Source organism: Nuphar pumila, chromosome 12 (assembly GCF_984573655.1).
Source record: "Nuphar pumila chromosome 12, dmNupPumi1.hap1.1, whole genome shotgun sequence".
NCBI lineage: Eukaryota > Viridiplantae > Streptophyta > Magnoliopsida > Nymphaeales > Nymphaeaceae > Nuphar > Nuphar pumila.
The window spans coordinates 93,304,627-93,376,715 of record NC_143260.1 but is presented as its reverse complement, the minus strand read 5'-3'; the positions used below and the strand labels follow the sequence as shown (position 1 = coordinate 93,376,715).

The following is a 72,089-nucleotide window of genomic DNA, read 5'->3' as shown; positions in this document are numbered from 1 at the left end:
GCCAAATGTATGCATGATCGGCAACCTTAACATAAGAGTCATAAATGAAGTTGCTAATTCATGGTTATGATCACTGATTAAAGTATGAACTATATATTTCATATTTAGAAGTCTTTTTAACACCATTCTCGTTGGACAGCCATATCTTGAATCTGGCTTGCTCCTTGTTGGATTTTTACTTAACTTCTTCCAACCTTCCTTAGAACAAACATATGTCTTTCTCACCATGACACCCTGTGCATTTTTCGACCAAGAATACCTTTTTACACTGAAGCCAAGTTTTAAGGCATAATCATTGTAAAATTTATATGCAGTTTCCTCATTATTAAACTACATTCCTTCTGCGGGAATAGAGTCAAGTGTACTATCATGTATATTCTCAGTGCTTGCACCTTTATCAAGTGTACTATCATGATCATCTACCTTATTATCGAATTGCATTTCTTCTGTTGGAACATTCAAGTCAAGAGTGAATCCAATGTTTGCACCCTTCTTATTATGTGCATCGTTAGTGCACATGTTCACTTCTTCAGATGCGTCATTAGTACAAATGTTCACTTCTTCATAACTTTCCAATGTTTGAGATAGATCATCTTCACTACAACCAGATGATAAGCTCACCACTGTTATAAGCAAGATATCAATTTGTGTTAGCCAACACATATGTTTACTATGATTTATTCAAGATGCATATAACAACGGATACCGATTAGTTAAGCAAGTCAAAGAAACGTTTGAATGAATCACAGTATAAAAGCAGCATCGATTTGTTATTTGCTTATACTATGCATCAAGTTATTTACCATGCCAATAAAAGAAACGATTTATCGTATATGTGTGTTGATGATAGTGATTCATGTGATCGATTTAATTATATCTACGACATTGTGAAGCGATTTCAATAGAATTAACTAAATGAGCAACGGTTTGAATATGCAAATCGCCACCGCAAGCACGCAATAATGTAAATTTCGCACGCACACGTTTTAAAATCATACTACAAATCGATACTAGAAAATACATAATATCTTACATATCGATATATATATCACATAATATATTACAAATCGATACAACAATTTAGCATAATAGCTTATAAATCGATATTAACAAACAAAATAATATCTCATAAATCGATAGTATGTTACTACAACCGCGATTTGCATATACTGAGTGAATGGACGATACCAGATGGGATAGAGGCTCTTCCTCGCATCTGTAACCAAGCATTCTTGTCAACCGGTCTCAATGTCTTACAAATATCTTCAATTTTCCAACCGTCGAAAAGCCAACATCCACCTGCAATAACAAAACAACTCCTTAATGGCACTCACGATAATATACGTTCTTCAACAGTAACATGATGACATGAAAAGATACTCACGATACCTTAATGACACTTGGAATGTTTGTGCATCATTGTTTTTTTTCATACTGCCTAACGAAAACGAAAAAGAAGAGAAGATTGTAAAAAGAGATGGCCGACAAATCTCCCTATGACGCCCACCAATGATCGACCCCCTCTCAAAATCAAGGCCTATCAGCAAAAACAAATGATATCAATAGTGAGTCTGACGCCTTACATCTCAAGAAGACACCTTCCATGGATTTGAGTTGAGCCCTTCCTCACGAGCTTGCAAGGATTTAAGTTGAGCCTTCCAAACCTCCAAGTTTTTGAATTTTGCCAGGCACTTGGATTTACTCCATTCAATGAGCTTGCTATAACGTAACCGAGTCTTTGAGCTGCCCCCCCCCCCCCCCACCAAGGGGGCCGAGTTCCACCACTCGGCTCTCTGAACCACCACAGTTCTATCATGTTCTTACTGTTTATACAACTTGGGTAACACGCACCCTGTACCGGTGGGAGGGAGTTAGCCAGCACCATGGAATCATCGATCACAAACCAGAGCAGCAGATCAGTCGGCCAAAAGACCGACGATCTCACAGGGAAGGCCGGCGGAGAAACCCTAGCAGAGCTTGGATCCAGTAATTTTGGATTCTTCTATCATATGACCAGACTTGGACCGAACCCCACGGGACCTGAACTCATTTCCATCTCTAACCCATACACTAAACAAAATTGAGCCAAATGACAATTGCAAATTAGTGAACCAAGATGTGTTTCAGAACGGCTTGCTCCTCTCTCTCTCTCTCTCTAACATTAGATATTGGGTGATAACGATCTACTGGTAGTGCAAGTAAGTTACCAACAAGATTTCTGTTAAGGGCCTAAATTAGCCACCTGAGGCGGCACTCACCATTGGCAAAAATAGCCGTTGGTTTTGGCGTTAGAATTTAAATAGATGGGCACTGTCTACGGCAGCTGCTCAGGCTCCCACCCTCCCGCCAACGTCCACCCTCCTCCTCTTCCACCGGCCAAGATAGCCACCATCGCCGACGACCCTCATTCTGATCACCACCGTTGTGAGCAAGGGATGGCATTGCCTTATTCTCGAGTCGATTCGTCACTGAGAGCGCTCGCCGGCCAGGCCGAGGGCTTCGGCCGCTTCGCCATCGGCGGACTCTATGGGTCCGTCTACCGTGTCACCTCCCTCGCAGGTTCTCTCTCTCTCTCTCTCTCTCTCTCTCTCTCTCTCTCTCTTTCGCTCGCTCGCTCGAGGGGTTTCTTCATGCTAGTTGAAATTTGGAAGTAATTTTGGCAGCTGGGCTTTTTCTTAGTCTCTGGCATCTTTTGGTGTGTTGAACAATGGGACTGCTAGGCCTTTCTCTTCTCTTTTGGTTCTTTTTTTTTAGTGTTTAGAGTTGTCATTGACAGAAATGAGGAATCTTTCCTCTGTTGTTTGGTGTGCTTGCGTTAGAAAGACTGAAAATACCTCTCCGAGACTTTAGACTCGCTTCCCTAATAAAAGGTAGGATGTGGGCTAAGTAATGTTTTTTGTTCATTTAATTGAAACATTTGCTTGATTACATTAATTTCATTAGAATCCGTTTTCGCTCACTCCTTAAGGAGCTTAATAGAGGCATTATGATTTAGAATTATCTCTTTAAAGCAATTCTAGGACCTCCATATGGGTCATTATGATGTAAATTCCGAACTGCCAAGCAATGCTATCTCCATGATATGACCAACATCGGAGTTTATATTGCACCCTAAACTCAATTGTCTACTAGTATTGGTCAGTTTTGTTCCTATGGAGAAAATGCTGTTTGAAATTTGCACATACTTGTTTTGTTTATGTAGATGATGGCGATGGTTCGCTTCGCGAGGCATGCAGGAGAAAGGAACCATTATGGATTGTGTTTGAAATTTCCGGTGTAATTCACTTGTCAACTTACTTGAGAGTGTCATCCTACAAAACTATTGATGGCCGTGGCCAAGGGATAAAAATTACAGGCAAGGGTTTGCAACTAAAGGAATGTGAGCACGTCATTATATGCAATCTGGAATTTGAAGGTGGAAGAGGACCGGATGCTGATGCTATACAGATAAAGCCTAAATCTAGGCACATATGGATAGATCGGTGCAGTTTACATCACTATTATGATGGATTAATTGATATCACACGAGAAAGTACAGATATTACCGTATCAAGGTGAGGAATTTGCAGCTTGTAGTAGGTAACTGCTTTTGCAACTAATCAGGACATCTTTACATTTTTGTTGTTTCCTTTTTATGACTGATAATATCTCAGTGCCTTATTATTTTATAGTTAAAATTGGATATCCTTGCTCCCACAATATCAGCATACAAAATGTAGTTCCTTAATGATATACTCATGGAAACCATTTGTTGCTGCTCAAGAGAATTTTGTGCTTTCGGCTATTTACTTGTTCATTATAACGAAATAATTTGAGAGTTCTACCAAACAAATAAATGTGATGTAATGTATCCAAAAACTTTTGGTTCATTTAGGATATGGTCTAGTCCATCATGGCGCCCGATTTTGGTTTTTATCATGTAAATGGATATTCCAATAAAAAGCATAGGAAAAATGGGAAAATATCATACAAGTATTAGGATGAATATGCTTGCTAACATGTTTCCCCCACCAGCAGGAAAGTGGAATCTTGTGTGCAGGTAGTGCTATAGTGGTCCTTGTCAGCAAGTGTGTATACCTAACTGAAGGCTGCCCTCACATGAGAGAAAGAGGTTCTATCGTGGACGTAGGTCTATCAAGACCGAACCACGTTAAACAGTTTGTCTTGTATCGTCTTTCTTTTCTGCGTGGTGTGCTTTTATACCATGTCTAAAGATTAGAGTTTCCATAGAGAGATTAGGGTTTCATATAGTTACTTGTAAAGGAGCATTTTAATGTGGTCATGATAACATTGGCATCTATGGTCTTCCTTTGAAAGTTATTTTCTAATACGAGTTCCTAAATGGCTTATCTGTTATCTGTTATGAGAGGTATTCTTTCCTAGATGCAGACAGTAAAATGGGGTAGGGGGCAGTGGTTACTAAAAGTTTTTGTTCCAGGTCTTATGTTTAAGGCTTCTTAGACAAATTAAAAAGTGAAATCCTGCAATCCTAGAGTTAGTTTCCAAGTAGATTTAACTTATCCATCCTGGGAGTTGCTTGAATGAGGTGTTGGTTGTCTGAAGAATGATGTAATAGCTGCAGCTATAAAGTATGTGTTCCAAGTCTGAAGTTTATGGTGTCCTGAAGATATTTGCAAGTGAATTGGAGGTGCAGAAAACACCTCTCTCTCTCTCTCTCTCTCTCTCTCTCTCTATATATATATATATATATATATATATATATATATATATATATATATATATATATATAAACACGCATACACCAATAATGCAGGTATTATTATGTCCATGAAACCCTGTAATCAGTGTTTGCCATGGTTTCTTGACTAAGAAACGTGTGCAAAAATTGATCGTTTAAGATATCTGGTGCATTATGGGCATGTGTATACTAGAAAACAAAGGGACTAGAAAGTATGGTTAGTGTGTGTGTGTGAGAGAGAGAGCAATTTCTTGGCAGACTTTAAAACAATCAATCTTTTTCAGGAGAATAAAACATCTGGTCAAAGAGAAGAAATTAGCATCATCGATGCTTGCTGTGAATCCTTCTGGTCTAATGCTTTGCAATGCCCTGTGATTCTGAATTTTTCACAGTTTTTTGTGATTCTAAATCACAAACATAGCAGAATCATAGGGCACTGCAAGCATAAGAAAGTTTGCCTATGATTATGATCCCCCTTGTGATTTTAAAAGCCCTGTAGCTTGTCAAAGTTTGTCGGAAATGCGATCCTTCGACGAGATTTCACAGGCTGTTGATTCTCAAGTGAGAATCTGAAAAAGCAATGATTTGAAATCCTTTTAGCCTTCATAAAAGCAATGATCTAATTTTTTTTCCTCTGGAGGGGCTGTGTTTTTTCACACAAAAGCAAACATGAGAAAATTTGTCCTTGAGAATGTGTATCACATAATCAACATTCTCAGGAATAAACCTTCACAGCTTTTGAAACCTGTGATCAAAGCAAACATGCTACTAGACTTCTTTTTATGGGACAATTGCCAACTTTTCTAACAATTATTTCTGCCAACAGGTGTCACTTTTCTCAACATGATAAAACAGTGCTTATTGGAGCAAATCCCACTCATATTGGTGATAGGTGTATCAGGGTGACAATTCATCATTGTTTTTTTTGATGGAACCCGGCAAAGGCATCCTCGTGTTAGATTTGGAAAAGTTCATCTCTATAATAACTACACTAGGAACTGGGGCATATATGCAGTTTGTGCTAGTGTTGAATCACAGGTGTGAAACATATAGCTATTATAATCCTAGGAGTTCAAAATTTATTGTTTTCAAGTACTCCTTTTTCTCTCACTCATTTTGATAAGAAATTTGGTCAAATTTCTTGCTTTTGTGATTCAGATTCTTTCCCAGTGTAATATCTATGAAGCCGGACAGAAGAAACTGGCTTTTAAGTATCTAATGGAGAAGGTAGGCTCACTAGCTGTCTTCTTTTGCTTTCTCATGTATGTTCTTGAAATCAATACAGAAACAAGTAAACAAATATTATGGATAGAGAATGTTTGTTCTAATTTGGTTTCTGTTCGATATCGTACCTTTTACAGATCTACAATTTCATTGCTGCACAACTGATTATCAGGGAAATCAATAAACAAATTTTCATGTAATGCACAAATGCATGCACAAACAGACACAGAAATTGAAGACGTTCAAGAAAGATTCATGTTGATTGGAAAATGATTGATATCTTAATCAGGAGATAGACATGCTTTTTTGTATATTAAACACAGTCGTTGATAAACTATGTTATCTGATTCAAAACACACTATAAGGTGAGTCCAAACTCAACAGGTTTATTTAGTTTGACTCAACATAGGTATGTGGTTCAAACATCACCTAAATGTGATTTGGGTTCACACATTTATGTGGTTCTAAACTGCATATACCTATGCCTTGCAAACACAGCACCTAAGCATGTCTCATATCAGCACATAAAAGCGTGTAGAAACAGCACATTTATGTGGTATCACACTGCATACCACAGTATAGTACCCTGAAAGTGTTTCAAAATAGCACATAGACGTGCGTAGGAATAACGCATCTATGTGGCTTCAATTCATTATATATCTATGTGCAGAAAAAAAGCATGGTTAAGAATTTAAATGATGCATGTACTCATTCATTGTTTAGACATTTTCTTTTCCAGGAATCTATCATGTATTCAAACAGGTGCAAGGATATATATATATATATATGTTTCAGAGATAAGCACAGAGTACTTAGACATGTTCTCTTCCAAGAATCTAACATGTATTTAAACGGGTGCAGGTATATATATACATGTTATGCGACTTTTTCATAGATAAGCATACAATACTTAGACATGTTCTTTTTCAGGAATCTAACATGTATTCAAACAGGTGCAGGGATATATATATATATATATATATATATATATATATATATATATATATATATATATATATATATATATATATATATATATATATATATATATACATGTTCTGCCACTTTTTCAGAGATAAGCATACAGTACTTAGACATGTTCTCTTCCAGGAATCTAACATGTAATCAAACTAGTGCAAGGATATATATATATATATGTTCTGCGACTTTTTCCGAGATAAGCATGCAGTACTTAGACATGTTCTTTTTCAGAAATATATACATAAAGGGTTTCAACATTGTATTTCAGAGAAACATGTAAAAGCATGAATCATCTATGCATCTATATGCATATAGTTTCCCTACGTGTATTCAAGTATATGCAACAGAAAACTATATATATATATATATATATATATATATATATATATATATATATATATATATATATATATATGGCTTCAGCATTCAATCTCAGCCATGATTAATACCCAATGGCTGAGCTTAAGTACAACCTACATACACCTTTTATCAGGTTGTATGCAGGTGCATATCAGCACCTTGCACACACCATAGCTACGGGTCCTACCTTGATTCAGCTTGGATGCAGCCGCAGGTTCGTTGATAGGTTGATCTTCTCCGGGTCCGGCTGAAATCTGTCAATAGTTCACCTTCACAGCCCACGTCTTTCGACGAAGTCCCTCCCAAACATGTAAGAGGATCTGGATCAAGAAGGAGAAAAGAAAGAGAAGGGGACCCTGTTGGGAGGGATGGACTCGTGAGAGAGACAGAGATAGAGATAGGGTCGAGTGAGAGATAGGAGGAGATAAAAAAAGTATTAGGGGGGTCGGTTATGAGGATCAGCAAGAGAGGGAAGCAGATCAGGTCATGCTGCAAATGAGCGTTTTTGCTCATGCTGACATCGTGGCCATCCGATTTGCATTTTAAAAAGCTCAAAAGTCAACAAAACCACGTGGCATTCATCCAAAATGCAAACAGAGGGCCACGATGTCCGCATGAGCAAAAACACTCATTTTCAGCATGACCTGATCTGCTTCCGCAAGAGAGGGGGTGGGGCCATAAAAGTAAGATTCCAGGTTTCTTTCTTTTCCTATACTTCAGCCCATTCACCTCTTAATTAGTAGGCTACTTTTTGCCATTATATTTAAAAATGTGTCTTTCAAAAATCATGTGGAGATACCCTAACTACTTGAAAATCCTTTTTTAATAACAACCCCTTTTTAACCCACTTATCTTTTTACTTTTTTCGTTTTGAGAGTTAACTACCTACTTACCATTTTCTCTTTTATTCTATCCTTTTTAGTAACTTATCTTTTAACCTCTTTTTAATTTAAGAATTACTTTAACTCTTTATTATTTACTTAGTATCCTATTTAATACTTATATATATTAAGTAGGTGGTCACCCTTGGGTTATTCATCTATCATGGTTAATTGGGTCTACATAATAAGGATCCAAGATCCATTTAAATTTTTGGATTTATATTGCATCGATCCAAATCCATACAAAGATCCAGATTTCTCGAGATCCAAAATCGGGGATCCAAAGTTCCAAACCCTAAGATCCAAATTTTAAGATCCAAAATTTGAGATCCTACTTAAGATCCAAATTCTAATAATCTAAAGTAATATCTGAGATCCAATATCAGAGATCCAATCTCTGATATCTAAATTCTAAGATCCAAATAAAATATCATGGATCCAATCTCTAAGATCCTATATCAAAGATCCAATCTCTAAGATCTAATATCAGAGATCAAATCTTTGAGATCCAAATGTAATATCAGGGATCGAATATCAGGTCGGCCAAAATTTGGAGACACCAATTGGGTCAAACATTATATAAGATCAGATCCAGATCCAAATCACATCCAAATGGAAAATTACACATAACAAAAATCCAAACCATATTAAATATCTTGATTCATATTTATTCGTGGTGAATCATATAGTAAAAATTCACAGTTGTTACATCTAAACACCAGTCATTTCCATGTGTGGCACTTGTCACTAACATCAAGGCTGAGACTCCATCAGTTTTGGACAACTCCAGTTCTTAGTTCGTTGAGTGTCACAGCACCTTTAGATACTAGTACAAGTGGCAACATTTACAAACATTCACCTGGTCACTTTGTAATTTTGCTTTGGTGTTTGTTTTTTCTGCCTTTAAGCTTACTGTTTGTCATTGGTCGTTAATGTGGTCTAAAATTACAAGCATCTTGATGACTTATTTTTAAAATTCTACATTCATATTCTTATATGGATCATCAAACAAAGTTATGGAATCACATAAGGTGGCTGATGTCAGGTAGGTTTTTACTTCTTTGATTTGGGCTCTACATCGCAGAGACACACCATTTTGGCCACATGTCCTTGGTGACAAGTGCATACACGTGGATTTGGGTACTGACACGTACGACCGTTATTTTTATATTTTTAATGTTTTTTAATATACATTAATGTTATTTCAATAAAAATGCATTTTTAATATTAAAATATCAAAAAATAGTTTTTGGAATTTGGGTGTGAAGGAGGACTGTGTTTCCCTATTTGTTCTCACCACATGATTGCATCGGAAATCAACAAAGCATTGACCAGTAAGGCTGTACTATTAAATGGGAATGTCTGATTTGCATGTTCATGCATTGATCTTGAGCTTATGGCTTTTATTGCCTTTTAGTACAGTCTGGAGATCTGAAATAGCATAAAGTTTAAGGGATATTGCCCCATTTGCTTTCTTGGGGTTTTGGTAGGAAACACTGTTTTGCCTCTTTGAATAAGGTCTACTAACTGTAACATATACTAGAAAGTAGAATAAAAATTAGAAACATGATGCAAGAAAGTAAAAGCATGGTCAGAGCCTGATTAGTTTCAAACATATGGCTGCTGATTACATGTTTATTCTTCAGATGTATTGATGGTATAATCTCCAATTGTGAAGAAAATTGGAAGGAAGCAAAGAAAGAGCTTGTAGGTGCAACATGCTAGAATGAGTCTTAGGGTTATGTTGTTACCTATTAATGTCTGCTCATTTTCATTGAAACCATTGCATTGCAACTTGTATTTATGTCATATATGGTTTTGGAATGAAATGCTTTCCAAGGTGCCATTGGGAGTCAACAGGAGGAAATTGTGGACGTCACTCGAAGTCCTGGGAATACATATAAATGGAAGCTTTCTTATCATAAAGATCGATCAATTATGTAACAGTTACTACTTAAATGGTGGTAACCGTGGTATTCATGCTAGCATACTTTGAAGCATGCAGATTTTAATTATCGATTGACAGCAGCAGTTGTTTTATTTCAGGTTTAACCTTTCTCACTCTCATCGTAAAAGATTTTATGTGGTCCCATATCATTTTGGAAATATAATCAGCAGGGTTGTATAGCTTTTGGTTGCTTGGAGAAATATTTTGTATGCGATAGGAGTCAGATTTAGTAGTTGCTTAGAGGAATATTTTATATGCGATAGAAGATGGTGCATGGCTTCACCCTAACTCAGGATAACACCAATCTAAATTCTTGTCACAGAATAAAACTGGAAATATGGTATATGCCCAATTGATGAAGCTTTTCTTTAAACCAATTATGAACAGTGTTAATGGAGACAAGGAATGAGAGTGAAAATGGAGCATCTGTTTGGCGTAACAATATAGCCTAAGGTTGCTACATGAAGAATAGACTCTCTGGCGGTTTGATTTATGTGCTGTTTAGTGTGCATTTGGTTTCCTCTGCAACCAAGAAAGGGATTCTAACAATACATGCAACTTACAGAGTTCATTCTATCTAGTTTGAGATATTCTTCAGAAAAAAACTGTCCTGTTGAACTAAGCATTGGGAGATATGAAAGAGTTCACTAGAATGGAGAAGTAATTCTGCCATGAGTGAAAAGGAGACAATTATCGAGCAAATAGAAAGAGTTTATATAGGAAGAACCATTCTGAGGAGACATAATCTCTTGGCAGATGCACCAGGTAGGAAATAAATAGCAAAGAAATGGAGAGATAGGTGAAACCCTGCACCTCCTGCTCTTGATAAGATCTACAAAGTTATGTCATGAATTTTTCATCTATGAAAACATGCATCATATTCCATCCTTAGTACATTATGTCCATTCATGATTTTAATATTAAGTTTTAAAACTGTAATGGAATAACAATGTTAGTAATACAAATGAGTTTAAAACTTTAAATTCAGAATCCATTAACAAAGAAACTGATAATTCACATGCCTCACTAACCGCTTAAAAAAAGGCAATGTTCCTTAAGAGCCAAAATAGTTAATCAAGTGATACCACTGTACAGATCTGGAAAGGGCTGTCCTTGTGTTAAAAATTTGGTGAGTAAGGGCCTTAGCTCCTGAATTGAGTGGTGAGATTGATCTTTTCAATAACTTAGTATTAAAAAAGGGTCACCCAACATCCCAGGAAAGAAAGAGGTTGAGAGCCAGAGTTGACATCTTGCTCAACAGAATTGTGAAGAAAAAGTGAGGCAGGTGGGGTGTGTGTGTGTATGTGGAGCTGTGTATGTTTCGGAGACATGGATTAATGAGGGTGACCAAAAGACATGGTGCTTCTATTAAATGACCTCTTTGAGAAGAAACACTTAAGGAGCCTCCATCTCCAATCAGGGTGTTCTTCCCTCTGCTATTGAATTGCTTCAAATTGAGATAATAATAATCTTGATGCATAGGTTTAGCTTAGGGGATTTATTGAGTTTTCCCTTATTAAAGCATGGATAGTGAGGACCAACTCCAATTGACATAGAAGAAAGTCTCTAAGGGCTTATGGGTTCTAGCTGAGAACAAGAATCATTATCTATAAGTTTACCTACATTGCTTTTTGCTTGGTCATTCAAGTAAGATCTAGCGTGGACCTCGAATGAATTCAATAATAGTCAGTTGTGAAGGTTTTAAAGCCATGTTGGCATTAATACCAAAATAGGAAGATGCAAGGATGCCCATCTCCTTCATGCTAATGTCTGTGCACTTGGCAATTTCATGACTGACTTCCATGTCAACAAAGTCCTCGTGAAGGAGGTTAGTGATACTCTGATAGTTTGGTTACTGAAGTGGGTGGTGCTAGCCTGCTAGGTGTATTGATCACTTAGCTTTCCAGCAAATTAGCCTAGGGAAGTATCTCTATTAGGCTAATTCTGAAAATCCCAGGGAAAGCACCCTAAAGATTAAATTGTAATACCCCATGGTATTAGTCAAAATGATAGTGCTTTAAAAGATAAATAATAGGAGATACCTTCACTATCCATGTTCTTAACTTCAGGGAACACTCTGATGCATTAACATATAAAGATGAGTGCAAAGAATAATTTAAATGATTTTTTTGGGCGCTTATGCTTATCCTTGAAAAAGGGATTTTGGATTATCTTGGATACAGTGCTTTGGGCCATCTGATCTTTCAGGCTATGTTGGGACATTGATTGATTCTTCAAAAGTCTTCAAACGTCTTAGCAAGGGGAAAGATTCACTTTCTTCTCTTTTGTTTCTCTTTTGGTGATAAGGCACTAATGCTTTCCGGCAAGTTAGCCTACTAGATGATATAAAGTGGCAAAACATTTTCTTTGTATGCTATATCCATGCTTGCTTCATTAATTCTGGATGAAGTTGTTTGCACTAGAGAAAATTTGCGCAGTGATTGATATATTATTCTACTAATGTATGCCATGTTGATAAGAGGTCCTGCACACATGGTAAGAACATTAGTAGACCACAGAAACAGGGATTATACTGCATGAGAATGCAGGAAAAATATGAAAAGTTCATGTGATGGCAGGCACGCACTTCTTTATGCACTGCTTGTTCTCAAACAACTGTCCTTGATACTAATTCATGCCTGCTGTAAGTGACAAATGCTGGTCTCGACTATATCTTGGTGAGGCAATTTCTCGCAATAATATAGGTTTAGTTGATAAATCTTGGGAAAGTCTCGGGCAGTTAAAAAAAAAGTAGCAGAAATAAGTAAAGAAATAACATCTTTAGACAATAAAATGCACATATAATAAAGAAATATTTAAAAAAATATAAAAGAAACAAGAAAAACATATTTAAGATATTGAAAAGCAAAAATGTAAAACTGATAATATCGTAAAAATATCACTATATTTATAAATTTCTGACATTTCCAAAATTCCGTATGATTTTACTTTAATATCATTTGATGAATTTACATCGATATTATCATGATATTTTCAAAATATCGCCAGTATCTGTGACTATAGATGTGAACTTGGTTCTCTATTACTTTCAGTACCTGTTGTTGAAGAATAAATTAGAGATTCTTTCACTAATGTGGTATTTGACTTATGTTATTTCTACTTTTTGTGATTGTAAAAGAACTATGGATGCATTACAAAGTGCTAATCTAACATAAATACGATTTGATAACTAGCTGCTTTAGTCATGTGTATACAATCTTCTAATATTGTTGCTTTCCTCTTTTTCATCTGTTTCTGAAAAATGATTGCCTTATGAACACTATATACTTTCTCTCATTAGATTTAAACCTCACAAGGAGATGCGGATACTGTGTGGGAATTGTTTTAAATTTTAACCTGCATTTGCTTGGAACAGATTTCTGTATGTAAATAGTTGATGGTATATCTCCACCAACTATAGCCACATGATTTTGCAATGGATCCTGAATTCCTTCTGTCTCTTGTTTTATCTGAGATGATTTAGCATTCTCTTCTTTTCATTTTCTGCATCTTTTTCATGAATCGTGTGGGTCATGCTAATTATATTTTTCAAGTCTTCCCAATTTCCAATCTTCTGATGATAATGACATTTATTGGTAATCTATTTCTAATTCTGTATGGAGAACAATGAAATAGTTTTAAAACTTCCATATTTCCTGTATTGAGATTTGTCATTTTATCTGGTTTACTATGCAGTATGCATTATGTATTTCAGTTAAAACAATAAGCTTTATCTTTTATTCAACAACATTAAATCTTTTCAATAATGGTGCTCTTCCCTTGAGAGCATTCCTTGGTCTTCACTTGCAGTGGAACCGCTACAAAGTATTAGAGTTCATCACCTTATCCTTCTTCCCCACCCCCCAACCCCCTCCTTTTTTTGCTAGTTCCTCATTGTGACTGCAATTTTGCACACGCTTCAATTTTCTAATTGTCAACTGTTTCACCAGCTCCCCTCCTTCCCAAGCTAGTCCCTGTCTTTCTTCTTTTATGTTGAACTAATTCTTTCACTAATTCATTCATAGTTCTGTTTGAGAGAGATGATGGCATCAACAATTTTGAGTGAACCGTGTGTGGTCCAAACAACTTGGCCTGAATTTGTGCTGGATTGTGTAAGAGGATAGACTTTTGTTTAGGCACAACTGAATTAAAAATAATAGTGAAAAAAAATGGACCAGCTTAGGTCAAACCTATATCTCACACCTGTTTGGTTCATACTGACGCCATCTATTTAATAGTCGAGAGTCAGTATGCAGACTACATTATAAAGAATCGTAACAACAGTCTAGTTTTCGATTTTGAGATTCATTTTGGCACTGAAATATGTCATTACTGGTTGAGCAGGCAGCTGACAAGGAAGGGGCAGCATCTGGTTGCATAAGATCCGAAATGGATCTGTTTCTAAATGGTGCTCAAGCTAGTTTACAAGCAAACGTAGATGAGACTACTTTCTTCAAGGCTAGTGACATGTACCCAACATGGACCATGGAAGCACCGACAGAAGCACTAAAAGATGCCATCAAATTGTGTGCAGGATGGCAAGCTGTACCACGCCCTCAAGACACTGCTGCATAAAGCTTGGAAGGCCTTGAAAAAATGTAGTATATTTTCTTTTCAATGTATGATAACCTGTGGTAGCCATGCTCCCAGCAACTGGTATTATATTGTAAATTGTGAACAGGTTCTGCATTGTCCAACCTAAGGTCTGAATTAATTTCTCATAGACCAACCCAAGATATATCATCCGTGTAACAAGCTATCATATTCCAAACTAAGATCACCTGCTATTTAATAAAGTCATACTTTTTTATATGGTTGACACAATTTTTCTGGTTATGCTGTTGTCAAAAGAATCTGCTCATGCAACACATTGACCTCATGGTGCCATCCGTGCTGCACCAGATTCATAAAATTCCTGCACTATATTGCAAGTGTTCCTAGTGAATGCTGATCAGTGTGACAAATATCGCGAGATTTATGAAAATCTCGTGATAATATCGTGAGAAATTGCCTGAAAGTTTAAAATGGCAATTTCTTGTGAGATTTTCAAAATATCGTGAGATTTATGAAAAAACATAAATACCACGATTTAAACGCGATATTTACGTTTTAAATGGCTATTTATCGCAAAAAAATCCCATATTTTTATTTTTAAATAATTTTTATTAATATTTTCTTATAAAAAATAATTTTTATATTTTTTAATTAATTTTTTATTGCCGAGATTTTGCCAAAAAATGAGAGATTTATGGAATTTTTTCAATTTCTCGCGAGCTTTTGAAAAACGAGAAATTGCCAATAAAAACTTGTCACTATGATGCTGATAAAGACAGCTTGTTTCATAGGGTTTATCACAATTGATAAAATAAAGAGGAAGAAAGACAAAGTCAGAAACACTGTATTATAAGTAAATGCTGATAAGAATAGCTGGTTTCAGAGTGTTTATCTAAAGAATTATTCTAGGATGGCATTGTTGTTTAAGAAAACAAGTGGCTGGATGAGTCAGCATCGTACTTCTCTACCCTTCTTATCTAGAATGATTTGAATGTACTTAAAGTATTGATTTCTAAGTTCTAAGAGTCCCATGTGGTGGATGGGATTGGTGTTGTAGTTTCTTAATTTGTCATTGACAACTCATGATGTCCTGAGCATCCTATAGTGAGGTGAGATTGTGAATGCGTCATTGCTTTGTGTCTATCTTCAAGGTTATTTTCATGGAAAACAACCAAAAACTGAAAAAAGGCATTTATACCTACAAACTACTGTCAGAGGCGCCTTTGATGCCCTTCATCTTGAAGATCAAACAGAGAATAAGGCTCATTGCGAGCCATTTATTTTAAATAATTCGGATGCCTTCCATCCGAAACATGAATGACAACGGGAAAAAGGTGGGGCCCATCCAAGTGATGGGCATCTCATCCATACAGGTTTGGATGACATTCATCTTGAGATCAACGGCATCCAAAGGTGCTGGGACGGTATTACTGTTAGCGCACTCTGCCCTGATCCCATCTCATTAGGTAATATGCATGTACATCAAAGGACAATCATGGGTTTTTGGTAGGTAAGGACAACATAGGAACTTTTTAACTTTTATATGTTTTTCCCACTGTTTGTTTTGACCAAGATTAACCCAAGTCTCTATTTGACTATTGTCAAAAAAAAAAAAGCTGGGTCCATTTCAAGAATTTCAGAAAAGGTTGTACTGACACTAAATATCAGGCAAAAGGTCAACTCTATATCAGGAAATTAACTTTTCTGTTTTTTATGTGAATGAATGAGTACTTTTCAATTTTCAAGGAATAATACAAGAAACAAAAAAGAAATCATGTTTTCCAAGAGATGTCCTAATTTTAATGTTTCAAAGAAAAGTTTGGCCTATATCTAGAATTTCAGAAAAATGTGGCCCATTTTTAGAATTATTGGCAAAAGGTTGGCCCTTAAATGAAATGTTTACTATTAAAAGCCAAAACTAGATTTAAGTAAAATCTGAACTCATAATCATGCCAGAATATGGATTAAAATGTTAAAAAAAGAAACTTTTCTTTTAAATGGATGCTGAAATTTTGGTATAGAATAAATGGGTCAAATATGGGTCACTAGTTGGACTGGTATATTATTAAGTTCTAAGAGTCCTATGTGGTGGATGAGATTGGTGTCATAGTTTCTATCATGGTGTCTCCAGGATCCTAGATTGAGGTGAGATTGTGAATTTGGCATTGCTTTGTGCCTATCTTCAACCACGAAGACTATACATGAATTAAACTTGAAGCTTGCTAAAACTGTAGTGGGCTGATCAATGTAGGGCTCAAAATTCAGATCCGCTTCATCTCAGAAAGGAAAATGGCTTGAAGGTCTGATTAACCACAATGTATAAATGGTGGCCAGCTGCTGTGTAGCAAATGTGGTTTGAGGCATTTTTGCAGTTGATCAGTTCACATGACCTTTTTGTATAAATCTTCCCCGTCAATTCAAATTTAGCTTAGTGCCCTTGGGTGTCAATGCCATGTTGGGCTTGGTGCTTAAAGTTGACAATTGGGTGTCAAAAGATTGGCTTGGTGCTTAAAGTCGATAAATGAGGCTGTCGGAATGTCAGCTGCCTTATGAAGACACTATACTCTATACTTTCTCTCGTTAGATTTAAATCTCACAAGGCAGAGATATATATTGTCACACAATGTGGGAACTGCTCTAAGTAAGGATGACTTCTGCTTTGGGGTCACTGAATTAGAAATAATAAGGAAAAATTTTGCAGCATAGGTCAAACCTGTAGCTCAGACCCGTTTGGTTCCTACTGAGGTCTATTTAGTAGTCCTGAGTTAGTATCCAACCTGTTATAAAGAATCACAAGCACAGTCTAGTTTCTGATTTCTAGATTCTATCTGGCACTCAAATACGTCATTGTTGGTTGAGCAGGCAGCAGACAAGGAAGGCACAGCATCTGGTTGCATAAGATCTGAAGGTGATCTGCTTTGAGTGATGCTCAAGCTGCTTTGCAAGCAACTATTGACGAGACTACTTTTTTCAAGTCTAGTGACATGTACCCACGTGTACCATGGAGGCTCGAAAGCACCAAAAAGATTCCTTCAAATTTTGTGTAGGAAGGCAAGTTGTACCACGCCCTCAAGACATCAGGCTTGGAAGGTTCAGAGAAGATGTTAACTATTATCTTTTCAATATATGATAACCTGTGGTAGCCATGCTTACAGAAACTGGTATTATATTGTAAATTCTGGTTTCTAAACAAGTTTGTTATAGTTCAATTCAACCTAAGACCTCATATTATCTGTGTAACAAGCTATCATATTCCAAGCCAAGATCACCTTCTATTTTATAAAATCTCAGGATATTTTTTAATATGGTTGACTTTTGATTTTGCTTTGCTAGATATGCTACTGTCACAAGCAATTGCACATGTAATGCATCGAGCTTGCTGTACCATCCGTGCTGCAGCAGTTGCATAAGATTCCTGCACTATATTATAAGTATTCTTAGTGGTTGCTGATAAGCTCAGCTTGTTTTAGAGGGTTTATCACAATTGATAAAATAAGAACGAAGAAGAGAAATTCAAAACAAACTTGGTTTCAGAGTTTTTATAGCAATTGACTAAATAAAATGGAATAAGAAAACGTCAGAAGCTGAAAGTCCTCTCATGAATTTGATAACTAATCTGAGATGGAGTCGTGGTTTAAGAAAAAAGGTGGCTGGACGAGTCAGCACCGTACTGCTATGTACCCTTCTTATCTGACATGATTTAAATGCACTATAAAAGTATTAATTGATTGCTAACTTCTAAGAATCCCATGTGGTCGATGAGATTGGTGTCATAAGAATCCCATGTGGTGGATAAGATTGGTGTCATAAATTCTGTCATTGCCAACTCATGGTGTCATCAGAGTCCTATATTGAGGTGAGATTGTGACTATCCATTGCTTTTGCGTCTATCTTCAATTAAACGTACGCGTGATGCTTGCTACCACTGCAAGCGTTGTCACCTTAAAAGAGGTTCATATGACCAACTTTTTCTGCCTCATGATGTAGAGAAAATATAAAGCTTCACAAATAAGTGTTTGAAAATCAACTGCCTTGTGAAGAGACTGCATTCGATACTTTCGCTCGTTAGATTTAAATCTCACAAGGCAGAGATGTAGATTGACACACAATGTGGAAATTGCTTTAAATGTTAACCTTTGTTTCCTTGGACCAGCTAGACGTCTGTGTGTGAATAGATGATGATATATCTCTACATAAAATTTGACAAAATAGGAAATGCGTTTCTTTTTAGCCACTTGATTCTGAAATAAACCCTCATTTCTTTTTCTTTTGATTTATCTGAGATATTTAAGCATTTTCTTCTTATCATTTTCTGCATTTTTTTCATGAATCAATGAATATATATCATTGCAACACCTTGTCTTTGTATGAAGATAATGATCAAGTGGGTCATGGTGATTTCAATTCTACCCATTCTTCCAAACTTCTGTTGATGAAGACATTGGTATTCTGTTTCTGATCGTGTGGAGAACAATGAAGTAGTTTTTAAACTTCCATATTTCTTGTATTCAGATTATTTGTCATTTTATCTGGTTTACTATGCATTATGTATTTCAGTAAAATCAATTAGCTTTTTCTTTTATTCAACAAATTTAAAACCTTTCAATGTTGGTATACGTTTCTTGAGGGCACTTCTTGGTCTTCACTTCCAGTCCAAACAGCTGCAAAGTATTGAGTTCCTTACCTATTCTCTCCCCCCACCCCCTTTTCCTTTTTTTTTTCACTTCCCAGTTTTCCTCCATCCCAACCTTGTCCTTGTGTTTCTTCTTATTTAATCAATCTTTACCCATATTATTTCTTGTCTCTGTTTGAAAGATGTAATGACATCAACAATTTTGAGTGAACCATATCGTCAATGTTTTAGATAAGGAAATTGGCCTGAATTTTGGTACTGAATTGTGGCAAAATATGAGGAACACTTTTGCTTATGGGCAACTGAATTAGAAATAATAAGGAAAAAATCCGCACCAGCACAGGGCAATCCCGATTCTCAGACCTGTTTGGTTCGTACTGCAGATCAATTTAATAGTTCTATGTCAGTATCCAGACTCTGTTGTGAAGAATCATAGTCAGTCTGGTTTCCAATTTTGATATTCTTTTTGGCACTGAAATATGTCGGCATTGTTGGTTGAGCAGGCAGCAGACAAGGGAGGGGCAGCATCTGGTTGCATAAGAAGCATCTGTTTCTCATTGGTGCTCAAACTGGTTCGTGAACAACTGCTGATCAGACTAGTTAATTTCTTCAAGGCTAGAACATGGACCTTGGAAGCCCCGAACGAACACAGTAAAAGATTCCAACAAATTGTGTGCACGATGGCAAGCTATAGCAGGCCCAGAAGACACTCCTGCATAAGTGTAGCATCTATTTTTCTTTTCAATATATGTTAACCTATGGCAGCCATGCTTACAAGCACTGTATTATACTGTAAATTCTGCCTAAGATCTCATATCATCTGTGTAACAAGCTATCATATTCCAAGTTAAGATCATCTATTATTTAATAAAGCCTCACAACATTTTTTAATATGGTTGACTTATGGCTTTTCTTGCTTCTCTCACAAGTAACAGCACATGCAACGCGTTTGACCTTCCCGTACCATCCGCGCTGCAGTAGTTGCATAAGATTCCTGCGATATATTATAAGTGTTATTGGTGATTGCTGATAAGAACAACTTCTTTCAGTGGGTTTATCACAATGGATAAAATAGAAAAGGAAGCCGGGGGGGGGGGGAGTCAGAAACACTGTATTTTAAGTGAATGCTGATAAGAGTGGCTGGTTTCAGAGCCTCTATAGCAATTGAATAAATAAAAATAGGAATAAGAAGAAGGCCAGAAGTTGAAGCCTCTCTATGTAGAGTTTGACAAGTAATCTAAGATGAGGTAGTGGTTCAAGAAAACAAATGGCTGGATGAGTCACCACTGTACTGCTCTGTACCCTTCTTATCTAACATGATTTAAATGTACTGCAAAAATATTATTATAAATTGATTGATAAGTAGTGTTAAAAGTTGATCGTGTGTGCAGGTGCCTTAACTGGTGGTCTCTCTAAGGGGTTTGGATGTTGGTGACCCTGCCCTGAGTTTCTCTTTTTTATCCTATCTTCAACCATGACGTTTTGTATACATGAATTAAACGTGATGCTCACTAAAGCATCAGGTGTTGTCACCTTCAAAGAGGGACATGACCAATCCTTTTGTTTTTTCTTTATGCCTTGTGATGTAGATTCAGAAAATACAGAACTTTTTTTTTTTTTGAAAGGCAAGCTGGGGTTAGGCAGACCACACCAGTTATTCAACTGTAGCATTGGGTTTTGAACCTGCAACGTCTCAGCACAAGGAGACGTGCACTGACAGCTCCTACCAACCACGCATAGCCCCCCTTGGTACGTAGAAAATATAAAACTTGAGTGGGTCTGGAGATGAGCTGGGCCTGAGCCGCTTGGGCTTGAAGGTCTGATGCACCCTCGATGTATGAATGGTGGCGTCACGTTAAGGAGAGTTCTCTTGTGCAAAATATTGGTTTAAGGCATTTTTGTGCAGTAGAAAGGTTTAATTGAGCTTTTGTCATAAAATCTTGCCCATCAATAGTCTCGCATGATGTTGAAGTTTTTATGCGAGCCTGCTGAATGCTGATTCGGGAATTCGGACGATTCTTTAATTTATAAATAAAAAGTTGAAGCACCAGACCAACAAGCGTTTGTAGTCCAACGGTTAGGATAATTGCCTTCCAAGCAATAGACCCGGGTTCGACTCCCGGCAAACGCATTTGTATTTTTTTCCATTTTTTATTTAAGCAAAAGAATCGTTGCAAATTAACTGCCAGGGGCAAAGCTGCATCAGCTATATTTGTTTTTGCCTCCGTGCATAGACTTCACATTGCATGCAGCGTCACTCTATGGTGGGCATGCAGCGACTTACCAGGTGCATTGTTCATCTCGAGAAAAATGTTGAGATTGATGGTCAGCAGTCCTGGAGCATAAAAAAATGGCCACATAAAATTAGGGGTGTCAACGGATTTGGTTTACCTGGACCCAGGGCCGTACCTGTGTTTTATGGGGCCAGAGGCGGAGGGAAAAAATGGGCCCCTATTAATAGCAGGAGTTCTGGGGCAGGGCCTCGAAATTTTTTGAGCCCCTATTAAAAATGGGATTAAAAATGGGCCCCTAAATTTTTTTTTTGGCCCGGGGGCCCTGAGGCCCAAGTCTCATTGGCCTCTTGACAGGTCCGGCTCTGCCTGGACCCGACCGAGACCAAACCCTATAGGGTCTGAGTCCAGACCTGAAGGTCCGATTAATACATGAACTCAGGTATAGTTTGTGAGATTTTATACCCGACCCCAGTTCCGATTAAGACCCACAAAATTTTTAATGTGAAAATGATAAAAAAATATTATTTTACCTGATTTGGTTCATGTAGTATCGAATTCAGGTATGACGATGATGATTTTTAAGTTTATTTTTATTTTTTGAAACTAAGATAAGAGTGACGCATCTCTGAAAAAGCATATCACTAGATGGCCCGATGGTCAACTTTGATTTTACACGTGGATGAATAACACCCAGTTGCTTGAGGTGCGATTCTGCCACCACTTACTAGCACACACTGGCTTATGCAAAGCTAAAACTGCAATAAACAAAGTCAGGTGCTGACGTCATTATTTTATCATCACCTTTGGTTCGAACTCAGGTAAAATCAGATCCAGACATGTTTTGAGATACTGGTATCGGATCGGGTCTCAGTCCAATTGAACCCACCATAAAAAAAATCCATACCCCAATTCTATAAGGATTACGAGAACCATACCTGATAAAATAATATTTTTATCCTTTTTATATTGAAAATTTTGAGGATCTTAGTCAGAAGTGGGGCCAGGCATAGGTCTGGTATGAAATTTCACAAACCATAGTTGGCTCCATATATCCGGATTGTAATCTGACGTTTTTATTTATCACCAACCTGTAGGGTTTGGTACTAATCAGGACTGGATCAAACCCATATCTTTGACACCCTAAATCACACCAAGCCAACTAGCCAGTACATATAGATCAGGTGCAATATGATTACACAAATATTTGTGCATTAAGCAAGCACCTGATGGAGGGCAATTAGATCAACCATGATCCACCTTCATCAGCCCAATTGTCGCTGCTTACTTGAGCGCCCATTAACATCGTGGCAACTGACACGACAATCTAGGGCTGGTAAACGGGCTTATGAATTGAAGCCCAACTTGAGCTTGGGTCGAACGGAACAGCTGGAGCTCATCCAGGCTAGATGAGCTCATTTTAAAATAATGTAGTCTTTTCTTAACGGTAAGAATGGATCACCAGCCACCATTTCCCAACCAATGTTTTTACTTTTTACATCATTGTCTTTTTCTTCTTTTATAGTCAAAGGGTAAAACCCTGCGCTACAAAAAAAACTCTAATTAGTGATGAAAGTTTATGATGAATTTTTTTCATCATCAATTTACGATCGATTAGTTAGAGAAAATTATCAACCGCTAACATTCGAATTATTTGCTGATAGGCCTCTCCTACCAACCAGGTAGTACATACGACTTTGACCTTGAGGCAAGGGATGCCACCGGTGGGTTTCAAATTTGTGATATCCCATAGGATGCAGATCAAGTCATGCTGAACATGAGCGTTTTTGCTCATGCCGACATCGTGGCCGTCTGTTTGCATTTTGGATGAATGCCACGTGGTTTTGTTGACTTTTGAGTTTTTTAAAATGCAAATGGGATGGCCACGATGTCGGCATGAGCAAAAACTCTCAGGTTCAGCATGACCTGATCTGCTTCCTATCCCATCAACTTGGTGACAATTACAAGTGGATTGGATTTTGATCCAGTTCTTAATAGGCTCGTGTTTGAAGAGAAGCACATAGCTCGGCAGACTGAATCCAATGCGGCCCATTCTGACCTCACCTGGCTCAATCTTAAAATGCATAAAATGCTTGACAAATTATGAGTTAATGTGAGAACAACAAGTTATCATGCAACTAATTTTTAATTAGTACAATTAATTAAGTAAATAATAATAATTAACAAATAGCAAGTTCTCATACAACTAATTAGATAAATAATAATAGTTACCAAAGTTACTAATAGATAATTTTTAACATTTTTATATTAGTCTGTATGCCGGCCTGAGTTTGGCCCATGTATATAATCGGGTTGGGTTTCAGCCTAGTATCTAACAGGCCTGAGCCTAAAATCATAGTCCAAACCCGGCTCGGGTCAGCTTGGTCCATCGGATTGCCGAGCCGGTTGCCCACCCGTACCCTAACATCGTCCCAACCCGATTAAAAGTCATAATACCCGCTAAGGTATAAAAAAAAAACTCAATATTTAATTCCACATAGTTCAACAAATTTTTGTGCAAAAAAATATGAAAATATTCTGACTTTTATTTATTACAAGAACAAAGACTTTCATGTTACATTTTTCGATAAAACAAATAAACTTTATTTTGATGCCTCCACAACTTCTTTGTCTTTTTCTGTACACAAAAACCGTATCTCAACAAAAGGCCGGAGGAAGCTCACCGGGAAGAATCTTGCGAGTGTACGGAGGAAGGGGCGCTGGCGCTCCGGTAGAAGAGGTCTGAGATGTAGTTCTCCAGATCCTCCGGCGCAAACCTGATTACTCCCTCGGCTTCGTCTTTCAAAAAGACCCTGAACCGGCCGTAGAAGGAGCGGTAGGCCGGGACGACCTTCTGCGCGATCGACAGCTTCAAATCCTCCCTGAGACGGCTGTCCGTCACGACCGACGAGGTCTGTGTCCGGTACGCCTCCTCGAAGGCCGAGTTGAACCGCCTGAACGCCTGACACACGATCTCTCCGTCGATCGCCACCGGGACCTCCTCCAGTGCCGCCGTGACCTTGCTCCACGCCGTCCGCACGTACCTCGCGGTGTACTGCCGGAGCTTCTCGGAGTGCATTCGCACCCAGGAGTCGCCGAGGACGTACTGGAGGTTGGATCCCTGCACCTTCCTGACGACGTACTGGAGGTTGTTCATCAGGAAGACGTAGGAGAGTGTGGAGTCTCGGTAGTGGCAGGCTTTGCCGTCGAGCTTGCACAGGAGGATGAGTATGAGCCACGCAAACCGGACAGCGATCGGATCGTCTTCGAGGCACAATACGATCTCCTCTGGAAGGGAGCCCTTGATCGGCCACTCGGCGGTGATATCGGCGAGGATTTCGCGGTAATCGGCGAGGAGGGAGAGGAAGTTCATGACGTGGAGCGTCAGAGGGTGGAGACCGCCCCCGGGGAGGAGCGTCTTGGACGAGCGCTTCTGGATCGCCGCCTCGAAATCGGTCAGCATCGTCCTCACGGCCTCGCCGAGCTTGATGAGGGAGGAGATGGCCTGGGCTCGGACGGAGCTGGACGACTCGTACGAGAAGATGGACTCGATGTCCGGCCAGAGCTCGGCGATCGCGTCGTATAGATCGAGCATCCTGAATATCTTCTCCGGCGACTTCTTCCCCTTGGTGACGGCCTCCGGGAAGCTGAAGAGCAAGCGCGCTCCTTCCAGCGTGATATCGGAGAAGCACGATTCCTGGACGGACTGGGACGCCGAGAAGACGTGATCGCAGAGGATGCGCTCGCCGGAGAAGAGAGTCCTGACGGCGATCTTCACGGCGTCAGTCCAACCCTTGATCTTCATCTCTATGAGATCCCAATCCATCTTCTTTATCTTGGAGGAGCTCAGCCGCTCGATCCCAAGGCGATAGAGCCCCTCGTCGACGATCGACTTCCGGATGGTCCTGTAGATCTTCACGCACTCCTTCCCGTACCCGGAGCCAATCATGCACTCGGCAATAGAGCGGAGGTCCGCCATGGCGAGCGACGACGCCCGCTCCACATCGATGATAGACTTCCCGGCCTCCCTGATCTCGTCGTCGGAGTAGTTATCGTCATCGAACTCCACCGTACTCGTGGACGACCGGCCGGAGACGGACTCCGGGTCGAGGAAATCACGATTCGCGGCGAGGATCTGGAAGAACTCCTTCTCGAGCCGCTTCATGGCGGTCTGCATGACGATCTGCGCCCGGACGAGGTCTGGCGAGGAGAGGTCGCTGGCGGCCAGGAAGTGCATAGCGCTCTGGAGGTTGCTCACGGAGCGGAGGTACTCCTTCGCCTCCTGGCGACTCTCGTACCAGAGGGAGGTGATCTTCGCGTAGGCGGAGGCGTTCGGATCCCACTTGGAGACGATCGCCTGCGCGCTCGCGAGAATCTGCTGCACCTTTAAGGTGTTGAGGCGGAGAGGGGTCTCCGGAGCCATGAGGGAATGGAAAGGCGAGGCTGAGCCGGTGGAGGTGGTGGTGGCAGTGGAAGGATCGCTCTCTCCTCTTTGTCTGGAGGAGAAGAGGCTGAGTAGCGTTACTTTCCTCATCATATCTCTCTCTCTCTTCGCGCGGAAGGTATCGAGATGGTGAAGTAATCTTCGAAAGACGCTCGAGGGGTTTATATAGACGACAATTAGGGGGTCATAAGTTACGGCTGCGGTCATTGACCGTCGTTCACTTAGCACCTGAACCGAACCTCCCTTGAATTAACGTTTTGTATAATAACTAAACTAACCCTATCCATTGGCAAATTTGCCTTTTACTCATTCTTGAACTCACCCCCATTCGGAGAAACGGCACTTGACTCACGGACGAGTTCTGTTGTTGACCGGCCCTATGTCCGTAGGAGCTCATAATGAAGGTAGAAAGTGGGCGAACCTAACCCAGCTTGGTAGACCTAATGGTAATAGAATAATGGTGAGACACAAACTTAGTCAACTTAATCCCGGCTTGGTTCTTAATGGCACGGTCTCCAAAACATAACCCAAAATAGTTATCAAATCAGTTTAATAAGTTGTTCAACATTAATTAATAAAGATTAACTAATACAAATATTTATATTATTTTTAGATTTAACTAGCAATAACATGAGAAATTAACTAACAATAATTAATAGTAATTAACTAACGAAAATTAACTCCTAACAGAAATTAGAAATCAGAAATTAATAGTATCATCATTCAAATAACGATAAGATTTATATTTTTACTAAACAAATATGATATTCTAAATATTTATATTTTATCAATTAAAAATAAGCCCCTAAATTTTTTTTGGGCCCAGCGGCCCAGAGGCCCAAGCCTCATTAGCCTCTTTACCGGTCCGGCTCTGGAAAGCGTAAGTCCATCCGCACGGGGATAAATTTTAACCTTGATCCCCTCATCCATCCTCATTTCATGCCCTTCATTCCTTGGTCCAAACGGGGTGAAGCAAGGCAGGGCCTTGTTGTCCTCCGGTCCACGGCCATCCCTAATGGCATGTGAGATTCACGAGACCAACGTCATAAAATCAATTTAGCCCAAATTATTAATTGTTTTTTTTACATTTTTGTCATCTATGTCAATTTTCTAAAATAGCAAAAAATATCGTGAGATATTTCTTTCTAAGGAATCACAAGATTGATATTTTGTGACTATGCTTATGATACAGATTGTGACCAAGAAACAAGATTACTTGGTTGAACAGAGCGCCTTGATAATATAAATTGGCCATCTATGTCAGAAATATATTCGATAATTGTTAAGTTTAAAATGATAAAATCTTTACAAAATAACAATAATTAATAAATACTATATTTTTTAACAAATACCATATTTTAAATAAAACCCTAGGTTCCCTAGCTTAAATGACGCATGATCAAGAACATCGAACTCGTGACATCCCATCAACTTGGTGACGTTATTGCTTGCCACATGAGCGGGCTTTGGTGAAAAAAAAATCCCATAGATTCTGAAAACTAATGTGCTCAAAACTTTCAAAGCCAATTTATCAATGAAACTACTTTTTAAATAATCACTTGCTCAAAATAAAAAAGTTTTTTCTTTTTAATTAAAGAAAATGAGGGTGCAAAGTGATATTGTTTTAAGCAATTGGGTGACGTAATTGAAAGAAAAAAAAAAACCATGACAAGGATCATGATAAGAAAGCCACATATGGCCTTAGCAACTAGGCACTTTAGTCGTGAGAAAATGCCATGCTGACACAAGAAAACTTCAGCATTTTTTTTCACCACCAATGACCTTTTATATATAAATCTTTTCATACCTCTTTTCTTCTCAAAGCATTCACTTGAGTTGAAAAGAAAAACTTCAGTTTATTATTTAAAAGTCGGTCCTTATTCTTGGGAGAAAGTCTTTTACTTACATGAAAATGAAACAAATGAGGCTTTAGAGTTTTGGCCAATATTGTCATTATTGGCCTATATTACGCCTCAGTACCTGAAGCGTACGCCTCAGAGGCGAGGCGTGCTGTGATGCGCAAACTGGCCCTCATCAACCTCCAGAACCCCCTCCTTCATCCCCAAGTCTTCCTCCTCCGCCCGATTAGTCGGCTGTGCTAACCCCAAGTGCCGGTGGATCCACCGCCACTTGCCGGCCAACTGCTCCTCCGCCGCTCCCTGCCTCCCCTCCCACCGCTTCACTTCCATACCAGTTGTGAGAGGCGTATGCCTCATTACCTGAGGCGTACGCCTCAGAGGCGAAGCGCAGGCTCAACGCCTCGCTTCGCCTCATCGCATTTAACAACCTTGCTATACATATCATATAAAAAGTAAATCGAGGTAGTATCCCATGTGTTAGGCGGGTCCTGTGTCAAGCTGAAGGCCCAAGATCGAATCCCTCTGCCACATGGGGCGAGGATGGAGGCGGGGACGAAGGTTAAAATCCATCCCCGTTCGGGGATGGACGTACACTTTTCTCCACCCCGCCACGATCCCCGACCCATCCCCGTAACTTTTCCCCGCAATATCCCCGTTTGAACCGGGGATGAAGGCGGGGGTGGAAGGTTAAAATCCATCCCCGCCGGGGATGGAGGTTCTAATCTTGAGGCCGGGTGGGGGTGGAGACCTTGTCCCCTGCCCCGCCCCACTGCCATCCCTAATTGCAAATTCGAATCCCACTGGTAAGTTACCAGGCGGTTGAGTAACTGTTGAAAAAGAGAGACCTTTAAGTTCTTCCACCGTGTCCGGCCTTAAGTTCTTCAGGCGTGTGGCTAGCTTTCAGACGTAGGCCCGCGTAAGGCAGGGTTGTGGTGGGGCTCCACTCGGGGTTTTTGTTGCTTCCACGAGGGTTCCTTATCATAAAAAAAAAAAATCTTTATCTTTGTTATGAAAAAAAAAAAAAAATCCACCACCGTGTCATCGACAAGCAATGACGTAAGGAAACTGGCATCTGAAAATACCATCAGAATTTCATCTCTCTTACATCATTTTCCTTGAAAGATTTTCGTGAATATTATTTCCCATTTCTAATTTAGGGTTACATGATGGTGAGTTCTGGGACAGAGCCTTGGCACCAACTTAGCACAATAGAACCAGCAGTACATATCATAGTTTAAAAACGCGCCGAGTTAACCCGGACCTGAGTCAAAAAAATATTTATATTTATAGGGGAGTCGACCCGTTTATTAAACAGGTTGGCTTAAGCCCAACCCGAACCCGCCTAAGAGGCGGGTTGGCGGGTCCTGTCAGGTTTTGCCACCCCTAGACCTGACCGAGTCACCGAGTAGACCCGACTGGGTCACGAGTCACTCAAGAACGAGTCACTGGGTTTTAAATATACGCCATACATGTCCCATATGATACATGTTTGACTTTAGCTTACGAGGCTTCGAGAAATCTACCTGTAGGAACATCAACGATTTTCATTAAATAAAAAATTAAAAAGAAAATTATGTGAAGCCATACTAACCGCGTGGTGTTACGTGTATTTTCCAAAATTCCGGCAGTTGACGCTGTGATTTGGGAGACCAATGTGCCAAATGTTTACTCACTAGGATGGTCCCTTCTGTGATGTTTAGTTTCGGCCCTTTTCTATGTATAATATCGCCAAAATTAAAATTTTCATAATCGCAATACAATACAATGGATCATAATGAAGCTTTAGAGCCCACTGGGCCTCAGAATTGCAAGTCTACGTTAACTAGGGGTGTCAACGGGTCGGGTTTTTGATAAATATTAAATGAACCAGACTCGAAAAAAGATATTTTTTTTTTATCATTTTTACATTAAAATATTATGAATCTTAACTGGAACTCGGGTCAGGAGGCCTGGGTTTGGTATGAAATTTTACAAATCATACCCGGCTCGGTCAAATTGACTGGGTTCATGTGCCTAGTTAGTAAACCCGGCAGGAAAGTCCTAGATTCGTTCCTTTCTGAAGTCTTGGCAAGGGGATCATGTGCTGCACCTTTACTTGTTTGCAGAGGTCTCTTGTTTGGGGCCCTTTTTTTTTTTCAAAAAAAGATTTCGGTTTTCGGTGGGGCGCACTTACTCTATCAAACGCACGATCAGTTTCCCCTTGTTTTTTTCCCGCGGTTTCGAGAAGTCATTGTAGGCCTAGGAAGACATGGATGGAGGTGATAAGAAAGGATATGAATGCTTTGAACTTCACCGAGGACATGGCATTGGATAGAAATGAATGGAGGAGAAGGATTCATGTGGAAGACTCATAATGATTTTCTTTTTTGGTTCATATCGCCGACCCCAATTGTTTTGGGATGAAGGCGTAGTTGTTGTTGTTGTTGTTGGTTTCGAGAAGTCATTCTCCCTAGGAAAAACAGAGAGAAAAAAGCGGTTAAAAGGGACCCAGTGACTTTTTTGCTCCACACGTCGAAGAAACTTGGGGAGCGTTCACAGCGCAGAACAAAAGCCGCGCGTGTCAACATGGCCCCGACAGGCGTGTTTGTTCGGCATTTGCAGGGCGGGTTTGTCCCAAATTTTGGGGATGCCAGAATTAGAGCCCCCAGAAGCCCGACTCTGGCATCCCGGACGCGAGCGTCCGGGGTTGCAAACACCTCCTTAAAGGGACCAGATGCAGCGCTTCCACAGATCTAGCGTTTTTACCACTCATGAAAACCCCTGATATTTTGAAAATATAATAGTTTTCATGTGATGGATTCACAGAATGATATGATAAAACCAGTGAAAAAATTGTAATATTTTCAAAATGATCACCCATTTTCAAAATATCTTAGCTTACAACCGTAATATATTGTGATTTTTTATCAAGTTTTTTTTTTTAAATTTCTGTTACTTTATGCCTCCACAATTTTAAAAATTTATCAATCTTACTAATATGGATATTTTGCTAATATTTTTAACAATTTTGAAAATTTTATCTAGAGATTGAAAGCATGTATCAATTTCAATGATTAATGGTATTATAAATCTGAATTTTTTATACGCATTTGGATTCTGATATTCATTGGATTTGGTGGTGAAATTTCCAACCCAACTCGCTCGGATATTGGATTAGTAATAGGGTGAGCTCGAGTCTGATTCGGTCCGGTATCTGACTTGTAATCGGGTGGACTTTATTTAGATACAGTTGTATATCGGATTATTAATGGGGTGGACTTGAGTCAGATATTGTTGGATATGGGATACAAATTCTAACTTTTGGCATATCTTGTGACATTTATAATGCTGATCCAAGATTATCATAGTTGTAATGCTGACATTTATAGCTTTCAGAGGTGGGCCACGCAAGGCAAGGTGGTCATGGGTCCCACTTGGGGTTTTCTTCGCTTAGGCAAGGGTTTTTCATCATAAAAAAAGAATTATCTTAATTATAGTTATATTAATGATTTTTTTTTAAATACCCACCAAGGTCCAATTTGGTAAACTGACGTTAAGTTCTCCCGGCAGGATCGATCCCATCATTTGAAATAGGATGGGTTCAATCCTAGCCGTTGATTGGATGTAATATATTGTGATTGTTTGGTAGGAGCAGTTTGTGCACGCCACCTTGTGTCAGGACGTTGTAAGTTCAAAACCCAATGGTATGAGTTATATAAAAAAAAAAATCACATACACTTTAGCAAGCCGGTGCACCTGAATTGCCCTCCATCTTTCGTTGAGCCCCACAGCTCACACTCTGTATTAGGGGTGGCAATCGGGTCGGGTTGGCGGGTCAGCATACCTCAACCCGAACCGACCCGCTTATTAAACGGGTCGGCTGTGGCAAACACTAACTCGACCCATTTAATAAACGGGTAACCCGACATGACCCACCAACCTGTTTAATAAATGGGTTGGGTCGGGAAAACGGGTTGGCGGGTCGTGTCAGGTTTTGCCACCCCTACTCTGTATCCCATGGATGGAGGGCAGTCAGGTACGGCCGCATACTCAAAATGTACAACGTGATTGCACCTGATCCATCGTCGACGATATGGCCGACGATAGATATTGAACAATGTTTTCCCTTCTCTTTCGGTGGGTACTTTCCTACTCCCCACAAATTCTCATCAGTGTCTTGGGGACTGGGGACAAGAGAGAAAAATAAACAAAATTCAATTTCTCATGAGAAAAGCATAGAAATTTTTTTAACTCAAAGAAACCTTTTGTTAATATGCATGTAATTGTTGAACTATGTTTGGCCCCATGATGGCAGGCAGCTAGCTATAGTAAGAAGCTTAGGTTCTTTATGGGAGATGATAGTTAGGGATGGAAACGTGGAACTGGTGATGTACATAACATAATCATATTCCCACTCATGTTTGGAAGCACTTTTACCACTCTTTTGTTTTATTCTTAGGCAAAGGAAAGGCTTTAAATGAGAATGAACATGAATTTCTAAAAAATCCTGTTAGCTCCTGTCAGTTCAGCCTTTTCATGTGAAAGAGAGTTATAAAATGATTTACACACACAAAAAAAAAAGTGATAGGTGGTGCGAAAAACTATATGATACTTTTTCACCATGATTTGATGTTTTTTTCATTCAAAGTGTAAAAGGATTACATTAATATTGCCAGCTCAATACTTTCTCAGGAAAGTTGCATGAAACAAACAAGCAAAGAGTTCCAGACAGATATTTTCCACTTTTACATATGGAGTTTTCAACTCGAGAAATTTATGAAGTTAAGAAGCTCATCCGAGAATAGGAAGCTCCGTCTGATGGGTACCTAGGGCAACTTCCACGTCTCGTTACCAACGAGGGCTCTGCTTGTATGGTAGAAGCATGTCACTATGTGTTTGGAATGCTGCAAATTCTATTATATCACAATGATAATGATTTCTTCATTACTTTTTCCTAGGGTGAGACCCTCTACTTATAGAGTACGAGGACTTCAGTCTCCCATTAAAAAAAAGAGTCAATTGATGTCAATCTCCGGCCATACTTTCTTAACTAACAAAACTATCTTTCATTAGATTATATTTTTAATTAAAATACGATTCTAAAAGTTGTAAAGATTTCAAGGATACAAAAAATAAAATTAAACAAACACAATAATTATAAACATATCTTCAAAACAAGATTTACAAAAAACTTATTTGGCAAATCATAATTTTAACTCAATATATGCATATTTAATAGTATACCAACTTATACCACATTTAAAGACATACTAGAGGTCTGAGCTTAATATAATACGCTCACGCTGGTTATCATTACGAGCATAAGAAATGCTTTGCTCATCCAATACATAAACATATGGTACCAATATAGGACACATTGATTGTTTAAGATCAAAGTTCATGTACCCAATCACATCTCGAAAGCTTCTAACGAGTGTGGTTATTAACCATTGTCTTTCAATAGGACTACCTACCCTCGTGCATATCAAATTTCCTAACTGGCAGAGAGGCAAAGTCGGGTTAACTGCAAGCATGTGTGCCGCATGGTCCACGGTCTCTATCAGGTCCTTAGGTGATTTCCCCTTACTGGCATCGTGAACAGGTCTATCTCTTAAAGTCTTCATCTTCAATCGCCAACACTTCATCATTGAGTTTTTTAGATTCATCGATGGTGCATTTTTCTAGTAAGAACATCTTTAACAGCTAAAACAATTATTTTTTTAAACAATGGCTTGAATCAGTTATTTTTTTGAAAACATGAACACAAATTAGTTATTTTGTAGAAGAATTACATGATTTTCAAGTTATCATTCAATAGCCTATTTCATTTTTTCTTTGAAATAATGTGTTTGAGTGTTTTTTTATCTAACTAGTTATCCTAAATCATTTATTTTCTTGACAATCCGTATGTCTCTATATTCCAGTTTGGTTGTTTGTGTTGTGTATCATGTATTGTAAACATGATTAGAAAACACTTTTTTTTTGTTTCTTTAACAATTTGAGTTTTTCCATTGTGAATAAGCCATTTTATTGGTTTTTTGCAATGCTTTTTCACTAGCTTGTCTTTTATCTATTGCCCACGTGTTTACCGGAAACACGCCATTTTGCAAGGACAGTATGGCCATTTTTTGATCTTCTAATATCGATTTAGATAGGCTTAATAAAATTAGAGTTTGTGAATGAATCTTGCCAACTGTATCAGTGACTTCTCAGCACAATATGGCTTTTAAATTAAAAAAATTCAGCCATCAAAGAATAATTACCTCATTTTGGTGGAATCAACCAGAACGTCAGAAGATGTAAATTTAGCAATTAATGTCACGTCATATGATTCATATCATGTGATCAAGTCTCTAAAATTATTGGATTAAATTTCAGCACTATCACCACACTCTGTAATATTGAAAGTTTAAATGCAAGCACCAGCAGTCTCCTGAGAAATAGAAGACACTGCAATGCAGGATGTTGAAATGAACCGATTCAATTATCACAATTTCTCATGTAATTTTACACTACATGGTGCATTTGCATATGCACTTCAACAAGGGACACTGGATAAGTGACTGTGCTTCCGTCTCCAATCTTTTACATGCAGCAATATTCATTTCATAACTGATATTCCGTACTCTTACCTATTAGTAGCTCTTGATATGTGCGTGGAGGATCAGTACATAATCAAATGCATTGACTCGCCTGCAGCAAAACTTCTCAGGAATCCATCCACATAACATCACAATTGAAGAACCCTCCATCGTCACTTTTACACCAGAGGAACCCAATTCAAGAAGCATCAACCTAGGAAATGTTTGCTTCAACTCACTGACCTTGATAGAGTAGCAGTGTGATGAACGTAAGCATTAATTTTGGGTCCAGGAAGTCTTCACTTTCACTTCCATAAATAATTTGTTGAATAGAGGTGCAGTAGCAGGCCAGATGCAGTACAGAATCAGACACACAATGTGGAGATGATGGGAATCTGAATCAGGGTTTGGCCGTGAAAACTTGGTAGCCAGAGCATCAGCACTGTGCTTCAACACCCGTAATGAATCAGAGCTGTATTGCTGCCCCAGTTGTTCACAGTTGCTCCTATGGAATCCCAGAAGTCTTGGAAATTTTTTGACAGGAAAACCATCTGGACAGGACCTTTGTTTTTGGTGAGGCAAAGCAATTTAAAAAAACCATTCTATCAATTGAAGACTTGACATTTCTGTGCATGAGAACTGAAGACGACAGATCAATATTATAAAGCTTCTTGAATTTCGCCAACCACAGTTGCCTTCAAATTTAAAGCCAACCCATCCACAACCTCATAAATCTTAATGTATTCAGGGTGGGACCTATCTTCTACAACAAATGAGCAAACTTTGCCGTTTACTTGAACTAAACTGCAACCTGGTGTTTTTTTCACTCTTTTTGACTTCATCATCTTTCTTAGTTTTGCGACACCTTCCCAGTTCCCTTCTGCAGCGTATACATTGGCCATGGAAACATGGGACACAGAACTTGGCTCGAGCTCAAGAAGTCTCTCTGCAACAAACTCTCCTATCTCAATTTCATGATGGATTCTACAAGCTCCCAGCAGAGAACCCCAAATACCAGCATCAGGTTCAAAGGGCATGCTCCAAACTAAATCCAGTGCTTGTTGAATTTTCCCTCCGCGACCTAGAAGGTCAGCAATACAAGCATAGTGCTCCAACGTGGGAAGTATGTGATATTTAGCAGTCATAGAATAAAAAATCTCTAAACCTTTCTCCAGTAATCCAGCATGGACACATGCTGAAAGAATGGCGAGAAACGTTATCTGGTTGGGTCTCATGCCCAACTTCACCATCTCAGAAAAAGCACTGAGTGCCTTCTTGCAGTCTCCATTCATTGCATAACCTAATATCATAGTTGTCCAAGAGATAATGGTCTTCTCTTGCATTGTTTTAAAAAGTTCACAAGCATCATTCATGCTGCCACATTTAGTGTACATGTCAAGCAAAGCATTGCAGACAATTACATTAGTAATGAACCCTCTTGTAACCGCATATTCGTTTATCCATGTCCCATATTCAAGATCCCCTGAGATGCTACAAGCAGATAGCACAGCAACCACAGTGACGGAATCAGGTTTTCCACCAGAAATCTCCATGGCATTGAACAACTCTCTAGCTTCATTTGAGCATCCATTTCGAGCAAAACCAGAGACCATGGCAGTCCAAGAGACACGGTTTTTCACTGGCATCTCAGCAAAAACTTGATACGCGGCCTGTATATCCCCACATTTTGAGTACATTGAAATAATCACATTCTCAGCAGAGATGTTTGAATCAAAACCAGCCTTGAAAACAAAAGAATGAATGCTTCTTCCCACCGGCAGCACATCCACTTCAGCAAAAGATGAAACCAAGCTCAAAATAGTCCCCAGATCGGGTTTTTCATCCAAGTGCAACATCTGATTGAAAAACCTTACTGCTCCCATATAATTCTCTTGACAACAATAACCTGAAATCAAGGCATTCCAAGAGACCGTGGTTCGATCAGACACATCAATTTCATCAAATAAGAACTCAGCAAATCCGTTCTCTTCGCACCTCCCATACATCGAAATCAGAGTGTTCTTCACCGAAGCAACCTTCTCCATCCCATTCTTAATTACCAAACAGTGGATGCACTCCCCAACCTGCAGACTGTCTTTCCCCACACAACCCTGCATCAAACCAATCACAGTGACGCAATCCGGCGAACAATCCAACAGCCGCATCTCCCGGAAAACCGTGAAAACAGATTCTAGGCAGCCCTTCTGCGAATACCCACCAATCAAAACGTTCCACGACGCGGTATCTCTCTCGCTCATTCCATCAAACACTTGGTGCGCAGACTCCAAACAACCGCATTTCGCGTAGAAGCTCATGAGCGACGTTTGCACGAAGATATCCGACGAAAGCCCCGATTTCACAACATGAGTATGGACGCAAACGGCGTCCGAAAGTGTCCCACCATTGCTTAAACCCTTGAGCAAGAAGGGAAACGTGAGATGATCAGGTTGGTTACCTCCGCGCCGCATCTCCCGATACAAAGGGAGGAAAAGAGAGGCGTCCCAGAAGGAGTTGGCGTAGAGTCTGATCATGGAGTTGCACGAAGAGACGGTGGGGCTGGAAATTCGATCGAAGAGCAGACGGCAGTAAAGAGTGTCGTAGTAAGAGTTATGCTTGGCGTGGAAGATGGCGTCCGCCAAGAGGGTGTCGTCTTCTTGGAGGCCATTCACTACAAGTTGGCCATGGGCTCGCTGTATCTGCTTCAGATGGGAAACCGTTTGGGGATGGATGGATTGATGGAACAACCGTGGAGTGAATCGAAGGAGGGTTTTGGGGTGGCGTAAGTGACGAGGAGCAAGGAGCTTCGCCATGGTCGCGTGCAGAGTAGAAGCACGTTGTTGTCATTCTTTGGGGACGACGAACTACGAAGAGAAGATGGTCTAAAAGAGCGGATGAAGAAGATGGAGTTTTCACCTGCAGAGAAAATGGTCCCTCGGGAAACCAAGAGAATCGGGAAAGGAAAGGAAAGGAAAAGGAATTCCGTTGCCGGGATTCGAATCCCGGGTCTCTCGGGTGAGAGCCGAATATCCTAACCAGCTATTCTTAGTCTTTTTGAATTCTCATCCTTAAACCGTCCATCAACCGCGGCGTACTATGCAACAGATATAGACAATGTTTGAAAACATTGCGAGATGCGATATTCTCAAAAGCTGACACACTCTCCAAATAGGAAATTTTAAAAAATATTTTCTTTTTTAACATGTTTGGAGATCGTAGACTCTATATCCAACTTGACCACAGAGATATCCCAAAAAAGACGCATTGTCTAGCATGATTGTCAAACTTATGCGTGTGATGGATATTGAAAGCATAGCAAAGACACCCGAAAACTCTGAGGTGATGGTATTTGGGTGCTTTGTTATGGAGAACCCTCATATGGAGTCTTGCCCATCAAGGGTTTTGATGGGAGGCGATTTATGAACTCAATACTTTGTAGCTGTTTGGATTGGAAGTGAAGACCAAGAAGTGTCATCAAGGAAAGTATACCGACATTGAAAGGTTTTAAAATGGTTGAATAAAAGAAAAAGCTTATTGATTTTACTGAAATGAATAATGCACAGTAAACTAGATAACATGGCAAATAATCTGAATACAAAGAATATGGAAGTTTAAAACTATTTCATTGTTCTCCACACGATCAGAAACAGAATACCAATGTCTTCATCATCCGAAGTTTGTGAATTGAAATTACCATGACCCACTTGATCACTATCTCCATAAAAAGAAGACAAGGTGTTGAAATTATATATTGTCATTGATTCGTGAAAAAAATGCAGAAAATGAGAAGAAGAAAATGATTAAATATCTCAGACAAAACAAAAGAATTGAGGGTTTATGTCATAATCACGTGGCTAAAAAGAAGCACCTTTCCTATTTGTCAAATTTTATGTAGAGATATATCATCTATTATTCACACAAAGACATCTAGCTGGTCCAAGCAAACAAAGGTTAATATTTAAAGCAATTCCCACATCGTGCGTCAATCTACATCTCTGCCTTGTGAGATTTAAATCTAACGAGAGAAGTATAGAGTGCAGCGTCTTCATAAGGCAGTTTATTTTGAGAAACTTATTTGTGAAGCTTTATATTATCTCTACATCATGAGGCAGAAAAAGTTGATCATATTTCCCTCTTCGAAGGTGACAACACTTGCAAGCATCACGTTTAATTCATGTATACAAAACGTCATCTTTAAAGATAGAAACAAAAACAATGAACAGTCACAATCTCACTTCAATATATAGGACTTTGATGACACCATGAGTTGGCAATGACAAAGAAATTATGACTCCAATCTCATCCACCACATGGGATTCTTAGCAGTTAGCAATCAATTAATACTTTTATAGTACATTTAAATCATGTTAGATAAGAAGGGTACAGAGCTGTACGGTGCTGACTCATCCAGCCACCTTTTTTCTTAAACCACGACTCCATCTCAGATTATTTAATTACCAAACTCATGAGAGTACTTTCAGCTTCTGATGTTTTCTTATTCCATTTTATTTAGTCAATTGCTATAAAAGCTATGAAACCAAGCTTGTTCTGAATTTCTCTTCTTCGTTCTTATTTTATCAATTGTGATAAACTCTCTAAAACAAGCTGAGCTTATCAGCAACCACTAAGAATACTTATAATATAGTGCAAGAATCTTATGCAACTGCTGCAGCACGGATGGTACAGCAAGGTCAATGCATTGCATATGCAGTTGCTTGTTACAGTCGCATATCTAGCAAAGGAAAATCGTGTCAACCATATTAAAAAAATCCAGAGAGTTTTATATAATAGAAGGTGATCTTGGCTTGGAATATGATAGCTTGTTACACAGATAATATGAGGTCAAACTTGTTTAGAAATCAGAATTTACAATATAATACCAGTTTATGTAAGCATGGCTACCACAGGTTATCATATATTGAAAAGATAATCGTTAACATTTTCTCTGAGCCTTCCATCTGGAGGGTGTGATGCAACTTGCCTTCCTACACAAAATTCGATGGAATCTTTTAAATAAACAAGTTTTTTGAATAAACAAAAACTATTCACATACTAACATGATTTGTAACATGAATTTACATATCTAAACAACCTACATATGCTTCTTTTTCATGGATCAAAACTACATATTCATCCACACAAACCGATTTTACTAAAATCCCTTTTCAAAAACCGGTTTTGCACAAAATCTACTTCGGTGATGTATTTTCACCAAAAATATTTTTCTAAAACTTACGTAAAACCAAATTTTTAATCACTCTAAGGTCTGATCCACCTTGGATCATATCTGAAAATTGCTCCTACGTATATTCCATGTGATGGGATCAATTTACGCCTATGCCATAGGTGAACCTACTTCTTTCAATGTTTTGAATCGGTAAAACCTTCGTATTCTGCCTTGGATTAACCAACATAGGTCGTCAAGCTTGGCTGCAACCTCCAATGGTTGTTGGACACCTCCACAAAGAAGAAGAAGGAGAAGAAGAGCTGGCCAGTTTCTCCTTGTTCTCTCCCTCTCTCTCTCTCTCACAATACCTATTTTTCTCTCAAAATCTCTCACTATTTCTCAACAAAGGAGCTGAGCAAGGGTTTCTAAAACCCTTGCTTAGGTCTAGAAAATAAGGAGGAAAGGAGGGTGGGTTGGAACCCCGCTTCTTTCCTTATACTTTCCAAAATACAAGGCAAGCTAAACTTGCCTATTTTCCTTGTTTCTTTTTTTGCTTTTATTTTTTTTTCTTCCTAGCTTGGGCCAGGGGTAGGGATGCCCCATGTGGTCCCTTCCTTGCCCTAGCTTGGATGGCTAGAGTCCTTTGACTCTTGGCTCAAGCCAAGTCAAGGCCTACTATTTTTTTTGGTAAGTTTTGACTAAGCCAATTTTTTTTTCAAATTTTCTTTTAGAATTTTTTTTCTTAAATTTGGCTTGGACTTGCTTTATAGAAACCATGTCTAGCAAGAGTGTGGCCCACCTAGGGGATGTCCCACCCCTTCCTTCCCAATTAATTAATCAATTAATTATTAATTTATTCCTAAAAACCCTAAATCATCCCTATGGGGTTTTAAAATTCCAAATTAAGCCCAAATACAAATCAAACTAAAATTTAAAATTCAAATTTGTTTAGAATTTCAATTCACATCAAATTCACCTATATTTTATTCAAATTCCATTTAAGTCTTAATTTAACTTCAAATCTAACTCAAACTTTAACCCTACTTCACTTGTGATTCAATTTAACATGTAAATATAAATTCAATTTCAAATTGACATTAAATAAAATCTCAATTTCACTCAAATTAAATTCAAACCTAGTTTGGATCCAAATTCACATACCAAATCCAAATTTGATTGAATTTAAATCCAAACCCAATTTATAATAAATTCCTTTTAAATTCAAATTTACCTAAAATTATCCCTGAGTTTAATTTCAATTTCATTTTAACCTTAATTAAAATTTCAACTCTCTTAAGATTACATTTCAAATTAATGTACTACATAAATACTAATTCACATGCATATTTAAATAAATAAAAACCATATTTAAAATAATAAATCATCTTTATTTAAATAATTATAAAAAAAAATTGGGTATTACATCCTCCCCCCCTTAAAAGGAAATTTCATTCATGACATTCGATACAACCGCTACTCGAACAAGTGGAGATATTTTTTGTCGCATTGTAGGTTAACAACCTCATTAAGCTAACACACTGTACTAAGGCAAGTTAAATATGGGACTGGTTCACCTCTAGATCCATTCCATATAAATGTGACTCACTTTTTGGTACCCAAACAAGCAATTGTTTCAAAATTTGGATCTGCATGGATTGATTTAGCAAAATTTATTTTACAAAATTGTGAATCAAGAAAAAAAATACAAGAAAACAACACATTCAATACGAACTTTATCAAAAATTGAACACTTATCAAGATCCAACATCCAAACATACTAATAATTACTTTGAATCATCAAGTCAACATTAGATCATGCATAATAACATCATAACATGCTTTTGACATAGATTCAAACATCATTTCATAAAATCAAACATAAAATACATCACAATTCATAAGGAACATGGATCTTTTAAAAATTGACTTTTCGAAAACTATATTCAGGTTTTTGTAACCATGGACATATTTTGAAAAGCATTCAATCTCATATCTAACATAGATTTGAACCATTTAACAATTGTAGGATGTGTAGGGTGGATTTCGGCAGATTGTGCACACATCCAAAGTTAGAAAAAAACCTGCCTCAAAACAATTCTGAAATTTGTATTATTAGGTTGAAACATACTTATAATGATGTTGGATAGCCGGACGTGTCAAGAATCATCAAGTTCTTTCTTTGGCTTTGATTCCAAAGATGTAATGCCCCAAAATTATATCAAAATTTTTAGAAAATTTTATTTTTTTCAAAAACACTATTAACATAATAGAATAAAATCTTTTGAAATTCGATGCAACTTTGGGTGGGTTACAATAACTCAACTCCCCATACACTAAAACTAAGCATTAACTTTCAAATTTAATATCATTCCATGCTTAAATAATTCAGAATTTACATTTCAATAAACAAAAGACAAAGCAATCCAAAATTTATGTTGAATTTCTTGGAAAAGAAGAACGTGATCATCTGTCTGACGCCGCCGAGCAATCCTCCATCACCCCCAGCCTAAGTGCTACCTGTAAAATGTTAAAGTAGAAATGTCAAACCACAACCTCAGTAGGTTGTACCAACCACATAAAACACAAATATCTCTCAAAGTAAGAAATAGGCATTGACACAATTACATATATCAACTAAAGCATGTAGCACAGTATACTAGGACAAGCATAACTACATTATCACAATCAATCATGCTTGCAATTAATTTCAGAACATGTAAACTACAATGCACAAATCCAAAGTAAACCAATAAATGCATACTCAAACTGTCTAAAAACCAGTGATTCTACAGTTAATGATTTATTCATCTTTTCTAGCCTTGAAGGTACACTCTCAGATTCCTAACTTTGATTCAACCAATCCGATGTGGTGTCTGTTATGCTATGTATTTTATTAGCCTCATCGATTAGAAGAATCCGCGAACTCCCTTTAGAGTTTCTACTGGAGTGGTCTGTGACCAATAGAATCTCTCAATGGTCCATATGGAATCGATTTCTACTCAGTAGAGATTCGGGATATACCACCTAGGCCACACGGTAATTCGACCCCCTACAACCAGAGACTGGGGACCAACAATGACACCTATCTCTTCAAAGCGACAACGGTCAACTGGTCATGTGTACCACCACTCTCTCCAAAGTGGTCTCGGGTTTTGAATGTGTCATGGGTGCTATTCAACTATTAGGATCATGAATTAATTTCAAGCGCTCTCAACACATGGGATCGCTAGCCCCATCTTCACTCGATGAGATTATACAACACAAGGATGTTTTAACCTATTCAAACAACTTGATGTTCAAACCCCATCACTGGGTGACTTTGAGCATGGCCTCCTTGAGGCAATTATGTGATTATGTGCATGCATGGTTGTCTAGTCTTTTACTTCTTTGGTGCTTCGCAGGAACCCATGGGTTCCATCGAACCTAGGCTCACTCATGAGCCATGTTCATGCTCATACCACATATTATTTTTATTATCAAGCATACATCATATATATCAGATGCACATATGCCTACACAAAGGCTGCATTCACAATTCAATCTTGATCATGCCCCACTCAACAAACATCGTGTGCATCCATTTATTTTTCTATAGTTCATGCCTTATGATGCATAGTGCTCACTAACACATTTAATATATGCATGGTTATCAATCATGATTGAACATGCAATGCATTCAGTTAACATGCTTATCAGCCTATAATCAATTTTAAGCATCTATAATCATACTACAACACTATAGAAAATGACTTGGTATTAACACATGGTAATTAGGTAATTCGGGTCACTGTTAACTTGATTTTGTAAAATCCACCGAGACTAATAGGGATTTGATTTAACTCTAAAAATTTAATTGGAGTTACCCCAACATGTCAGAGACAAACCCAAAAAGTAGAATATTAAAATCAGTTACAATAAAATCACAAAAATTTTGGGACTAATAAAATCAGTTACAATAAAATCATGAAAATTCTGAGACTGAACCTTGTTCAGGAAATTTTATAAATCAGTTTTTGTAATCTACAAAAAAATCTACAACTTTGAAGATTTCTTGGGACCTATTGTTATCGCTTTTTGCAAAACCCTTTTTATCGAGTCTTCCTCTGTATGTGTACTCTCACCCAGATTTGTCACAGAATTAAATAAGTAGTTTTGATTTGGTTTTCTTGACTGTCAAAATAATTGATTAGAATAGATCTGTAACCAGAGCTAGAACATAGTGCTCAGTTATAGAGGGCATAACTCCCTCAAAATAGATTCAATCAAGACAAATTATGAGGCTAATGTCAAGCCCCATATGTGTAGAACATCCCACTATTTTTAATTGCTTTTTTGGATTTTTATTCTAAGGGATATAGATTTATTTATAAAACTTGTCAGGTTAAAAATGAGATAATTTCATAGTCAGTCTTGTTGTCAGGGCATAAAACTTATACCCTATTGCAAAGGTCGTTTAGGCATCAAAACTTACTTAAATAAAATAAAAAAGGGCTCTAAATTCAATCTCTAGATGTATAGAATAAGATAGTTCCTTATTTGTATTTATTGGACTCGTATTCACTGAGTTATCAATTTTTTTCCAAAACATGTCAGATCCAAAACGTGAACAGCATAACAAAAATTTAAATATACAAATCCTTCGTTAATCAATGTTAAGCATAGCACAAAAATTAATCTAATATGTCTACTACTTAAACTAACATGCTTACAATACAATACAACTATTAATCATAAATTTTCTATTCTAAACTACATGATTTTGAGCATTACTCATTCATGAAAATAGCAAAAAAACTTGATTTAGGCATGCTTCTTAACAAAATCCTAATCAAGCAAATCATACAATCAAACAACCACTAGTCATATACTAACATGAATTTACATATCTAAACAACCTACATATGTTTCTTTTTTATGGATCAAAACTACATATTCAACCACATAAACCGATTTCACTAAAATCTCTTTTCAAAAACCGATTTTGCATAAAATATACTTTGGTGATGTATTTTCACCAAAAAACATTTTTTAAAACTTACATAAAACCATTTTTTTAATCACTCTAAGGTCTGATCCACCTTGGATCAGATCTGAAAATTGGTCCAACGCATATTCCATGCGATGGGATCAATTTATGCCTATGCGATAGGTGAACCTACCTCTTTCAGTGTTTCAAATCGGTAAAACCTTCGTCTCCTACCTTGGATTCACCAACACAGGTTGTCAAGCTTGGCTGCAACCTCCAATGGTTGCTAGACATCTCTACCAAGAAGAAGAAGAGTTGGTCTGTTTCTCCTTGTTCTCTCCCTCTCTCTCTCACAATACCTCTTTTTCTCTCAAAATCTCTCTCTATTTCTCAAAACTCTCTATTTCTCAACAAAGGGGCTGAGACCCTTGCTTAGGTCTGGAAAATAAGGAGGAAGGAGGGTGGGTCGTGACCCTCCCTTCTTTCCTTATACTTTTTAAAATACAAGGCAAGCAAAACCTGCCTTTTTCCCCTGTTTCTTTTTTTTTGTTTTGCTTTTATTCTTTTTTTCTTTCTTTCTATTTTTCTTCCGAGCTTGGGCTAGGGGTAGGGATGCTCTCATGTGCTCCCTTCCCCGCCATAGCTTGGCTAGCTAGAGTCCTTTGACTCTTGACTCATGCCAAGTCAAGGCCTACCATTTTCTTTTGGTAAGTTTTGACTAGCCATTTTTTTTTCAAAATTTCTTTTAGAATTTTCTTTTCTTAAATTTGACTTGAACTTGCTTTATGGAAACCATGTCCAGCAAGAGTGTGGCCCACCTAGGGAATGTCCCACCCCTTACTTCCCAATTAATTAATTTAATTAATTAATTAATTATTAATTGATTTTAAAACCCCTAAATCATCCCTATTGGGTTTTAAAATTCCAAATTAAGCCCAAATGCAAATAAAAACAATTAAATTCAAATTTGTTTAGAATTCAAATCCACATCAAATTCACCTATATTTCATTCAAATTCCATTTAAGTCCTAATTTAACTTCAAATACAACTCAAACTTTAACCCTACTTCACTTGTGATTCAATTTAACATGTAAATTCAATTTCAAATTGACATTAAATAAAGTCCCAATTTTACTCAAATTAAATTCAAACCTAGTTTGGATCTAAATCCACATACCAAATCCAAATTTGATTGAATTTAAATTCAAACCCACTTTATGATAAATTCCTTATAAATTCAAATTTACCTTAAATTATCCCTGAGTTTAATTACAATTTCATTTTAACCTTAGTTAAAATTTCAAATCGCTTAGGATTATATTTTGAATTAATGTACCACATAAATACTAATTCACATGCATATTTAAATAAATAAAAGCCATATTTAAAACAATAAATCTTTTTTACTTAAATAATTATCGAAAAAATTTGGGTATTACATATTGGTCTCTTGGGTGGGCTACCTTGTTGAGATGTGACATCCTTGCCTGGATTCATGATTTGGATCCAGATTTGGTCTATATTGAAATTATTTTCTATTTATCATGTTTATTATGAGTATTGTATTGTATTTTCTAGTTTTGGCCCATTACTTGTATATTAGATTGTTGTTAATATAGGGCAATACTATAAATGTTCATATAAATTAGAAAGTTTCTTTAATATAAGGAAAAGAGCCCAGGCATCCCTGTTGTTGATGTTTTGGGGTATTGCAGCAATTTCTTCTTCTCTCCATCATTTTTTTCTTCGAAGCAAAGATTTGGTTTTACATGGTATCAGAGTGGGTCTCTTATTAAAGACTGAACATCGAGGTAAGATCGAAAATCTTGGCTGTAAAAACAAAATTTCTTTCTCAAATCTTGTTCTCTTCTTCTATTCTCTGTCGTTTTTCCTTCTAAGAAAACATCTTGGTCTTCCTTTCTTTGATGTCAACCTATATTCTCCATTGATCTTGATCTACTTCTCTTGGGTTAAAGTATTTTTCTTCTCTTTTATTTCAGATCTGAACCTTGTTTCAGATCTAGAAGTTTTGTTCCTGAAAAGAAAACTATAGTTTCTAAATTTTTTTTTTCAGATGTGTAAAATCTTGTTTTGGTTTTTAGATCTAAAAACATCTTTCTCATCCTTAATCCATTGATCTGATTTTTAAATTTAGAATATTCTATTGATTTTCAAATCTAAAAATATCTTGTTTCTTTCAGATCTAAAAATAAAGTATTTTCTGATCAAGGTTCCATCCAAGACACATGACGTTTATATTCATGGAAAGAAATTTGTTTTCATCTGTCTAATTTCAAATAAAAAAAATTAGTTATATATATTTTGAGATTTGATATATTTGACGTGCAACAAAAAAAAACTACTGCAAAAAATCATCTAGGCTTTCAATGTTATTTTTCTTTACTTAGCTTTATCAACTGTTATTTCAAATTGGTCTGATTCTCTTTATTGTTTGTGCTCATTTTCTTTATTGTTCATGCCTATTTTCTTTATCGTTCATGCTCGTCATGGAATCTTCAGTGTCTTCTTCACTTTTAGCCAGTTTCCTAAATAAGCTTATTTCTAAAAAGGTTACCAATACTAAACCAATACTCATTTTCTTACCTAGAAACGTCAAATCATCTCATTTATTGGTAGCTAAGATCTTTCAGGTCACCTGGATTGCTTAGTCCTGAACCCACCAAAATTCATTGTGTAGGAAAGAAAGATGATAAAGGGGCTGTTGCGACTACTCATGTATGAAATCTCGAATATATTTCTTGGATGAAGCAGGATCAATCTCTTGTAGTGTATATTACTTCTATCTTGTCTTAGGAGGTTCTGATCAACATACCTAATGATTGCACTGCCATATAACTCTGGAGTAAGTTAGTACATACCTATTCTCAAGTTTCTAAAACTAGGGTTATGTCCTTGAAGCGGAAATTTCAGAATCTCAAAAAAGGTTCCATGCCCATAATGGAATACTTAAACAAGATAAAGCAGATCACAAATCAATCAGCTACCATTGGATGTGTAGTCTCTAAAAATGATAAAGTGTAACAAGCTTTGAATGGATTAGGACCAGCGTACAACATTGTCTACACCACATTATCATGACTACTTAAGCTGCCAAACTCTAAGGCTCTAAGGTTGAAGCTGCTCATGTTTGAAATGAACATGTCAGGAGGTTCAGGAAGCAACTCCTCTAGTGTTGATGGCCATAATGTATTGATAACTGATTCCTAGTATGGTAGAGGTCGGGCAAGAATGAGAGGTGGTAGAGGACGTGGTCGATTTGGGAACTAGAGAGGTCGAGGTCTACTTCCACTTCCAAATATTCCACCTCTAACAAATCAAGGAAAAAGAATTCCCACATGTGTTTGCAAAAGGCCAGGCCATGTAAAGAAAGATTGCTGGTATAAAGATGATTTTAAATATAATTCAGAAGCCAAAAATCAAGAAAAACCAGTAGATAAATTGGGAGGAGCAGAGGAAAGTTCAAAGTCCCAGATACCGGTGGATAGACAACTTTTATTGGCAGCAATTGCAAGGCTCAATTTGAAGCAAAATGAACAAGGTGTTTGGTATGTCGATTCAAGAGCTGCCAATCATATTACTAAGGATACACGCATATTTCGAAACTTGATTCCTTATGTTGGAAATGATAGTCATTACTGGGGATGAAACTCAACACTTCATCACTCACTGGAAAGGTTTCTATTCCCATGTCTTCCACTAGTCTTCAATTATCAAATGTTTTTCTTATCCCAAATATTCAAAAGAACCTAGTGTTTGTCTCTAAGTTAGTGGATGATACCAATTCCTGTATTGTTTTTACCTCTTCTTTAGTTTATGTGAAGAATCTTCACATGAAAAGGACATATGCTGAAGGACAAAGGCAAGGAAATATGTACATATTCAAAGAATATCATATAACTAGATTCAATAAAAGCTTGCAACAATCCAAGAGTCTTATTTTGTTTTTATGTTTTGTCAATGAGTCAATGTCAGATGGTTCTAATATTTGGCATAGGCGTCTTGCACATTATAATGAAACTTTTATTAAAAAGCTTGTTTCTAATAAGTTGATTTCAGTTTCTAGTGAGAGTTAGGATTTTCAGAGTCAAGTTTGGCATAGTTGTCAAGTGTCCAAGAGTCATGTACTTCCATTTGTTTCCAACAATAAAAGAGCTTGTAGACCTTTTGAGATTATTCACTCTAATGTATGGGGTCTAGCTCCTAAATGTTAGTCTTCTAGGACTCATTTCTATGTGATCTTTATTGATAACTTTTCTCGATACACCTGGATATATTTCTTTCTTGAAACATAAGCATGAGGTTTTTGGTATATCAAAAAATTTTCATGCTATGGTTCAAAATCAATTCTCTTTGTCCATCATGAATTTTCAGTGTGATGGTGGGGGTGAATACTCCTCTAATGATTTTATTGAATATCTTAAGATGAATGGGATCAATCGAAGAGTATTATGTCATTGAAGACCCTGACATAATGGCCTTGCTGAGTGAAAGTAAAGACATATTGTTGAGAGTGCTTTAGCAATGATGGATGAAGGATGCATTCCTACTTATTTATGGACATAGGCATTTCACACTGCCATTCACATTATAAATATGGTGCCAATGAAAATAATTCAAGACAAATCTCCATATTATGAACTTTTTTGTAAGTAGCCCAACAATGGATTCTTGAAGGCTTATGGTTGTGTTTTGTATGTGCACATTGATGTGACCTTAAGGAATAAATTTGATAAAAGGTCGCATACATGTAAATTTGTTGGTTATGCTGATGAATATAAGGGATATTGATGTTATGATACTCAAACTAAATGCATTCGCATATCGAGGACTGTAGTTTCTTATGAAAGAAGTTTTGATAACAAAGGGGATGATTACACAAAAGTTCAAGCAGCTGACTATTATCGGCCTTAGCTGAGTGCTAGACTCTTTCTATCAAAAAGTGATTAATCAACCCAAGAAAGCATTGATAGTGATTTATGTGGAACTGCGTTACATAAGCAGCAAGCTGACATTCAGCATAATGATGATCAAAATAACCACCTGAAGGAAAGATTCAAAGGGAAAGTGTACAACCATAGAAATTTGTGCAATGATATCTCTGAACCCATGCAAGTAGAGGTTGAATAAAATACACATCCATTGCAACATAATATAACTAGCATTGAAGGCAGCCATATGCAATCAGATGTGAAGAGATCCAACTGAAACAAACATCTAGTAGAGAGATTGGTTAGTTATGAAAATTTCAATATAGATTATCAATTATTCTTGACTATTGTCTCGAAGCATAAAGAGCCCATAACATCATATTGCATCAAAATCGAATAGGTAGATAAAAGTTATGAATGAGAAGATAAGGGCACTATATGAATGCCAAACATGGGACATCGTTCCAAGACCTATTAATAAAATTATTGTGGGATTGAAGTGGTTTATAATATTAAATATAAACTCGATGAAAGAATTGAAAGGTACAAAGCCATGTTAGTGGCAAAAGGCTTCACACAGAAATATGGGGTGGACTATGATGAAACCTTCAGTCCAGTGGTGAAAATGGGGACCATACACATTATTTTGTCTCTTGCTATTGAATATGGTTGAACGTTAAACCAACTCAATGTGAAGAATGCATTTTTACATGGGAACTTGAAGGAGAAAATCTATATGAAGCAACCTCAGGGGTATAGTGAAAAAGATTTCTATCGATATGTATGCAAATTAAATATGGTTACATATGGTCTTAAGCAAGCATCCGGTATGAGAGCTTCTCCCTTGAGATTCAAAGGCATGCATTTGTCAGATCACAACTTGTTCACTCTCTTTTTATATACAAAGGTAAAGGTTGGCTAACTGTTCCATTCATCTATGTAGATGATATAATACTTACATGAAATTCTAATGAGCATATAGCGGAAATCAACAAAATCTTAAGCCATAGGTTTAAGATGAATGATCTGGATAAGCTGAAATATTTCTTGGGAGTTGAAGTTGATAGAGGAAATAACAAATTTGTGTTAACGCAACATAAATATACTATTGATTTTCTGAACAAAGCCGGCATGAAAGACTGTAAGCCTCTCTTAACTCTCAATCCATTGAATCAGAAACTTAGTCGTGATAAAGGAGCTTTATATGATGATCCTACCAAATATAAGAGTATCGTGGGTATGCTATAATACCTTACATTCACAAGGCCTGATATTGTTTATGCTATTAGCGACAGATCATGACATTCACTAATCTGTCATGAATTAGCGATGGAAGTAGCGATAGATCAGTTCTGTCGCTAATTAGTGACCAAGAAATTGTGATGGATTCTATCCATCGCTAAGTCATCGCTAAATAGATTAGCGATGGATTTGCGATGAATTATTGTCGGATAGCGTCCGTCGCTAATCCACAGAATTCTTGTAGTGGAACAAGTCCAAGCTCACAGAAAAGAGATTTGGGCCAAAGAAGATCAACAGTAGCACAAACCAAGGACTTGTATTTGGCTTCAGTATTAGATCAGACAACAGTCCTGTGCTTGCGGGAGGACCGGGAGACTAAATTTGAGCCAAGAAAAACTGCAAAACTGCTAGTAGACTTACGATCATCAAGACTACTTGCCCAGTCAGCATCAGAGAAGGTGCTGAGATATAGAGAAGAAGACCGTGCAAGAAACAAGCTATGATGAATGGTTGCCTTGACATAGCGAAGAATGTGTTTGACAACAGACCAATGTGTAACTGTAGGTTGATGCATAAACTGACATACCTTATTTACTGCAAACGCAATGTCGGGCCTGGTGATGGTAAGATATTGGAGTCCATCAACAATGTTGTGATATAAAGTAGAATCATGAAAAAGAGTAGCATCATCCTTAGATAACCGAGAGGTGGAGCTTAACGGCGTAGAGATGGGATTGGTGCCAGTCATAGAGGCATGCTGGAGTAACGTAAGAGCATATGTGCACTGGCTGAGAAAGAGCCTGAGGGGGCATAGATAACTTCGATGCCTAAAAAATAATTTAGCCGCCCAAGGTCTTTGATGGAGAAGGCAATACTGAGGCACTTAATTAAATCCTGAATAGCAATAGAAGAACTGCCAGTAATGATAATATCATCAACATAAATAAGTAAATAAATAACCAGACCACTGTCTTGGAAAACAAATAATGAAGCATCTGAGAGTGAGATACAGAACCCGCAGGACAATATATAAGAACTGAGGCACTGGTACCATGCACACGGAGCTTGTTTGAGGCCATACAGAGCCCTGTAAAGTTTGCAGACATATTGAGGTTAAGAAAAATCAACAAAACTAGGAGGCTATGTCATATAAATGTCCTCAGAGAGGAGACCGTTAAGAAAATCATTGTTAAAATCCAACTGATGAATCGACCAATATGAAGAAATGACAAGCGCAAGAACAACATGAATGGTGGTAGGCTTTACTACAGGACTAAAGGTCTCAAAGTAACTGACGCTCTCTTCTTGATGAAACAGTTTAGCAACGAGGCAAGCTTTATAGCGTACAACAAATCCATTAGCATGTCATTTAATTAGAAACACCCATTTGGAGCCAATAACGTTATAATGGGGAAGAGGAGAGACAAGGTGCCAGGTGTGATTAAGTTTAAGAGCATTGAATTCATTGATCATGGTCGTGCGCCACTTGGGATCAAGATTGGCTTTCTTAAAGGAGGTTGATTCGGTTGGGAGGAGGACAATGCTAAAGCACTCAAAGGAGATGGGATAGCGAGTAGAAAGAAAGGCACGAGGCTTAAGGGAGTTGGTCATGGAACAAGTGACCATGGGATGAGTATGATCAACCGGCCGACTGACAACAGATGTGGGTATTGGAGACAAGGAGACAAGTAGATCTGGAACATGGATTGGAGTCAGAGGAGGACTAGAAACTGGAGAAAGGAAAGAAGCCAAGTCATTCGGAGTGGGCATCGGTTGAGGGTGGAGAAGAGTAGGGGGAGGGGGAAGGACATAATTAGTGAGGCCCTAGTCAAAAAGAGGAGGAGAGGGAGATGGATGTAATTGACAGGTTTGTGAAAAATAAGTTCGTATGGGGTCTTGCAATTTAGAACAAGGGTTGGGAGACGATTAATAATGTAAGTGGCTGTGCGAAAAGCATCAACCCATAAGGAATATGGTAGAGATGAGGTATGCAAAAGACTGAGCCCTATTTCAACAACATGTCGATGTTTGTGCTCAACAAACCCGTTTTGTTCCAGTGTGTGTGGGCACGAAAACCAATGCAGTATGCCATGTTCCTGTAGAAAGTTGTCAAACTCATGACTAGTAAACTCTCCACCATTATCAGTTTGAAAAGGATGAATAGGCTATTGGAGTTTCTTTTTAGTAACACTTTTGAAAGTCTTGAAGCATTCAAACACTTGAAACTTAGCGTATAAGGGAAATAACCAAGAGAACCGAGCAAAATCATCAACAATTAGAAGATAAAACGGAAAACCGTCACACGAAGGTACTGAGGCAGGCCTCCACACATCAGCATGAAGAAGTTCAAGAGGGGAGGAAGCTGAAGAAAAAGACCATCCAAAAGGTAGTTTGTGAGCTTTACCGACAAGGCAACTTTGACAAACTTTTATGGAATTACTTTTATTAACAAAAATAACATGACTGAAATTTAAAAAAGAAATAATTTTCTTGTTGGCGTGTCCAAGACGCTATTGCCATATGTTAAAAGAAGCTGCTTTGCCTGCATAAGCTGCCACCTGCATGCAATAATCCGATTTAATTGGGTAGAGTCCCACGCTAGATTTTGGTCCCTTGAGACAAATCTTGCCTGTCTGACAGTCCTTGGCAAGAAATTCACAAGAAGTAAATTCAAAGATGCAATCATTGTCTTTAGTGAATTGGCTCACAGATAATAGATTCTTCATGATAGCAGGAACATGAAGAACATTTTTTAGATCAAAAGAAGAACCACAAGATGTCAGAGTAAGACTATCAGTGGAAGAGATGGGAAGCATCTTACCATTGCCAATCATGATTTGCTCACCGCCATGGTATGATGACTTATTAGCGAGTTGTTGATCATCCATGGATAGATAATTTGTAGCACAAGTGTCAGGGTACCAGTAATCATCCGTGGCTTGTTGAAGTGACATGGCAGAGAAGGCTTTAGGAATATCCCAACAAATTTTGGTGGTATGACCACATTTTCCGTAATACTGACAAGTAACAACTCCACGGGTACTTAGACTCTCAGGTACATGATTGTTGGAGGACAAATTTGGAGAAAAATTTCTCCCTTGTCCTCTACCACGACCACGATAAGAATTACGGCCATGACCTCATCCTTTGAAGGTAGTGAAGGTCGTTTGCTGGGTTTCAGAAGTTTTCAGGGGCTTAGCATGATTTAAGATCACACATTTCTCCTAGTTGAGAAGCAGATCATAGAGATCAAGAAAAGAATACAGTGCCTGATTAGTGGTGACCGATGTCACGAAGCTTTCATACTCAAGAGGAAGTCCATTCAAAGTAATTTGGACTAAGTCTTCATCCTCTACGTGATGATTGGCGGCAACAAGGGAGTTGGCCAGAAACTTTATGTGGTCTAAATAAGACAACCTGTCCATATTTTATTTCTTGATGAAAGTCAAATCTTTCTTTAGGATCATGAGTCTCAAAGGAGATTGAGACCCATAAGCTTTTTTCAAGACAAGCCATGCTTCACGCGATGTTTTTGTTCTCATAATTTGACCGAGAACAACTTCAGACACAGTTGCTTTAATCCAACAGAGGGCGAGTTGGTCAGAATGAATCCAAATAGAACAATTTGGATTTTTTATTTTTTTATCATTTGTCGTAATGGTGAAGGGGTCCGGTTGAGGGAAAGTGCCATCGATGAATTTGAGAAGGTCCTGACTAATCATAATGGATTCGAGATGCAATCTCCATAGTAAGTAATAGTCTCAATTCAGTTTAATGAAAACTACACTGGCGATAGCATTCCACTGAGTCACTAGAGCAACCGAGAGCGATGGAGAAGCCATTGGAAACTCGTGGGAAGTGAACGACTCTGATACCATGAAAGAAATATAGATGCTTGAGAAAACTCATTTTTCTCTATGTATTTTTCATAGAGAAACCGAGTGTATATATATGCAAAAATTGTTACATCAATGAGAATACCAAAAACTATAAAACACAATATTGATAAATGATAAAGACTATCATTTTTAATGGAATCGGGCTTGATCATTTATCAGAAATGATAGAGTTGATAATCGTGGACTCCTCACGTTATGCCAAGTTCAATCTTCTCATGACTTCTACTAGCTTTCAGAGCATTCTTGTCTTTCAACGAATTTAGACTTTTATTGATATTGAAAGTCGGTATTCTAAACTGAACCAACTTTGCGTTAACTCTATGCATACTTCTTATGTTTTCGGTAACTTTATCATTATCCTTATCAGGTACGAAATGACAATTTTAAAAAATTTGAGTGCGGAGACACAACTATATATATATATATATATATATATATATATATATATATATATATATATATATATATATATATATATATATATATATATATGTGTGTGTGTGTGTGTGTGTGGATAGGTGCCTAATGCTTTTTGTGCCTACTGCATGCCTACCAAGATTTGATAGGGGTTTTCAAGTTGTTTTTTAAAAAATCTAATATGTTACTTAATAGGTGAATGACACATCATGCATACTTAGTCATATTTTTAATAAATGCGTTGTATTTTCTTGATTGACATATATCACGTATGTGTACCATGATTGATGTATATCATAGATATTTGATTAAATAGATTATGTTATCATTAATGTGCTACATGTATTAGTTTTGTACACTCACCATGTGTTTTGGTATAGATCTACAAAGGTTTTACAAGTTTGACTCATTTTATGGGTATACAGGTGATTACAGGTTTAGCTGCAGATGCATGATGTTGCGACGACAGTGATGAGCCATTCATTTTTTCTTTCTTGAGCACTAAATTCAGATATATGTTATTATTGTATTGGTTTTACAATACTCTCTTCTTTTGAAATTGAAGTATTTAAAATGGGTAATGTTATCCACATTTAAATTTAGTATAATCATTTTTTTTTGTGAAATGTAACCCGCCTGAGGTTTTGAACCAATGTTAAAAAAGTTTTCGCTGATGATTGTTCAATAAAAGAAATAATTTTAATTTTTACACATAGTCTTGGGGCCCACTAACTCAACAATATCACCTCTTGCAATTAGGGGTGTCAACGGGTTAGATTTGGTTTGGACTCAAGTGGAACGAGACTTTGATCAGATTTTCGGGTATGGTATCTTTCTGGACCCAAATCTAATTGGGTCTACTATAGAAAAAAACATACCGGACCCGATAAGAACTACATGAACCAAACCTGGAGCATACCCGATAAAACCATTTTTTTTTATCATTTTTACATTGAAAAATTGCAGGTCTTAATCAGAACTCGGGTCGGGTCTGGGTTTGGTATAAAATTTTACAAACTATACCCAGGTCCATATATTAATCGGACCTTTGGGTCTGGACCCGGGTCTTAATTGGGTCTTCTTATTTTATCACTATACCTGGACCCTAGAGGGTTTGGTTTGGGTAGGGTCCCGGTAAACCAGGCCCATTGACACCCCTATCCATGTGCAATATGGATCAACCAATACTCTCCGTGCCTTTCGTTTAAAGACGGGCGATGATGAACACTTAAAAGTTGGTAACCATAGACCGTTTAGTGAGGGTAATTGATTTTCCCTTGTCATTCTTCCCTAAAATGTCTGAAAAATAAGAGTATTGAAATTCTCTCTCTAAGGTATTTATTACGTTTGATGCTGGTAAGTGCTTGGACGGACCACTCTTGGAGAACAATTTACCCTTTTTTATCCCAGCTATAGAGTCATATAATCAAAAGCCTCCGAAAATTAGCTCTCTAAATTTATTTGATGTCAAATGTAAAGCTTTTCCCATCTATACAAAGAATTAAGCACTTGGTTAGTAATAAATTTCCACACAGCTGTCTTATGAGGTCTGTTTCTGCTGCTGTGTTGCATGGAAGACGGTTATCTACTCACTGCTTGCTCTCACTTTTGTGCTCAGACGGGCAATAAAAACTTTTCAAACCTCTCTATCTGATGTTCTGCTGATAATCTGCTGTAAATCTGGCACCATATTTACGAGAAAATCTATCCAACCATGAAATTATCTAAAAATATCTAATAATATACAGAAAAATCTGAAAATTGAATGGAAATACAAGAAATAACATGAAATTAACAGGAAACTCAGCAATCAAAATTTATCTCATTAACTCTCACTTGACATCTAACCAATCTCATCATTATATAGATGAGATATTACAATCTCAGGTGATTCAAGTTTCCTCTCTGAATAAGCACTAAACTAGAAAAGCAAATCCTAATCCTATTAAATTGTTATATTGGGATAGAGATCAATTACTTGGATCTAATATCAATTACACACGACCCTATATAAGAAAATGTCTAAACTGAAAATATGGATCTCAAATGATCCAATGAACCCTGTGGGCTCGGATATGTGTCGCTCCTGCTCCTGCTCCTGCATCATAATTGGTGGTTTTTGAAAATCCCATGTTTACAATGTAAACATCGCGAGAGAAGCACGATATATTTATAGAAACAATTTTAACGCAATATTTTGAAAAAAAAAGTGATATTTTGAGCCTTTAAACTGCTGACTATAATATCACATTTTGAAAGTAACTATAATACAACTATAATTTCTGAAATAAATTAAACCAGGGACTATATATATACACCATTTTCCATAGTTATCTCCCTTTTGACTGACTGAGCCATGCATCAAGCAACAAGGTCAACCCTGACTCTGAGATACCGGAATCCGGTTACGTTTTCGGCCTTGCGCTCGTTCTCAAACCTAGAATTTCTGTGCAACACGATTGTTCAACCAGTTGATTATGTCTGTGAAGACGAGTTCGATGTTCTCCGGTGGCTCGCCAGAAGTCAAAGCGTGCCACATCCCTGGGTAGAGTTTGAGGGTCTTGTCCGCGCTTGATGCAGACTCAAACAGGTGCTTGCTGACCGAGGGGTCAGTTATTTGGTCCTCCTCACCGTGCACTATCAAGAAGGGCAATCGTACCTAACCACAAGATAACAAGGGAAAGTCAAGATCCTCCCACAAAACAATATCATAAGCGACCTTTGATTCAACTTTTTTGGGAAAAAACAAGGCCTAAACCAACGTTGTCAATATCCGTATCCGCCCTGAATCGTTGGGCCACCGATTCAGTTGTATGGCCCCGGATACTGATACTCAGCTGAATCGTTTTATATCTGCCAGAAAATAATAAAAAAATATTATGTGTCAACTATAACGTGACACATTTTAAAACCATTAAAATAATATTAAAATAAAAAATATTTTTAGTATTTTTTGGCATTTATTTACTTAAAAAATAGCCAATTCAGGGTGAAGCTTCTTATACTCACCTATACTGATATTGGAAGAAAAACAATTATAAGTAGGATAAGGATATGGTAATAGCAATGAATCCAGAATATGTTATTGGGAAATGATCCAGTGAGAGTGAGCTCCTTTGGATTGCAATGATCTCAAGATGAAGGGCATCCAAACCTGTACGAATGAGATGCCCATCACATGAATGGGCCCCACCTTTTTTTCTCCAAGTAGTTCTTGTTTCAGATGGACGACATCACATTGATCCTAACATAAAATCATAAACTATTTAGATTTAGAGGATGTCAAGATGCAATCTTTACGAATGTTCGTATCTGAAAAATAAGCTTAGTCACATCTGATAAGCCAAAGGCTGATATAAACAAGTGATGAAAAATTGATGATGAAGATGCACACTTGATTTTAAATCGATGAGAAGATGAAGACTTGAAGAATTGTGATGTGCTCGTATCTAGACATTTGTAAAAATATTTCTATTTTCTTAGACAAGATGTCAAATAAACGAGATACACATCACTTAGTGTTAAAAAGAAATTAAAAGATTTAAACAAAAAGTCAAAGAATATGTCCAGATTAAGAAAAGTCTTTTTTGTTTATTAAAAAATCATTTAGAACATGTATTTCTGTTTCACGTGTTTTATAAAATCAGTTTAAGAACTCTTTATTCAAATGATTTTTTTTAAAAAGTCATTTTTATGATAGTTTTAAATATATATTTTTTTTTATAGACCAACAGGAAAATACGTGTTTGACAATTTTTTAAGAGACACATCCCTTCACATAAACGTCTTTTTGCTGGAACCATTATATATCCATTTGTTTATGAAAACAGACCACCATTACAACTGCATAAAAAGAAAAGAAAAATTATGTGAATCAAAGAAAGAAAAATTATGTTTTTGGGAAGCACTATAGGTCCTGTCCTCATTCACTGATATGATTAAGTGGATTATAGGATCCTTGTACATGTTCTGAAATTTTTTTCTTAACTTTTGTAAGTTTCTCTCAGGCTATGAGAGGGGTGATCTTTGCATGGCAGAGGTTGTTCTGTTAAAGTTGCTGCAAAGATTGATTTGTATGTTATGTGATCCTGGTCTTTCCGGTATAGTGGAATCTCAAGCAGGGCTGTGCTTGGTGGAGGACCAAACTAGTATAAAATTTGTTGTCTCTTGTGGTTTGTTTTCTGTGAACTTTTAATTCTGCATTTTCTGTGATAAAATACTATTCACCCCCTCCAGTGTTATATTGCCATAGATCCTACTTATTTTACAAATTGCACATACCATTTCAAGGGATAAATTTTTGTATATTGACATATAGGGAAAAATGGTTGGTAACAATTTTTTACCTCATTGAGACTCTTCTCTATTTCCAAGCTAACCTTCAAGAGTTCATGCCCAGTCTTCAAACGAGGCTTTCCCTTATAACAACACGGGTTAGTGCGAACCTATAATCTACCAAAAGCTAAATCAGCATCAAATTCATTCTCAGGAGAGATCTTGTATAGAATAACAACTATAATTAAGTAGATATTTTTCCTTTTCTCTTACCTCCTCTCTTCTCTTTGGTTCTTTTATGCCCACATCGACAATATCTTTAGTAGGGACAATCTTCCATTTAGGCATGAACTTGGATAGCTTACTTAAAATGCTAATCATCATAGGATTTGGCTTCATATCATCAGCTATCTGGACATCCAAGCCCACCAAGATGATCAGATTGGTCACCATGATCACGTAAATTGATGTGCAAGTATATCTAAAACGGCACGAAATAACAAGGTAAGCCAAAACTTAGAAAGGAAAACAATTTCATGTAAATGAACCTTGCACATGGGAGAGACCAAAACTGCACCATCCCAATAAAAAGGCAGCCTCTTGTGCACAAGGAGAGCCAGTGCACCACCCAAGGCTTCCCCGAACAGAAATCTCAATTTAGTCTTGTACTCCATCATCTCTACAACTCAGAAAACTAGAGCTGATTAAACTCAATCAAATAAAGAAGTTGAGATATTGGTTTTCTTTCTTTTCCTACCTGTGATGCTTGTGAAAAAATCACAACAATCACCAACAACTTCTTCAAAGCTAGAGACATATCCTTGCAAGCCTGATGATTTTCCATGGCCCTCATAGTCGATTCCGTACACAGCCAATCCCGCTCTCGCTAACCTTATGCCAGTACCTACAGTATATGCAAATTTAGCCATACTTTTTCTTATATATTCATCTCTCTCTCTCTCTCTCTCTCTCATATCATGGTTAAATTTAAAGTACAAACAACCCTAACCTCCCTCCCCTGAAAATCCCAGTTCCTACCAGAGCATGAGAATATATAATATAAAGTTTCAGAAGGTGACCGAAGGCACTTTTTTTAAACAATAAAAATTACCTGATGCTTTGAAGAAATATTTAAAATTTAGTTAATATTTTCTCTATATAAATTGCACTTAAAGCCCCCGTTTACTCCAATTGAGCTCAGGTGCAATGTGATTGCATACTTTTAGTTTGCTGCTGCACCTGATTACCCACCATCTTTGGGGTAGCAATTACGTTGCACCTGATCCTTACCCACCATCTTTAGGGTAACAATCACGTTGCACCTCTCTCTCTCTCTCTCTCTCTCTCTCTCTCAACACGCACTCTTGTTCACAGCTCCCACCCACCCTTCTTTTCTCTCTTCCAAACACCCCCTCGCCCTTCCTTTCTCTTGACCCAAACGCAGCCTCTCTCTCTTGCCATCTTACCAAGGCACTTTTTACTCCTCTCCCTCCTAATGCACGGGCAGCTCTGGGGATACAGGGATTGCTTAAGAAAAAACGACCACATCGTTTGAGAATGGATGGGTTCAATAGCTAAAGATGGCTAGGATAAGTCCACATAAAGTAAAAATGTAAACCAATCATACTATTGATTGGACGGATAGGATTGAATTGTGACTGATATCAGTACTCTGACTTAAGTGCCTGCTTACTTGACACAAGTCAATCAAATGACAACATTCTGAGTGGAGCGTGCATACTATTGGACAATGGAATGCTGCTATCTGCTGTTGGGTCACACATATGACAGGTTGTATCCGGAAGATGGTGGGTGATCAGGTGCAAAAGTACACTCAAATTTTCCTAAAGATGGTTGGATATGTTGGCCACAAGGAAGCCGTTTAAGGGAGGCCACCCCTTCAATGGTTCGCTCTCTCAAGAAAATAGGCATGTAGCAGTTTAATTAGGAAAACATAAGAAACTAAATATTAAGATAATAATATATATATAAATGAATAGTTACATGTAGGGATGACAGTGGACATAGGGGTGGCAATCGGGTGGGGTTGGCGGGTCGTGTCGGCGGGTTGGCAGGTCAGCATACCTCAACACGAACCCGACCCGTTTATTAAACGTCGGCTGTGGCAAACATGAACCCAACCCATTTATTAAATGGGTAACCCGACACGACCCGATTAACCCGTTTAATAAACGAGTTCGGTCGGGTAAACGGGTTGGCGGACGGGTCGGGGTCGGGTAAACGGGTTGACCCGCCCACCTAACCCGTTTATTAAACGTGTCAGCCGGGTTGGCGGGTTGGCATACCCCTAACACGAACCTGACCCATTTAATAAACAGGTTAGGCGGGTCCACCCATTTATGACACGAACCTGTTTAAGCCAAACCCGAACCCGCCTAAGAGGCGGGTTGGCGGGTCGTGTCAGGTTTTGCCACCCCTAAGTGGACATGGAGAAAACGAGGCCTCGTCCCATTTGGATATGGAACGAAGGACATGAAACAAGGATGGAGGTTAAAATCAAAACTCGTCCTGAGATGGAGGCAGGTATGGACTTACGCCTTCCCCTGCCCCACCCCGTTCCTAATCCCCGTTAGTAAAATAACTAAAATATCTTTAGGAATGACATTGGACCAAAGAGAAATGGGGCCCCGCCCTGCCTCGCACCATTTAGACCGGAGATGGAGGACATGAAATGGGAATGGCGAAGGGATGGAGCTTAAAATCAAAACCTGTGCAGGGATGAAGGAGCCTTTACCCCGGTCCACTGCCATCCCTAGTTACATGCCTGTTCACATGGAAGGATGCAACCCTCCTTGGGAAGACAGGCATTTTCCCAAGAGGTGTAGCCCAGTTCGGCCCTCTTTACATGCCATAAAAATGTGAAAAGATGCATAAAGCATCAAGCAAACTACAAGCATTTAAGAATTCTAAGCACTCTAGATGAAAGGAGAAGAGGTCGTTTAAAGAAGACATACTCTAGGTGATTTCCAGTGTCGCCTCACACTCCCAAATCCTCCACCTGGCTACACCTTGTGCTTTGTACATAATGATCGGTGATCAGGTGCAGCAGCACAGTCAAAGTGTGCAATCACTTTGCAGCTGATCCACCCTCCTCCCCATCCCTCCAAGTCTTCCTAACACCCCTTTACCCTTTCCTTTCTATGACCTCTCTCTCTCTCTCTCTCTTAATTTCAGTAGTAAGCCATTAAGTAATGTATGACCCAATTCCAACCCGAACCATAAACAGTAAGACACAAGTTTTAGTAATAATGAAATGGATCTGGTTAGTATTCCAGCAAAGCCATAGGATCAGACCAGTATATAGACATGAATGTGATTTTGAAAATTTCATAACATCCGGACTCAAGTTTTCATTAAAATTTATATTTTTCAATATAATTTTTTTTAATATTAATATTTTTGAAGTCTGGTCAGCTTTAATTTTAATTTTCAATAGGTTTACAAGATATTTGTGTGAATGTCGACAGGTCAACAAAAATGTCATGTAAATCTCTTTACTTAGATTTTAATTTTGAAGAGGTTCACAAGATATTTGTGCGAATGTTGGTAAGTCGACACAAATACCAAGCAAATCTCTTCAGATATTTTAATTTTGAAGAGGTTTGCAAGATATTTGTAGGAGTGTTGGCTTTTTCATAAAAATATCATGTGAATCTGCTCATAAGTTTTAGTCTTTTGAAGGTTTGAAAACATCAAGATGTTTGTGCAAACATCATGCTAATCTCTTCAGAGATTTTTAATCTTTTGGAGATTCGCAAGATATTTGTATGAATATAGGCATGGGCAATTCACAAGTGATGGGTAACATGGTCATAAATAAGTTAAGATGATTTTGGATATGTGAAAGATTTTTATATATTTGTAAGCATTTGCAAGAATGTACAATTTTTGAGGACAACACTGTCATTTAACATTTATGTTTATCCATGTTTGGACCCAAACATGTTTTGCATATGTTACGTCAAGTCAAACATAGACCAAACCTGGTTCTACCACCAAAAGTCAGTTCTGGGTTTAAGCCCACTCGGTTCTTTCTCCCCCGTTTCTGAAATTTTGGAACTTATCCTACCAACAGGTCAAGTATGACCCAGTTCCTTCATGTACTGGATTCAATAGGACCTGATTCTAGTACTAATGAAATAGGGTCCATTAGTATTCGGGTTAGACCACAGGGTTTGACTATTATATGGACCCAGGTAAGGCTTATAAAATTTCATTCGACCCTGTCCAAACTCGACCCCCATTAAGATCTACTCTTTTTTCATTGTAAAAATTTAAAGAATTAATAATTTTCAAGGTCTGGCTTATACTGGGTATGGTTTTGCGTATGTGAGATCCAATCAGACACAGGCTTGAGTAGAACCCTACCCACTTGGGTTCAGTTTAGGTCCTACACATTTACCGCCTATTTGAAACCTATTTCACATTGGTACTCCATTTTGGCTCCCATTCATTATTCCTTTATATACCAGTCATATTGAAAACTTTATAAAAATGGTCATTTCTCGTTATCTGCCACCGTATCCATGTGACAAACCCATGTTACACCTCTCTCTCTCTCTCTCTCTCTCTCTCTCTCTATATATATATATATATATATATATATATATATATATATATATATATATATAGAGAGAGAGAGAGAGAGAGAGAGAGAGAAAGAGAGTTGGGCCTAAGTCAAAATGGATTCAAACTGATCGAATATGATCAGATATTTGATCTAAATCCAAGATGCTATTCTGGATTAGGTCTTAAAGTAAGATTAGAAGTGCATTCAAATTTCATTGATATTTGCTCAACTGTATTATTTTCAGATGCAGATCATTTACAGGTCAGTATTTCAGGTTGGATCTAATTCAGATTTAAGCTAAAATTCGAAAAAATTGTTTTTTATATGCAAAGAGCTTATTTTTAGAATTTTTAACCAAATTCAGTATTGCGACATACATATCAGATCCAAATTCGACCTTATAATTACCTCAATGGATTTCATTGGGATCGGAACTCAGAATCAAATTTATTGTTTGTATTTTTTAATTTGGATTCAGGTCTGGCATGAGGTAACCTGCATCCAATCCATTTGCACAATATCGTGCATTACATTTCTCATTTCTTTCTATTTATCTTGCAATATATATATATATATATATATATATATATATATATATATATATATATATATATATATATATATATATATAGAGAGAGAGAGAGAGAGAGAGAGAGTTTTTTAAATTTCCTGATCTATAAATAAAATAAAGGAGTAAAGAAACACATTACCTTTCATTGAGATGCTACATTCCATAGCGTATCCTATAGAATTCAAAGAAAAATCAATTATGGGGGGAGGGGGCATAAGTTTCATAAAACAATGAATAAATTCATAGGCAATCAAGGAAACAAAGCAAGGAAAAAGAAAATGGTGACCATGGCAAAGAAAGACTAGTGCTTTTGGCACTTGATTTTTGGGCAACCATCTACACGTGAAGAGTTTCAATCCACGCCGATTGATGATGAACTCCTATGAACCAAAAATACAAATTTTATGTCAAATGAATATTCAAATTAATAAACCTAATATGGACGAGATGAAGAAATGAATAAAATTCTGATTTCTAAGATGCTTGCCCCTTCATATTTTATGTTCTCTGTATTCTCTGCCTGCAAAAAATAAAAGATAAACAAATAAATCAAAAAATAATCTCAGAAAAGAAGATGGGTGTTGAAGAATTAATGGCAATCCTAAATCCTACCATTCGAATGCTCAAAGACGTTGAGAGAGAGAGAGAGAGAGAGAGAGAGAGAGAGAGAGAGAGGTTGAACGTGTAAGGAAAGACCTTGATTAATTGCTTTGTATTACGAAACCACTCTTCGTAATTGAAGGCGATGCGATTTATTCGCTTCCCCGTGAATAACATCCTTACCTTTTTTTTATTCTCATAAAAAGAAAAAAAAAATCCTGGTTAACTGGTTTACTTTGACAACAAATGGCAGATGCTTTCCATCTGACCTAATTAGCTTAGGTTTTAATTTTTAACTCTTGAGGCGGTGATGTTTTATACCATTTTAAAACCACATTAATCTTCATAAATTCTGAGCCACTGATTTTTTGCCCACTCAAAAGTCAAATCTGGTGGAGTATTAGACATGATAAAACTTCCTAATAATAAACCATGTTAAATGCATGTATATGATTAAATCGAACATTCGGTGGCTAGAACCATACAGCAAAAGTATGAAGAGTATGTCCCATCGAATGGTATTGGGTGGCCTATCCAAGGGTGGGTCTTTGCTCATGGCAGGGTGGCGCAGAGGGAGGGTGGCGGTGGTCGCACGAGCCAAGGGAGAGGCTGGAACCACAGTGATGAGCTTAAGCCCGCAGGCAGAGCTGAGAGAGCTCAACTGGCAGACAAGGTGCCGTGTAATTGAAGTCCAATGAGAGTAGTTTGTTGAAGCCCACCCGGCCACTATTGATGGCTTTGTTACTATCTGTTTCCTTAAGAAAAGATGATGGAAGAGCGCTACGAGAGTCAAATGGCACGTTGTTTTAGCATTTTTCATTCATATTAGTGAGGCAGTCGATCTTACCAACTTTATTAAGAGAAACACTAACCAACCTTGTTTGCATTTTTCCTGTAAAAGCATGGGTGGCAATTCATCGATGATGAGTTTTTTCAGTAAAAGCATCGATAGTGAGAAAACCATCTGTATTTCATCGATGGTGAGTTTTTTTGATAAAAGCAACGACGGTGAAAAAATCGATGGTTCGATAAAAGCATCGACCGTGAGATCTTATGATATAGGTGGGATAGCAAACCAAAAGTATGTGAGTTGTTCGTGAGTACAAACATTGATCAGTTGAAAATATGTTCTCATTATAGAGAATGAGAAGGATGATGATGTAGATTCGATAGGGGGCCTCCGCTCTAAAGAACCGTGAAAGCCCCTAAAATGTATTAGACGATGATGATGGTTCCTCCCAATATAATGTATGAGCGACTTCATTTTGTAAAAGAACAGAATGAATGCAATATATGAACGACTTCATTTTATGAAAGAATGAAATGAATGCAATGTATGAACGACTTCATTTTATGAAAAAATGAAATGAATGCAATGTATGAGTGACTTCATTTTGTGAAAGAATGAAATGAATGCAAAATATATGAGCAACTTCATTTAGTGAATGTACAAAATTTTTTAATAGGAAAAAAATAAAACATACTTGGATTCGCTAAAGTCCTTTTTAGAAAATATGTGAACGCTGAATACGAGTCTCGATTGTCCTTTGCTTGACAGGACGGTCTAAACAAGTTTCTCTATTTTAGAGCCCAAATTTCATCGTCAAGACACTCAAATATGCAATAAAGATCGAAATGTATAAGTATCCATTTTAAAATTATGAAAATCAAAACGTAAGAACAAATCTAAGTGAATGATTTGGAAAATTGCCTTTTTCAGACTTGAGGGTCTGTTAAGCCTTCAATTTTTTCTTTAGTCTAGACAACACTTCTGCGTAAGTACGAAGATAGTTATAGCACCCTGGTGAAGATAAAACTACTCTAGAAAGAGGGTATAAAAAGCTAGGGCTAGGGATGGCAGTGGACCGAGGGTAAATGGGCGTCGCTCCACCTTGCCCCATTTGGACTAGGGATGCAGAACATAAAACGGGGAATGGACCAGGGATAGAGTTTAAAATCAAAACCCGTGCAGGGATGGAGGAGAGGATAGACTTACTCTTGCCCCTGCCCCACCTCACCCCACTCTATACCAAATTTCTATTAAGAAAATTACTATTATACCCTTATACATATTCTAAACTCCTATATATATTTTTAACCCTAACATAAAACCCTTTCTCAAATCTCTCTTCTCTCCTTCCTCTAACTAGTCACACGTGCTCCCATTTATCTTCTCTCCTTTCTCTAACGGTGGAAGGTGATAGTGGCAGAAGACAGCAATGGTGGAAGGATCGGAGAAACACGACCTCGTCCCTCCTCGCCCCGTTTGGACCGGGGATGGAGGACATAAAACAGGGAATGGACCAAGGATGGAGGTTAAAATCAAAATCCATGTAGGGATGTAAGACAAAATTTTGAGATGGGGCGGGGGGTGGAGACCTTGTCCTTCGCCCCCAATCGGGTGCACTGCCATCCCTAGCTAAGGCTTGTTCTCTTTAGTATTAGCAGTCAGACACAAAAATTCTAGATAATCAAATTGTAAGGGTGAGTCCCTATTTATAGAAATTTTAATGAGATTCAGATCCAACACAAATAGATTCGAGTCTATCCCCAAATGAGGATAGAGATAGTTTGAGGTCAACCCAAGGCGGGACAACAACCTATGGGAGGCTTCCCATGATAGGATGACCACCCATGGGAGCCATCCCAAGGTGGGATAGCCACCCATGGGAGGTTGTCCCGGCTGGGGCAGGGCTGGTCAAGAGGTCAGGTATGTCGTTCAAAGGTGGGAATGGCTCACCATAGGGTCATCCCATGGTGGGATGGCTAGGATAAGTGGGGTCATCCCAAGGTGGGACGACTTGGTCCGGGAGAGAACAACAGGAATAGGTGGGACAATAGAACTATTATGCCATCCTAGACACTTGAGACATGATTAGATAGTAGGTGGAACCTATTGTCCAGCCTTGGGATGATAGGAACAGGTGAGATAGTAGCATTGTTCTGTCATCCAAGACACCTAGGATAGGGAGGACAAGTAGGAGACAGGGGAACGATGGCCTAAACAAGAGGATGACACACAATATGCCATCCCTGAACAAGACCCAGGGTATCCCTGAACGATGTCAAGCCACTGTTTTTGAAGGAAAATTGGGTTGTGCAGACCATGCTTAGTCTCGTCGAACGAGGTCAGGCTAGATTGAAAAACCACTAGGTTGTGGAGACCGTTTGGGTTCCATCGAATGAGCTCGGGCCAGTGTTTTTTGAGAGAAAATTGGGTTGTCGAGATCGTGATTAGTTGTCGAACAAGGTTGGAATAGTTTGAAAAAACACTGGATTGTGAAGACCATTTGGGTCCCTCCGAATGAGGTCAGGCCAATGTTTTTTAAGAGAAAACTTGGTTGTTGAGGTCGTGATTGGTTTCGCCAAACAAGGTCATGCCAATTTGAAAAACCACTAGGTTATGAAGACCATTTAGGTCGAGCTATTATTTTTAAAGAAAAACTAGGTTGCCTTGACCGTGCTTAGTCTCACCGAACGAGGTCGGTGCAAGCATCCAAATAGAGAAGATGGACTATTGACACTGCTATGAGCCTCACTGAACTAGCTCAGATCAGTTCGAGGATATCTGGACTGCCAAGACCATTTGGTGGTCATGCCAAGCGAGGTCGGTGATAGTATAGAGACAATTGGATTATCGAGACCATTTCACAGTCCCGCCGAACGATGTTGATGCTAGTGTCAACAAGAAAAAGAATTGGAATGTGAAGATTGTCATGGGTCTCATTGAACATGATTAGTTAAGTTCAATAACTACTTTATGTGTAGCAAAGAGAGAAAATGTTGGGCTTTAGGTAGGGACAACACAAGAGGAATATAACTTCCTTTCATACCTTTTAGAAATGTTTTGATTTTTGATGTTTTTTTATGATTTTCTATTTAGAATTTGCAAGGGCAAGCATCAGGAGTCCTACACCTCTTGTAGGTTCATGGATAAAGTACAATTTCCCCTGTTAGGATTCATCGCAAAAGTGCCCTTCCTAGGATGATCAATTTCGATATGAGGCTTTCTGCCCTAGTGAGGAGAGTCAAACATACTTCAGTTAGGTGGCACCAGAGAAAAGGATAGAGTTTTTTGTGTACTCTTCAGACTTAAGATTTTTATGGCTAAACTCTTTGGTGCATGCAATGAACTTTTATGATATGCAGTGAGACTCATACACTTATAGGGGAGTGGGTAGCCTATGATAACTATGAATGATTAATCATATAAGGTCAGAGATTTTTTGTTCTTCCCTCCCTTTCTTAAAGGCTAGAACCTTTCTACAAGTTGATTCTTGCACTTAAGATTTCTATACTTTAAACTTTTCTCCTCTTAGATTGGTTTAAGATAACGACACTTGGCTTCACTAGAATTTTCTCTTATAATTCAGTTTTAATTTTTAAGTGACTAGTTATAGGGGCATGAGATTAGGTCTCAAGGCATTCCTATTAGGTCTAGTAGTCCTCACCAAAGCTTGAACTCTAAAGGATTAGAGCTTGATGAGTATATGTTTAATTGCACCATCTCTCATTTGGTGAGCTCCTTGTTGTCTTTAATTTTTACTCAAGAGGTCTTTATTTTTTACTTTTTTTATCCTTTGACCTGAGACCTAATAACCATGAGTCTCATGGATACCGAGTTTAGGAGGGATGCCACTATCTATCCAACCTCTACAGCCAAAAAACCATATGACCAAATTAAGCTTCCCACCTTGCCATAGGTCTACAGGTAAGTATTTGTTTTTTCATAGCACAAACTTTTCTATTCTAGCCTCTACCCCTAACGTTGCCTCATAATCAGAGTCTGTCACCTTGTCATTAGCCCAAAGTAGGTGTCAGCCTAAATGCACTACTCTCTTTTATGCTTTGATTTTTTTCTTGATTTTTCAATGTTTTTTCCTATCGAGATAAAAGAAAAAAAACTCCTCAAGGGGTCAACCTATTTAGTGGATTTGCATTGAAGGTATTCAACACCTAACTCTTTTTCTGGAGAGTTGGTTTCCTAGGTGTGTTTTACGAGCTTTACACTCTTGTATTGATAATGATCTCATGCCTCTATAATTCATCCTTATATGATCATGAGTTACAATAATTGGATTAAAGTACCTTAGTCTCACGATGTCACTTCCTTATCTTTCTCTAAGAATTGAATGTCCTATGTGATGGGCTCTTAGGCACAAGGACATACTCAAGGGAAGAACCATTTTAAAGAGATCTGGATCTGTCTTGGGATAAGATCTCTAACCTTTAATGATCTTTCAATAATATGTCTTACATCATAATGAATCTCTATGCTCCTCATATGATAGTTGGTTTCAAGGTGAACTAGATTGTCAAAACCATTATTGGTCTTGTGGAACGAGGCCAGCCCAGTTCAAGAACAACTGGGGTGTGAAGACCATTGTGGGTCCCATCGAATGAGGTCGGGCCAATGTCTAGAGGTAAACCAGGCTTTTAAGACTATTTGGGTCTCACCGAACGAGGTCAGGATAGTTTGGGGTTGACTATTTTGATGCTTGACTGTTAGATGTTATTTCATGCCTAAGAGATTTAGACTTTAGATGGCTTTATGGTACCCTATCCCTGGGTTTTTAGATAGGTTTAGACTTCTTTGACGTGCTCCTGTATGATTTTAACAAAATAACATCATTGAGAATGTTCAAAGAAAACAAAGAAAGGGTTTTGACAAAGGCTTATTTAGTCTTGTCAACAGGAATAACATACTCCTGCAATGTAGATGATAACTTAGATCTTGAGAGAAGAAAATTCTTTTGGATTTTCTTGTTTTTCTATTTTTTAGATTTTCTATAATTTTTTTTTGTATTTTTTAAAGCTTTTCTATTTTTTGAGAATTTTCACTTTTTATTATATATATTTTTTGAGATTTTATATTTTTTTGATTTTTTAGTTTTTTAAAAGGCTATTTACAGAGTTCAGGTTTTAAGGGCTTACTTGGGGCCATGGGATGATGATCCATATGGGACATTCATCTCGTTCCATACCATTGTAGTCGGATCTGGTCTGTTGGAGTCTTGCCTTGAGCATAATGGTTCTTTGCAGAAGGAGACACAATAGAGTTTAGATCACTGCTCAAAACCTCAGACCCACGACTGAGTTCATTCAATAGGAGAGTTAATCCTATATCATTTGTTGTTACGGGCCCCCCATTGAGCTGACAATAGTTGTTGCCTTTATGAAATGTTTCTTCAAGGTCCAGGTGAGCTTTTCCTGATCCTTCTTCTCTCCGGGGTTCTTAAAGTCAAGACCTTGAGTTCCCACCTTGGGTACTATTATGTGAGGCTTTGTTATACCTTGTTGATTCTTTTTTAGTCCTTTAAAAGGCTCATACCTCACGTGCAAGGCCATTCTCCACCAATTAATATACTTTAAAACTTGTTGGTATTGAGGGTGATCTTTGAGATGGGAGTCATCTATCCTCCCTCTGAGCTTGAAGACTTTAGGCTACTTGGAAAGGTCTGTAATTGAGACCTGGCTAGAGTTGGGTGATGCCACATTTATGATTGAATTTGATGATGAGGCTGCCTCTTCTTTCATTCAAATAGTTGGCATATTGGTATGCTTATCCAGTCTGAACATACATTGCATTGTCCTGATCATTGAATCTTCTGCATACACCACCATAATCTGATCTTGCCACAGTATCTTTACACATTGGTAAAATATGGAGGATACAACTTTAAAGTCATGAATGCATGGCCTTCCCAACAATAAGTTATACGAGGGTGGCACATCCACCACATGAAAGAGTGTTTTCCAGACAATGAGACCTATTACCACGTTCAGTATTATGGGTCCCCATTATAGTGGTGTTATTGTCACCATATCTCTAGATTACATGCTTACCCAATTTCGCCCTTGAAATATCCAGTTTCTTGGCAGTGATGGTCGAGCAAATATTCATTTCATCGCCCCCATCCACCAGACAATTGGTGACTGACATTCCATTGATTCATGGAGTAATTTATAAGGCCTTCGTGTGGGATTTCAAGGTTTTTGGCAAATGGCCCTTTAAGGTGACTGACATCTAAGTCATAACT

The 72,089-nt window shown here is 37.9% G+C and overlaps 1 protein-coding gene, 1 non-coding gene and 3 pseudogenes across 2 annotated transcripts; 2 read left to right on the top strand and 3 right to left on the bottom strand.

Moving 5' to 3' along the window:
- Window positions 1-2,435: 2,435 nt before the first annotated feature.
- LOC149821193 (putative pectate lyase 21) lies at window positions 2,436-14,668 on the top strand (annotated as a pseudogene).
- A 6,671-nt stretch (window positions 14,669-21,339) lies between these two features.
- Window positions 21,340-21,411, top strand: TRNAG-UCC (transfer RNA glycine (anticodon UCC)). The gene has a single exon. It is a non-coding gene; the product is annotated as a tRNA-Gly (tRNA).
- Window positions 21,412-24,191: 2,780 nt separating this feature from the next.
- Window positions 24,192-26,045, bottom strand: LOC149821191 (exocyst complex component EXO70H1 pseudogene; annotated as a pseudogene).
- An 8,988-nt stretch (window positions 26,046-35,033) lies between these two features.
- Window positions 35,034-37,184, bottom strand: LOC149821190 (Tetratricopeptide repeat (TPR)-like superfamily protein). Its single transcript, XM_089981913.1, has one exon. The coding sequence runs from the start codon at window positions 37,182-37,184 to the stop codon at window positions 35,034-35,036; it is 2,151 nt and encodes a 716-aa protein (XP_089838039.1).
- A 4,817-nt stretch (window positions 37,185-42,001) lies between these two features.
- LOC149821189 (caffeoylshikimate esterase-like) lies at window positions 42,002-65,226 on the bottom strand (annotated as a pseudogene).
- Window positions 65,227-72,089: the final 6,863 nt, after the last annotated feature.

Coding starts and splice junctions, on each gene's coding strand:
- LOC149821190 (XM_089981913.1), bottom strand. CDS start 37,184: ATGGCGAAGCTCCTTGCTCCTCGTCACTTACGCCACCCCAAAACCCTC.